At 48.4% G+C, this 58,696-nt stretch overlaps 1 protein-coding gene across 1 annotated transcript; it reads right to left on the bottom strand.

Moving 5' to 3' along the window:
• Positions 1–10,159: 10,159 nt before the first annotated feature.
• On the bottom strand, positions 10,160–51,277 carry CCDC90B (coiled-coil domain containing 90B). Its single transcript, XM_060235333.1, has 10 exons — positions 51,262–51,277; positions 32,552–32,779; positions 28,385–28,504; positions 26,683–26,786; positions 25,121–25,222; positions 19,051–19,092; positions 16,041–16,112; positions 15,591–15,644; positions 12,603–12,717; positions 10,160–10,753 (listed from the first exon to the last, which is right to left on the bottom strand). Exons 1-10 carry the CDS (start codon positions 51,275–51,277, stop codon positions 10,698–10,700), a joined length of 909 nt encoding a protein of 302 aa, XP_060091316.1. The 3' UTR covers positions 10,160–10,697.
• Between the last annotated feature and the right edge of the window lie 7,419 nt (positions 51,278–58,696).

Here is a 58,696-nt window from a genome sequence, read left to right as displayed (position 1 = left end):
ACTGGAGATGCCGGGGATCGAACCTGCGGCCTTCTGTGTGCCGAGCAGATGCTCGACTGCTGAGCCACGGCTCCTCCCCATGATAGGTTAGGAGCAACTGGGGGGGGGAGAAGAGTCGTACATATCAGCAAGCACTGAAAATTGCAGAGGATATCTTTAAAAGCAGCATCAGTCTTTCGCTGACCTCCAGCTTTCATTGAGGCCAGCAAAAGGTGTCCCCAACAGAAAGCCTTTCACCTTTCTAGAAGCTCGAACGGAGCTGGCACACAGGGCCTCTCCGGAGAGGGAAGTCCACCACAGAAGCCACCACTAGTAAGGCCTCGAAGTACTGCTTACTCCTCCAAGATATCATCAGTGGGGCCTTCCCAGGAAATCTTAAGTGGGGCACTCGAAAGCACTGTTAAAAATGGCTTCTTCCATAGAGTTTTTGCCCAAATACCGGAGCGTCCTCACGTTGCTGTGATGATGTCACTTTTGATGGATGCCAAAAATGCCATCTCTGGTGATTCATCACCAGAGATGGAGGACCAGGCCTCAGTTTACTGCTGGTAAGTCCCCTCCACCGTCAACATTTCCGGCAGGAACTCTTTTTAAACAGTAAAGAGTCTAGTATCGCCTTTAAGACTAACACATTTTATTGCAGCACAAGCTTTCGAGAAACACAGCTCTCTTCCTCAGATACCCTCCATGCATCCGACGAAGAGAGCTGTGTTTCTCGAAAGCTTACGCTATGATAAAAATATGTTTGTCTTAAAGGTGCTACTGGATTCTTTACTATTTTGCAGCAGCAGACTAACACAGCTGACACTTCTGGATCTCGGAAGCGAAAGCAGGCCCCAATAGGGGTCAGTCACCAGAGGGTGACATGACTTCCGGTTGCAGGCACACACACACAAATAAAAACAAGACGCCTTTTAAATGACCCCCTAATAGAGTTGCCGAGTCCAATTCAAGAAATATCTGGGGACTTTGGGGGTGGAGCCAGGAGACTTTGGAGGTGGAGCCAGGAGCAAGGGTGTGACAAGCATGATTGAACTCTGAAGGGAGTTCCGGCCATCACATTTAAAGGAACCGCACACCTTTTCAATGCCTCCCCTCCATTGGAAATAATGAAGGATAGGGGCACCTCCTTTCGGGGCTCCTAGAATTGGACCCCCTGGTCCAATTCTTTTGAAACTTGTGTGGTCTTTTGAGGAGAGGCATTGGATGCTATGCTGCAAATTTGGTGCTTCTATCACAAAAAACAGGCCCCCCCCCTCAGAGCCCCAGATACCCGCAGATCAATTCTCCATTATACCCTATGGGAATTGGTCTTCATAAGGAATAACAGAGTGCCCAGCAGACAGTTCCCCCCCCTCCCCCTGCTTTCTGACCACCCTGAAGCTGGGGGAGGGCCTCCAAACCAGGGGATCCCCTGCCCCCACCTGGGGATTGGCAACCCTAAATGACCATATTGTTTTCAAGTATTTTCTTGCACGCGCACACACACACACACACACACACGTTTTTCTTCGGTCAGTCCGTGAAGATCTTTGTGCTGTGCAGGCAGCTGCTGCCAAAGGAATGTTTAAAAAAACCTGCTCAGCCAATCAAATCTCCAGTGGCCAATCCGAAGCCCTGCTGCACAAAAGCCCCATTTGGTTCTGCCCACTTTGGATAGCATGAAGGCTCTGCGGGCCCCGTGTCAGCGGGGCTTCCATCTTTGAGCAAGCCGCTGTCCCAGCTGGTGAAGCCTGGATGCTAGATGCCGGTCTCCCGCCGTCAGAAGAACAGAGGTGGGCTATTCTGAACAGCAAAGCCGCCAGAGGGGAAAGGGTAATGCTACCGCTGCCCCACTCAAAATGACAGCATCCCACACCTGTTTTTCATTTTTAAAATCTCCAAAACCTCATTGGAAAGCTTCACTTGAAGATGATGATGATACTTGACTTATACCCCGCCCTCCACTCTGAGCCTCAGTCTCAAAATGGCTCACAGTCTCCTTTACCTTCCTCCCCCACAACAGACACCCTGTGAGGTGGGTGGGGCTGAGAGAGCTCTCCCACAAGCTGCCCTTTCAAGGACAGCTCTGCGAGAGCTATGGCTAAACCAAGGCCATTCCAGCAGCTGCAAGTGGAGGAGTGGGGAATCAAACCCAGTGATCCCAGATAAGAGTCTGCACACTTAACCACTACACTAAACTGAAGAAGAAGACTGTAGATTTATACCCTACCCTTTTCTCTGAATCAGAGTCTCAGAGTGGCTCACAATCTCCTTTACCTTCCTCCCCCACAATAGACACCTTGTGAGGTAGGTGGGGCTGAGAGAGTTCTCACAGAAGCTTCCCTCCTTTCAAGGGCAGCTCTGTGAGAGCTGTAGCTAACTCAAGGCCATTCCAGCAGCTGCAAGTGTGAGAAGTGGGGAATCAAACCCGGTTCTCCCAGAAAAGAGTCTGTGCACTTCACCACTACACCAAACTGAAAGGAACACTAGTTCCACCCCTTGGACCATGCATATCAGATTGCAAGCATGTACAATATATATATTTTAAAAGCCTTTGGTGTGTAACTTCTTTTGAAGTTACTTCTTTCATATTAAAACCTTACTCCCATCATACTTTTTCAGTTACTTTCTCCTATGTGGCCACAGTGGCATGATGAAGATTTCCATCTGTCTGCTTTCTGTGTTTTGGTTATTTCCCCATTATTTGTGGTGGGAAATATTAGAAAATGTCAAATCTTAAGAGCTCAGCAAAATTTTCACAGGGGGGTTGAACAATGTGTCAAGGAATTTTCTTTTTATACAATTCATAAACCATACTCTATGTTGTTGTTGTTGTTCAGTTGCACAGTCGTGTCCGACTCTTTGAGACCCCACGGACAAAGTCATGCCAGGCCTTCCTGTCTTTCACCATCCTCCGAAGTCTGCTCAAATTTGTGTTAGTTACATCAGTAACACTGTCCAGCCATCTCATCTTTTGCCGTCCCTTTCTTCTTTGGCCTTCTGTCTTTCCCAGCATCAGGGTCTTCTCCAGGGAGTGCTCCCTTCTCATTGGTTGGCCAAAGGATTTGAGCTTCAGCTTCAGCATCTGACCTTCCAGGGAACAGTCTGGGTTGATTTCCCTTAGGACTGATTGATTGAATCTTCTTGCAGTCCAGGGGACTCTCAAGAGGCTTCTCCAGCACCACATACTCTATAGCTCACATTTCTAATGCCAGTAGCTCACAAAGTGGAATTTTTGCTCACAAGACTCCACAGCTTAGAGGGAACATTGCTCACAGGGCCTCTGTTGTGGGGAGGGGAAGGGAAGGTAACACCTACTTTTGAGAAGCTGATGGCAAACCTGTTCTTCTGGATTTGGGGAGCCTCCCTGTCCTGTAGCTTCATCAGGAACCAGTTTTGGCTTGTGTTTACTAAAAGTTACCCAATGCATGCTGCCCCAGCCCACATTCATACAAAGGCGCATTATAAAACTCCTCTTCTTCCCTGCCATACGAAAGGTGGATTTATAACAAGTAGATGCAAATTCTAGCTCTGAACACCAGGGGGCAGAAAGGCCCCAGCTTTGATAACTTCCAAGAGGCTTGAATCCCAGCTTTTTAAAATGGTCAGCTGAAGAAGCCAACCTCTGCTAAAATTCTTTCTGTTGTTGACCACAACATAAGACGAGGCCTGCTGGATCAGACCAGGGGCCCTTCTAGTCCAGGGTCCTGTTTCACACAGTGGCCAACCAGTTCCTCTGGAGGGCCAACAACAGGGCAGAGAAGCCGAGGCCTTCATAACAACGTAAGAAGAGCCATAACAACATAAGAAGAGCTGGATCAGACCAATAGTCCATCGAGTCCAGCATCCTGTCTCATACAGTGGCCAACCAGTTCCTCTGAAGGCTCAACAACAGGGCATGGAGGCTGAGGCCTTCATAAGAACATCAGAAGAGCCCTGCTGGATCAGACCAATAATCCACCGAGTTCAGCATCCTGTCTCACACAGTGCCCAACCAGTTCCTCTGGTGGGCCAACAACAGGGCACAGAGGCTGAGGCCTTCCCCTGATATTGTCTCCTGGCTCTGGGGTTCAGAGGCTGAGTGCTTCCAAACTTGGGAGGTTCCCCTCAGCCACCCTGGCTAGTAGCCACTGCTAGACTTATCCTCCATGAGATTTCAAGCTGTTTATTCTTGTAGCCATCACTACATCCTCCGGCAGCCAATTCCACCTCTTAACCACTCTCTGTGCAAAGCAGTATTTTCGTTCGTATGTCCTGAGCCTACTGTCCATCAGCTTCATTGGATGTCCTCTAGTCTTTTGGGAGAGGGAGAAAAAGTTCTCTTTGTCAACTGTCTCCACCCCAGACATCATTTGATAAACCTCCATCATGTCCCCCCCCCCCCGTCATCTCTCTCGTAAAGTAATTGAAATAATAAAAAGTTAAAAGTTCCAGACTCTTCAATCTTTTCTCATGAAGACGGTGGTCCAATCCGCTCATCTTCTTAGTCGCCCTTCTGTGTACTTTTTCCAGCTCTGCAATGTCCTTTTGGAGATATGGTGACCAGAACTGTACACAGTATTCCAAATGAGGCCTCACCATAGACCTATAAAGGGATATTACAATATCCGCTCTTAAAGGCCTCTTTCAGACAGCGTTTGTAATCTATTTGAGTAACGGGATGCTAATAGATAATTTGTGTCTGTTCAGACGCAACCAGCCCTAATGGGTTTTATTTTCCTGTTCATACAAAGCTGCTCGCGCCGTTGGCAAAGTGGGGCTGAGTCATTTCTGAGGGAAACAGCTTTATTCTCTCTTCACCTCTTCATTGTGCTTCTGAATCGCTGTGTCAAATGTCTGTGGCACTTCCTACAATGCCGCTCTCCCCCTGCACCTTTTCACCGCACTATCTTCCTTGCCCTCCCCCTCCCCCACGAATGTTTTCAGCACTCTAGCGTTATACCAATATAGCACCTCAGCATGGCAGTGGCCTCATTGAGATGCCGACTCCATTGAGAGACAATATTGCTTTAGTGCTATAGCACTCAGAACATTTTTTTGTGTGGGGCAGGGAGAAGGGTAAGGAAGACTGCATGGTGAAAAAGGCCAGGGGGAAAAGTGGCGCTGACTGAAATGGCCATAGCGCTTCAGAGACAGCTCATTAACGGGATGAAGTTTGCTGTACGAAACCCCCATCCCTGTATTGCTTTACTCAGAAGCAGGCTAACAACGGATAACATCTGCTTTATGTGAAAGGGGCCTAATTCTCAGTCCATTTCCTAATAATCTTTTTCACTGCTGCAGCACACTGGGTGGACATTGTCACTGAGCCGTCCATTACAACCCCAAGATCTTCTCCCCTCAGCAAGTTCAGACCCCGTTAGCCTACACTTGAAGTTGCATGCCCTAGCTGCTTTTAAGGCCTGGTAAGGAACAGAGAGACATGCTGTAACGCAGGAGTGCCCAAACTTCTTGAGCCTATGGGCACCTTTGGATTGGAATTCTCACCCAGGGTGGTGGCCCCAACCACAAAATGGCTGCTGCAGGAGATGGAGAGAGCCAGTTTAGTGTAGTGGTTAAGTGCACAGATTCTTATCTAGGAGAACCGGGTTTGATTCCCCATTCCTCCACTTGCGGCTGCTGGAATGGCCCTGAGTTAGCCGTAGCTATCGCAGTTGTCCTTGAAAGGGCAGCTGCTGTGAGAGCCCACCTCACAGGGTGTCTGTTGTGGGGGGAGAAGATATAGGAGAGTGTAAGCTGCTCTGAGTCTCTGATTCAGAGAGGTGAGGTATAAATCTTCAGTCTTCTTCAGTCTTCAAACACAATCTGTCGGGGAGTGAGGTGAAGCAGAATTCTTAGACCCTGTTCAGACACACAGTATAATCAGATGTCGCTGCTGTTTCCTTCTGGATTTAAAGTGGCTGATCGGACACCAACATCTGCCTCCCAGTATTCTCATGGTAGCCCCCCCCCCAAATCCTTCTCAGAACTGGATTATTTTGTTACCTGCTCCTTTGCGGTGTTTTTTGAGTTCTCCGGTTTCACCTTGTAGTTTTCTCCATCTGGATAGTTCTGCTGGGATATTAACCAACTTCCGGATGTCTGAAGGCTGTCCCAGAGCAAAAGAAGCCTCAGACATCTGGTTTACGGTCGCCGTTTTTTTTTTACTACTTCGTGATATGCGCATAACCACGTTTTAACATATGCGCATGCGCATATATGCACAACGTGCACACATGTGCATAATATGCACATGCGCATAATAGTAGAGAAAAAAGAGAACTGCATGGTGGCATCATGTGGATGGCAGAAGACGGTCTCACCGTGGAGTGATTCGAATTGCAGTATGGCGGTCTGAGCAATAATATCCGGAACAAAGATATTCGGAACAGAACCAGGTCAATTTAACACGGACTCAAGACGCTGTGAGAACAGGGCCTTTCAAGCAGATGCTCTGGTTAAAAGGATTCTAATTGGCCCGGGCGATCAAAATCCCGGTCAGGAAAAAGCCCTGCCCCCTTTCTAAAAACCCTTGGCAGGTACCAAGAAATTCCTTGTTCCTGTCCCGAGTTTCATAGCTGGACCCTCAGCGTCCAACAAACTTGGCCCTTATTCCACACACCCCTCCCAATCCAGTAAGAGATAGCGAGACTTAGCGCCATTTCAGTTCATTGAACAACTTTCTCTAGGGCAGTTCCCACCATGCGGCACTAAAGGAAGAAATGCCCTTTAGATTTTCACTTTGCAAAGGGGGTGTGGCTTGTATCTGAGAGTGGGTGGGGCCATTTCAACAGCCAGTGAGCTTCCAGTGGCGGTTTGTAACCTTCCAGTTTGGTGTAGTGGTTAAGTGCGCGGACTCTTATCTGGGAAAACTGGGTTTGATTCCTCACTCCTCCACTTGCAGCTGCTGGAATGGCCTTGGGTCAGCCATTGCTCTCGCAAGAGTTGTCCTTGAAAGGGCAGCTGCTGGAAGAGTTCTCCCAGCCCCACCCACCTAACAGGGTGTCTATTATGGGGGGGGGCGGGGAGAAGATAAAGGAGATTGTAAGCCGCTCTGAGTCTCTGATTCAAAGAGAAGGGCGGGGTATACATCTGCAGTCTTCTTCCCATGTGCATGAGAACATACAACAGCCAAGTTTTCTGCATATCGCTTTTTAGGTGTATTCCTACTGTGCTGTAATTGAACGTACGTTTCCTTTTGAGTTAATTCTCTAATAAAATGGGTTTTTTTTGGGGGGGGGGAGATTTCCACAGAATTATGTCCCACTGTGTTAAATGAGATTTTTCTCTCTGGTAAAATGTGCACGAGATGGCAGCGTTGCTCCCCCAGCGGAAGGAAAGCCCCACGCAAGGACTGCTCGCCCGTCTCCTCCAGAGCAAAGTACGTTTTCGTGCAGCTGGGCAGAGAAGAGAGATGTTCTCGTAGGGACCCATGGCTTTGGTGGCACACAGGTCAAGGAGGTGTCCCGTAGAGCGGGGGTGGCTCTCCAGATGTTTTTTTGCCTACAACTCCCATCAACCCCAGCCATTGGCCATGCTGGCTGGGGCTGATGGGAGTAGTAGGCAAAAAACATCTGGGGAGCTACCGCTGGCCATTCCGCCGTAGAGTGATTACACAACAGGATTCCATGAAAAAGGAGGGGGCGGGGCTAAAGAACCAAAGAATCCCACAATGAACCCTCAAAGGCACTTTTGGTTTTCAAGATAGGTAGCCATGTTAGTCTGTCTAGCACAGCGGTGGCCAAACTGTGGCTCTTTCACACATATAGCGTGGCTCTGAAAGCCTCCACTGCTTTGGAGAAGGCATTTGCCTCTTTAAATCACTTCTCCAAGCCAGGCCAACTAGAGGCTTGGAGAATGCATTTTAAGTTGCTTTCTTTCTACCTCTCCCTCCCCTCATCTATTTTCCTTCCTTCCTTCCTGTGTTGTGGTCCTCAAACATGTGACATTCATGTCTTGCGGCTTTCAAACATCTGACTCTTATTCTTTGCGGCTCTTACGTTAGGCAAGTTTGTCTAGCAGCAGAAAAGAGCAAGAGTCCAGTAGCAGCTTGAAGACTAGCATTTGTGGCAGGAGATGAGCTTTCAGGAGGCAGTGCTCACTTCTTCAGGTACAGCTAGAACCTGAGTCCATGTGACCTTAAATCTTGGACAGTCGGGTGATTTCAGATGCCTAACAACGACAGCGGGCAAATGACAAAAGCAGGTAATAGAAATAGCAGATTAGAAGGAGAGACTGCTGAGTTGCAACTGATCATGAAGCTCCAGATGGTGCATCCTCCAGGACTGAATCGAGACCTAGGTTTCCTGTCTCATTACCAATGCCGATTTCTCCGTGCCTGCTACCTCCCCTCTGCATAGCACACCTAATCCAACCGCGCCTGCTGTGGTCGTTCACCCGCTATTGTCATTCGGCATCTGAAATCACTCCGCTCTGCGAGATATAAGGACGGACGGACTCACGTTCTGGCTGCATCTGAAGAAGGGAACAGCGACTCACAAGAGCTCATCCCCTACCACACTGTTAAGTCTTTAAGGTGCTACCGGGCTCTTGGGTTTTCAAAATGCTCTGCAAAACCGAGTGTGCAAAACATTCCTGGATACTGCACCCCCCGCAGTTCAACATCTTGGAATGCAAAGGAGAACTCACGGATTAAGGAGCCACAGAGCTGACCTGAGCGATCGCTCAGAAACAAGCGACAAAGGCCCCCCCCAGACAGCAAGCATGCCATGGGGCAGTTAATCCGCTCCACATTTCCCTGCGGCGGATGGCTGGGGAGCGCATGATTGAACAGTGCCATCGTGAACGCAACTCAGTGTTCAAATCTTGATACGCCAAAGGGGGCTTTCGTCTATAGCTAAACCCCATAAGCCTGCTATTGAGCTAAGAGCGGCATGTCTAGATACAGGACAGAGCAAGAGCCTTGTCTTCCCAATGGCCAGCCAGAGCAGACAAAAACAGGGCTGGAGCCAGGCCTGTACCTACAGTGGGGCCCAGAAGGGGCTAGGCCCATCCTTGCAACCTCCCCCTCCAACTGTATGGCCCCTCCATTGGAGGGCCCCAAATCTGTCCCCGCTGCTCACCGCCACTCTGGTGCTGCTGCTGGTCTTTTTGCTTTATTCTCTCCCCTTCCCTAACACCGCGTGCAGAGCAAAGGGGGGGGGGTAGAGTCAAGAGGTCTCTGTCTCTCTGAGAGAGGGGCACATATGAAAGGGGTGGGGGAGCAGAGCTGTTGGGACTGCCCAGGCGAAGGGAGTTAGCTTGTGGGACTCAACGCAGCTTACAGTGCTGAGCCAGTTTCGTGTAGTGGTTAAGCGTGCAGACTCATCTGGGAGAACCGGGCTTGATTCCCCACGCCTCCACTTGCAGCTGCCGGAATGGCCTTGGGTCAGCCAGAGCTCTCTTATCTGGGAGAACCGGGTTTGATTCCCCACGCCTCCACTTGCAGCTGCTGGAATGGCCTTGGGTCAGCCAGAGCTCTCTTATCTGGGAGAACCGGGTTTGATTCCCCACTCCTCCACTTGCACCTGCTTGGGTCAGCCATAGCTGTCTTATCTGGGAGAACCGGATTTGATTCCCCACTCCTCCACTTGCAGCTGCTAGCATGGCCTTGGGTCAGCCAGAGCTCCGGCAGAGGTTGTCCTTGAAAGGGCAACTGCTGGGAGAGCTCTCTCAGCCCCACCCACCTCACAGGTGGAGGAGGAAGATAAAGGAGATGGTGAGCTGCTCTGAGACTCTGAGTGGAGGTCGGGATATAAATCTACTGTTGTCTTCTTCTTCTGAGAGCCCAGGGCCATCAAACTGGGTGGCCCCCCAGCCCCCTCAAACAACAACTCATGCGGTGGGTCCCACAAAACCTGAAATCCTGGCGACGGCCCTGATGGATTATAATGTGGACTAGGGGCTGACAGAGACTATTTGGAGATCTGGAATATATTCTCATTGTTGCCCCTTGACAGAGAAACTCCTTTCCGCCTTGACCTGAGTAGCCCAGGCAAGCCAGATCTCATCAGATCTTGGAAGTTAAGCAAGGCTGGCCCTGGCTGTTATTTGGGCAGGAGACCTCCAAGGAATACCAAGGCAGGGACGCAGAGGCAGGCAATAGAAGCCACCTCTCTAAATGTCCAAAGCCCCCAGTAGGGGCCGTCAGAAGTCAAACCCAAATTCCAGGCATGCATACAACACGCACAGAATAAAATGGGTTTAAAAATTTTAAAAAGAAAAGAAACTCCTTTGAACGCGCTCCGCCTTGACCTGGATGAAGCACGGGCCTCCAACGGTGTTTGATGCTTAGAGAAGAGTCAAGCGTGAGCGTCTGCGGGGGAGGCATCGGATCGGGGCTGCAGCTGAACTGCAAAGCGCTCAGATGAGGGCATAAACATGACTTGGGGGGGAGGGGTCAACAGGAGTCAGGAAAGCTGCCGGAGGAGAAAAGAGCCAAATGAATCCAGGCACGTATGTGGAATATGTGATGATGGCTGAAACCTTCTCCTTGTGGAGGAATCCTGTTTAAGTTCCTGTCCTCCAGTACGTGAGAAACCCTAGCAAAATGGACCCAGAACGTGCAGCTGGTCCAGTCAGGCTGGCCAAGAACACCCCGTTCGGTACCGTGGCTGGAAAAAATCCATACCAACACAAAAGGCTCTGAAGGCGTTTGCCGGAGGGCAAATCCGGGATGCGCGAAAGGTGAGATCGAGAAGGGCTCCTGACATCCTTGTTCCTGCAACTTGTTTCTTTTATTTCCAGAATCGATAAAATCCCAGAGCGATGGCGAGGCAAGCGAAGACGGAGGCTGCAAACAAAGAGGACGGAAAAAGACAACATTCGGGTCAGCCGTGTTAAAACGCTATAAGCTACTGGTGGAACAAGCAGGCTCTTCTAAAAGCTTTTTGAAATATTCAGTACATCATCCAGGGGGGGAGGGAGGGGCTGAAACTTCCCCTACCAGACTCCGCACTCCTACTTATCAACTTTGGGAGATTTCCCCCAAATCATCAATCCGACTAGGAAAGGATGCAGAGAATAAGAGAGATCATACAACTGTTATGAGAAAAAAGCCACAATTGTACAAAGACGCGCTGCATCATGGTTATGTGTAAATGAGTGCAACGGGATTCCTTTTAATCTGCACAGCCAATCAGAAGCCCTGCCGGGAAAAGCCCCACCTAGCCACACCCACTTCCCAAAAGCACTTGGCGGGACCCAGGAAAGTTACCGGTGGACACTGTAGTTAAGGTCTCTCCTATGCATGGGGAGGTTACAAACCACCGCTGGAAGTTCACAGGCAGATGAAATGGCCCCACCCACTCTCAGATGCAAACCACACCCCCTTTGCGAGGTATAAGCCAAGGGTATGGAGGACCTACAGATGAAATTGCATGGGCCAAGGTCGACTGCAGGTTGGCATCTGCTTTGCTACCCATTGAGGGTGACTGGCTTGGCTTCAGACACTGTGCCTTTTCTACGGTACATACAAAGCTTCCTTATACTGAAATTGGCCCATCCAGATAACCATGATGCAGTGCGTCTTTGTACTCCATCGGGATCAGCACTGCCTACTTAGACCGGCAGCAGCTCTCCAGTGTCTCAGGCAGAAATTTTTCACATCACCTCTTACCTGATTCATTTAACTGGAGATGCCGAGGAATGAAACTGGGACCTTTTGCATGCTGAGCTTTCTGAGGACGGCTTTGTTTTTAATCGTATTGCTGTACATCTTTCTAGAATCCACTTTTCTTGAGAGCCAGTCTCTTGCCATGTAAACTCTACAGGGTCATCGTAAGTTGACTGCAACCTGATAGCCTCTTCACGCACACAGACAGATTCAAGGAGAACGGTTCTATCAGTGGCTACTAGCCAGGGTGACTAAAGCACAGCTCCGCATTCAGAAGCACTTAATTCTCTGACTCCCAGAGCCAGGAGGCAACATCAGGGGAAGGCCTCGGCCTCTATGCCCTGTTGCTGGCTGTACAGAGGAACTGATTGGCCACTGTGTGAGAGATAGGATGCTGGACTCGATGGACTATTGGTCTGATCCAGCAGGGCTCTACTTATGTTCTTATGAAGGCCTCAGCCACTATCCCCTGCTGTTGGCCTTTCAGAGGAACTGGTTGGCCACTGTGTGAGACAGGATGCTGGACTAGATGGACCCTCATTGGTCTGATCCAGCAGGGTTCTTCTGATGTTCTTATCATGGGAAGGCCCTTCACTAAATCTCAGAGTGGCTCACAATCTCCTTTTCCTTCCTCCCCCACAACACACACCCTGTGTGAGGTAGGTGGGGGTGAGAGAGTTCCCCCAGAAGCAGCCCTTTCAAGGACAACCCCTGCGAGAGCTATGGTTGACCCAAGGCCATTCCAGCAGCTGCCCTCCACACGCCCCTGATGTAGCCAATCCTCCAAGAGCTCACAAGGCTTTTTTTTGTAAGCTCTTGGGGGATTGGCTACATCAGTGGGGTGTGGCCTAATATGCAAAGGAGTTCCTGCTAGAATTTTACCCCTGGTGCAGAGAGGCCTCCACAAAACCACAGCAACAGGCAAGGTTGAAAATTAGACCCATGAGCGGTTTTTATAAGGGGCCCCTTAATAAAATAAACCCATTCAATATCTCTGGAAAAGGCTATCGGCACTCCAGCCGCGTACCTGCCAAATAACGTATCGTTTCGAGCTTGTTTGATTCCATGAGCGTTTTGAGGGCTGCGATTTCAGCATCAATTTTATTGCTGACTTCCGTTACGGCTTTGTTGGTGCTTGAATCCTAGGAAAAAACCATGCAATATAAAGTTAGATCAACCCCCCCCCCTTTGTTAAGAACAAAGATTAACATTTAAATAAAAAAAGAGGCTCAAATGGGATCAGAGGAAGAGGATGGATGAAGAAGAAGATATTGGATTTATATCCCGCCCTCCACTCCGAATCTCAGAGTAGCTCCCAATCGCCTTTATCTTCCTCCCCCACAACAGACACTCTGTGAGGTGGGTGGGGCTGAGAGAGCTCTCACAGCAGCTGCCCTTTCAAGGACAACCTCTGCTAGAGCTATGGCTGACCCAAGGCCATTCCAGCAGCTGCAAGTGGAGGAGTGGGGAATCAAACCCGGTTCTCCCAGGTAAGAGTTCGCGCACTTAACCACTGCACCAAACTGGATCTTCCCAGGGCTTTTTTTTTTGTAACAGGAGCTCCTTTGCGTATTAGGCTACACCCCCCTGATGTAGCGAATCCTCCAAGAGCTCACAGGGCTCTTAGTCCAGGGCCTACTGTAAGCTCCAGGAGGATTGGCTACATCAGGACGGTGTGGCCTAATATGCAAAGGAGTTCCTGCTACAAAAAAGGCCCTGGATCTTCCAATGTCTTGTCTAGACCTTTATGGCCTCAGTTTGGACTGGCAGGAGAGAGAGGCCTTATTCTAGTGCTCCATGGCACCTCCCAACACCTTCTTCTCGCACCCACCAAATACTTGTAAGAAGTGGCCAGGGTCAGCTAGGGCTTTGGCCCAGCAAGGCTTCTGATTGGCTGTGCAGATTTTTAAAAACGTTGCTTTGGCAGCAGCTTCCCCCACATCACAAGGATCTTCACTGTGTGACTGAAGTAAAGTTATGGCAATCATTTTGCGGCTGACTCCGCCTTCTATGACAGCCATTTTGCAGCTGGACTCCTTGTGCCCTGTCCGAACTTCAAAGGCGCCTGCAGGCTGAGAAGAGTTGGGGACCCTCATCTTATTCCTTTTGTCCTCGGGTGGTTTCTGCCTGTCAATCAGAGACAGGGCTTTTTCAGTGGTGGCTCCTCCCCTTTAGAAATTCTACTCCCCCCCCCCTTGAGGCTCACTGGTTGGCTATTGTGTGAGACAGAGAGCTAGAGTAGATGGACCACTGGTCTGATCCAGCACAGTTCTTCTGAAGGCCTCGGCCTCTCTGCCCTGTTGTTGGCCCTTCAGAGGAACTGGTTGGCCACTGTGTGAGACAGGATGTTGGACTAGATGGACCATTGATCTGATCCAGCAAGGCTTTTCTGATGTTCTTATGAGGCGAAGGCCTCGGCCTCTGTGCCCTGTTGCTGGCCCTCCAGAGGAACTGGCTGGCCGCCATGTGAGACAGGATGCTGGACTAGATGGACCATTGGTCTGATGCCAGCAGGCTCTTCTGATGTTCTTCAAGAGGATGAAGTCTGGGTTGCCAGTTTGGCCACCTCTTGCATTGACTATCGTTAATTTCCTCTTTGACAGTTCAGTCTCTCCTCAGATTCCCACACCCCTCTATTCAGGTGAACCTGAGTGGCGTAGTGGCTAAGAGTGTCAAACTAATATCTGGAAGGCCCTGATTCAAATTGCTACACATGCCCTAGGGGCTCGCTAGGTGACCTTGGGCCAGTCACATGTTCTCACCCTACCCTACCTCGCAGGGTTGTTGCGAAGATAAAATATAAGAGATGACAATGATGCGAGCTGCTATGGGATGTCGTCATCATCATCATCATTATTTTATTCAATATATATCCCGCCCTCCCTAGGAGTGGGCTTGTCATGATCTGTGCTGTGAGACAGAGGCCTAGCGAGCCTGTGTCTCAGTAGGGAGAGACAGCCTACAATCCCCAGAATGCTTGGCGCTGGTTTCAGCCAATCGGCGTCCAAGTAGGCTCTGAGGGAAATTGTTTAAAAGCTCTCTCAGGGGACAAGATGCCGCTCTTTCCTCCTGAGAGATCAAGCAAGCAGGATGGCTGCTGTTTAGGAGGGAAGACCCTCACTCTGAGGGAGAGAGTGAGCAGGCCGAGGCCTGGGGCCGAACTGACGAGGGACAGTTCAGTCTAGTCGCGTTCGGCCGCCCTGAGCCTGCTTTGGCGGGGAGGGCGGGATATAAATCGAATAAATAAATAAATAAATAAAATAATGTTGCTGTGCCTTTACCCGCGTTACTACAGTTTCAAAGCACCTTATCTGTTCACTTCCCCTTTCTTGATTTTCCTGTGTAAAATAAGCCTTTTTGTTGAACATATGAACATATGAAGCTGCCATCTACTGAATCAGACCCTCGGTCCATCAAAGTCAGTATTGTCTTCTCAGACTGGCAGCGGCTCTCCAGGGTCTCAAGCTGAGGTTTTTCACACCTATTTGCCTGGGCCCTTTTTTGGAGATGCCGGGGATTGAACCTGGGACCTTCTGCTTCCCAAGCAGATGCTCTACCACTGAGCCACCGTCCCTCCCCTTGTTGTTCTTTGTTCCTCTGGCTGGTCTACATGCCTATTTCCTTGGCCAAAGCAAGGGATCTGAAGGGCTTGGGAGGGCACTCTGGGCCTTCCCAAGAGCCCCTAATACCCAGTCGGGAGGCTGGGGCAGGCTTTATTCAGCCACCTCCCTGAATATCCTCCAGTCCCCCAGTAGGGGTCAGTCACTAGAGGCCGACATGACTTCCAGGTGCAGACAGGCAGCATCAGGTGGCATCCCCCATCTGGGTCATGACAGGGCTCAGGGCAGGTTACAAGGCCATTGGGGAGGAAAATGGGATATAAATGAATGAATGACTTAACATTCAGAAAGCATTCACTTCTCCTGCTGTTCTGTCCATGGAACACCCCCCCTCCTTTCATCTCCCACTTGCTTCCTATTCCCTCCCCGATCTGGCCCCTGCTTCATAGACTTACTTTTTTATGGAACTCTGTCGTGGCTTCCATGAGTTTTTTCTCCTGGTCTGTGAACTGCAGGTTTTGGAGGGGGGAAAGTCAAGAAATTACAAGGTACAGGAAAAGTGGAACAGGGTGTGTGTGTGGGGGGGGGAGCGGAGCAGAGGGGGAGCAGAGAAATGGGGTAGAGGGTGATCTTGTCAGCTCTCGGAAGCTAAGCAGGGTCGACTTTGGTTAGTACTTGGATGGGAGACTGTCCTTGAAATACCCAGTCGGGAGGCTCGGGCAGGCTTTATTCAGCCACCTCCCTGAATATCCTCCAGTCTTCCAGTAGGGGTCAGTCACCAGAGGCCGACATTACTTCCAGGTGCAGACAGACACACACTCAAACAAAAAATAGAAAAATACCAAAAAGGAAAAAAAGAAAAGAAAAGAGAAACAGGGTGGGGGGATTTGCAAACAATTCTTTACCATGTCCGTCACCCTGCTTCTTTCCAAGTTTATGTCCAGTTTGTTATCAGCTCGTATTCTGCTGGTTTCGTTCTTTAGAAAAGAATGTCGAAAAAATAATAAAGCACTGAATGTACACACGGACACACATAATCATGAAACAGCCTCATTTTTGAATATCGGTCCGCCTCCTGCAGTCCGCCCCGGCTGGTGGCAGATCTCCAAGATCCCGGGCGAGGGAAATTATTTCAAAACACCCATTACTCAAGATCCTTTAAATAGAAGCGCCATGGTGTGAACTTAGAGCCTTCTGTAAGAGCACAATTTCATGCAGGGAGGAAATTTTAGAAGAGAGAAGATTAAGAAGGGGGTGTGATAGAGGTGACTGAAATGATGCATGGGGTGGGAAGAGCTGAGAAAAGAGAATTTAATCTCCTTCTCCCAAAAGACTAGAACTCGAGGGCATCCAATGAAGCTGACTGGCGGTAGGTTTAGGATGGCCAGAAGGAAATGCCACTTTACACAGAGAGTGATTAAAAAGTGGACTTGGCTGCCAGAGGATGCTGGGATGGCCGCAGGAATAAACAGCTTGAAAGGGGGATGAGACAGATTCATGGAGGACGAGTCTCTCAATGGCTGCTAGCCATGGTGTCTGAGCAGAACCTCCACATTCAAAGGCACTAAGCCTCTGAATCCCAGAGCCAGAGGCAACCTCAGGGGAGAGCCTCGGCCTCTCTGCCCTGTTGCTGGCCCTCCAGAGGAACTGGCTGAGACAGGAAGCTGGACTAGTTGGACCAGTGGTCCGATCCAGCACGGCTCTTCTGCTGTTCTTATCAGGGGAAGGCTTCAGCCTCTCTCCCCTGTGGTTGGCCTGGCAGAGAAAGGCCGTTATGGGGGAGAGGGTGCTGAACTAGATGGACCACTGGCCTGATCCAGCAGGGCTCTTCTTATGTTCTTAAATGAGATACGAAGCATAAGGAGCGCCGAAGGTGGAGACATTCTGTCCTACTGGGGCGTTGCTATACAGAATATTATTTTCTTTTAGCTTTAGGCGAGACTAACTGATTGTAATCAGTGCAATTACATTTGCTGACCACCAAAATGATAATGATATCTGTGTGCAATTGCCGTGCGTTTAATGAACGCAGGGCTTTTTTTGTAGCAGGAGCTCCTTTGCATATTAGGCCACACCCCTCTTATGTAGCCAATCCTCCAAGAGCTTACAGGGCTCTTCTTACAGGGCCTCCTGTACGCTCCAGGAGGATTGGCTGCATCAGGGTTGTGTGGCCTAATATGCACAGAGTCCTGTGAGCAAAAATTCTACTCTGTGAGCTACTGGCATTGAAGCTGTGAGCGGCTGCATCAATTATTGTGCCCTGGGCTCATCCTTCCTGAGCTAAGACAAAAACCTGTGAGCTGGAGGCGAAAAAATCTGTGAGCTAGCTCACGCTGACTCAGCTTAGAGGGAACAGTGCCCTTGCCGGTGCTTAGCGGCAGTCTTTTCAGCCAGTCCAACTGACTGGACTGAAGTTATTCTTCAACACTTCTGCATACAAACCGCAGGCCCTGAGTCACGGCCCATCCCTGGCTCAGACACTCCACACTATGTGGTGTGTGAACTCCTGCTAAGCTAACCTTCCTGTCTAACTATGTACAATAGCCAGCTCCCGTATTCTATTCGCTGTCTACAGAGGTCAAGGAACAGAACCCAGAAAGATCGAGCTTCACTCCCAAGGGCCGCAAACATGTATCCGAGGGAGGAGGTGAGCTCCGTCGTGGGCAGTCTGTAAGCAGTAGCTGGACGACCACTTGTCAGGGATGTTCTAGGCATGGGGTGGCCAAACTGTGGCTCGGGGACCACCTGTGGCTCTTTCACACATCTTGTGTGGCTCTCGAAGCCTCCGCTGCCCCACTGGCTGACTTAGAGAAGGCATTTGTCTCTCTAAATCATTTCTCCAAGCCAAGCCGGCTGGCAGCTCGGAGAACACATTTAAAGTTAAAGTTATCTTCTTTCCGCCTCTCCGTCCCCCCAATCCACCTTCGTTCCTCCCCCCCTCGCGGCTCTCAAATATCTGGCGTTCGTGTCTTACAGCTCTCAAACGCCTGGTGTTTATTCTATGTGGCTCTTGCATTAAGCCAGTGTGGCCACCCTTGCTCTAGGCTGATCCTGCATAGAGCAGGGGGTTGGGACTGGACGGCCTCTATGATCCCTTCCCACTCTGGGATTCCATGATTCTAAACATACGAAGCTGCCTTACGCTGGCTCATCCTCTTGGGGGGGAGTGCCCTCCGCTCTGACTGGCTGAAGCTCTACCCCCTCCCCCCCAAAAATCCAAGGGTGCATTCAGGCGTATTTTTTCATGCTCCGCCATGACAACTCCGCTCAAGTCAGCAGGGGTTTCTGCAGCTGCCGACCCGCAAATGGGCCAAATCAACCACGGTCTGCACACGTGCCATTTTGTTGGCTGTACTGACTCACTCTGCGTAATCCGCCTTGAGTCCGTGTGAGAAAGGCGGACTACAACGTCATTAGAACGCAAAAGGATAAATTCTCAAGCCTCAGATCTTCTACTTCCTTCTTTATCTCTGTGTCCCTTTCTCCTAGGTATGGGGAGATCGTCTAGGCTACAGTTTGTTTCTTGAGCTGTAAACGAGGCTTCGAAACCGTGTAACCACAAACTGAGTTAGAGCAAAAAAAGTCATCGGATGCAGATTCGTGCGGGAGAGAGGGAGGGCGCCAGTCCGAGAATCTAAGGTTTGTTTACCTCCCAAGCAATGCCCCCTCTAAGCTGTGGAGTCTTGTGAGCGACAATTCTAGTCCGTGAGCTACTGGCATTAAAGCTGTGAGCTGCTGCTTCAATTAGTGTGCTTTGAGGGCCATCCTTCCTGAGCGAAGACAAAACTGTGTGAGCCGGAGGCTAAAAAAACCTGTGAGCTGGCTCACACTAACTCAGCTTAGAGGGAACACAGCTGGTTTCTTAGCTATGTCCGAATACCGGCTGAACCGTTGGAAGGATTCTTGTCGACTCACCGTGAGTTGCTGCTTAACTTGATCCAACTCTATTTTCATTTTCTAGGGACCCCAAAAAAAAGAGAAGGGAAAGAAATCCTGAGTCAGCCGAGGCCTTACTGAGCAAGGAAGTCACACAATATGTAGAGACTGGGAAACTCTAGGTTGCTTTATGTGCACAGCCCGCTTTGCCAACAGGGCAATGTGAAATCCAGCACATATAAAACCAGATTGAAGACGTGAGGCTGCCTTATACTGAATCGTGATTGTGGTCTCTCAAAGTCACGATTTACCTGGACTAGCAGTGGCTGGAGTTCCCAGGTGGAGGGTTTGCACATCACCTGGTTCTTTGGACTGCGGACGATGGGGATTGAACCTGGGACCTTCTGCCTGCCAAGCAGATGCTCTAGCTCTAAGCCACATCCCGTCTACAGTCTCAAGTGGAGGTCTTTCAAACCACCTACTGCCAGATCCTTTAACTGGAGGGACTGGGGATTGAACCTGGGACCTTCAGCATGCCAGGCAGATGCTCTGCCACTGAGCCACATCCCCTCTCCATGGCCCTCTACAGTCTCAAGTGGAGGTCTTTCACACCACCTACTGCCAGATCCTTTAACTGGAGATGCTGAGGATTGAACCTGGGACCTTCTGCATGCCAGGCAGATGCTCTGCCACTGAGCCACATCCCCTCTCCATGGCCCTCTACAGTCTCAAGTGGAGGTCTTTCACACCACCTACTGCCAGATCCTTTAACTGGAGATGCTGAGGATTGAACCTGGGACCTTCTGCATGCCAGGCAGATGCTCTGCCACTGAGCCACATCCCCTCTCCATGGCCCTCTACAGTCTCAAGTGGAGGTCTTTCAAACCACCTACTGCCAGATCCTTTAACTGGAGGGACTGGGGATTGAACCTGGGACCTTCTGCATGCCAGGCAGATGCTCTGCCTCTGAGCCACATCCCCTCTCCATGGCCCTCTACAGTCTCAAGTGGAGGTCTTTCACACCACCGACTGCCAGATCCTTTAACAGGAAATGCTGGGGATCGAACCTGGGACCTTTTGCGTGCCAAGCAGAGGCTCCACCTCTGACTATTGTTCCCTCCACGGAAGAGGCAGCACATCCTAAAATCCCAGATTGGAATTTTACCTTGTTTTTAACTGTTTTCATTGTTTGATGCTCTGATGTAACCCGCCTTGAGCCTGCTTTGCAGGAATGGGTGGCATATAAGTTTTTTTTTTTTAACTCCTTTATCAGGTTCCTTTATCAAAGGTTCCTTTATCAAAGGCAAATAAAGCAGCTCTTAAAGGGAATAGCTGAATATAACTTCAAATATGGCACTCTGGAATTCAACATTAGATTAGGAGACTGGGGAGGGGCTGCAGCTCAGTGGGAGAGCCTCCGCTTAGAAGGCAGAAGGTCCCGGGGTTCAATCCCCGGCTCCTCCAGTTAAAGGGCCAGGCAGCAGGTGGTGGGAAAGGCTTTCTCTGCCTGAGACCCCGGAGAGCTGCTGCCAGTCTGAGTAGACAATACCGACCTTGATAGACTGATGGTCTGATTCATTATAAAGCAGCTTCATGTGCCCGATCTCACGCATAGTGACCGGCTTGGTATTTCTTTCAGAAGTCAAGTCTCTCTTTGCAAAAGCGTTAGAAAAGAGAAGGCGTTCGGGAGCACCTTAAAGACTCAGCAACGTTTGAGGCAGGGGAGGAGCTTTTGGGAGTTGCTGCTCTCTGAGCGCCAGTTCGGTGCCGTAGTTAAGTGTGCAGATTCTCACCTGGGAGAACCAGGTTTGATTCCCCACTCCTCCACTGGCAGCTGCGGGTGGGACCTTGGGGGTCAGCCACAAGTTGTCAGGAGAGCCGTTCTCTCGAGAGCAGTTCTCTCAAGAGCTCTCTCAGCCCCACCTACCTTGAAGTCAGATGTGACGAAAGGAAGGAAAAGAAGAAGAAGACTGTAGACTTATACCCCACCCTTCTCTCTGAATCCGAATCTCGGAGCGGCTTACCATCTCCTTTATCTCCTCCCCCCACAAGAGACACCCTGAGAGGTGGGTGGGGCTGAGGGAGCTCTCACAGCAGAGCTGCCCTTTGAAGGACAACTCCTATGAAAGCTACGGCTGACCCAAGGCCATTCCAGCAGCTGCAAGTGGAGGAGTGGGGCATCAAACCCGGTTCTCCCAGAGAAGAGAGCTATGGCTGACCCAAGGCCATTCCAGCAGCTGCAAGTGGAGGAGTGGGGAATCAAACCCGGTTCTCTTAAATAAGAGAGCTATGGCTGACCCAAGGCCATTCCAGCAGCTGCAAGCGGAGGAGTGGGGAATCAAACCCGGTTCTCTTAGATAAGAGAGCTATGGCTGACCCAAGGCCATTCCAGCAGCTGCAAGTGGAGGAGTGGGGCATCAAACCCGGTTCTCCCAGAGAAGAGAGCTATGGCTGACCCAAGGCCATTCCAGCAGCTGCAAGTGGAGGAGTGGGGAATCAAACCCGGTTCTCTTAAATAAGAGAGCTATGGCTGACCCAAGGCCATTCCAGCAGCTGCAAGCGGAGGAGTGGGGAATCAAACCCGGTTCTCTTAGATAAGAGAGCTATGGCTAACCCAAGGCCATTCCAGCAGCTGCAAGTGGAGGAGTGGGGAATCAAAGCCGGTTCTCTTAAATAAGAGAGCTATGGCTGACCCAAGGCCATTCCAGCAGCTGCAAGTGGAGGAGTGGGGAATCAAACCCGGTTCTCTTAGATAAGAGAGCTATGGCTGACCCAAGGCCATTCCAGCAGCTGAAAGTGGAGGAGTGGGGCATCAAACCCGGTTCTCCCAGATAAGCGAACACTTAACCACTACACCAAACTGTCTCTCTATACTACACTACACCAAAGGAGACTGTAAGCTGCTCTGAGAGGCCAAGTGAAGGGCAGAGTATAAATCCAATCTCCTTCTCTTCTTCAGCTAGAATGTGTGTCCACCTGTCCTATATACTGGAAGGTAAAGTGATTTCAGGCGCCACTTTCTAGGACAGGTGGACTCATCTTCTAGTTGTATCTGAGGAAGTGTGCAGTGACTCACTAAAGCTCCCACTCTGCCATGAATTCTGTTAACAACAACAAAAACAACAAAATTTTATTTGTATCCTGCCCTCCCCGCCGGAGCAGGCTCAGGGCGGCTAACAACACAATTCAAGTTTAACTATACAAATAGATAAAATTCCAGCAGCTGCAAGTGGAGGAGTGGGGCATCAAACCCGGTTCTCCCAGAGAAGAGAGCTATGGCTGACCCAAGGCCATTCCAGCAGCTGCAAGTTAAGTCTTATTAAGGTGCTCCCGGACTCATGCTCTTTTCTACTCCTACAGACTAACATGGCTACCCATCTGGATCTATTTGCGTAAGCAGCGAAGGCAAGGCTATTCCACAATTCTGCCCAGAAGCTGCTGAGTAACGAACAAAGTAGCAACACAGTTTATTACAGACCAAAATCACCACCGCCGGGTATCCCGACATGAATTTATGCCCTAAATGAAAGTTTCAACAAGGAATCAAAGATTTCAGATTTTCACGGCTGGTAACATCATTAGGGTTTGTAGAATCTTTCGGGATCAAGTGCCGTGTTCTCCAGTAGAACACGGCACTTGATCCCGAAAGATTCTACAAACCCTAATTTCAACAAGGAACTTCCTTGGGAAAATTGTATGGAACGTTGGTGGAAGAATTGGTTATAAATCTGCAGCCGTCTTCTTCGCCCCCTTCGGAAATTTTTGTACTGTGTATAAGGTATCTTTGGAAAATAGGAAGAGACTTTTCAAATTTGGATTTATTTATTTATTTATTTTATTTATTTATATTTAGGCTTACATCCCGCCCTTCCCACCAAGTGGCTCAGGGCGGCTTACAACATTTTAATTTATAATTTATAAATTCTTTATTGTTTGGATACACAGTGGCGGTGATTTTGGTCAGAAGCTGCTGAGAGCACGCGCAGCCCTGCCATCCTCTGTTTTATCCACACAAAAATCCTTTTCTTTATATTCAATAGCATGACTTGCTTCGATTCTCTTTCACGTCAATATAAAAGCAAATGTAATAAACTAAAAACGTAAACAAATGCATACGCATAAAATTATATATGAACCCCATCTAAACTGAATCGGCAGTGAAATATAATGTAATCAAATGAATTACTGGTGTTCTAGTGATATCTCCATTAAACCAATCATACATTATGGTCTTTGAAACGAAAAAAAAAATCCTATATGTCCGACTCAGGTAATATCGTGCATTTACAATGACCTTAAAAAGTATCTTTCAGAAGAAGAAAACTTAAGAGACTGCAGATTTATACCCCACCCTTCTCTCTGAATCAGAGACTCAAGAGCAGCTTACAATCTCCTATATCTTCCTCCCCCACAACAGACATCCTGTGAGGTGGGTGGGGCTGAGATAGCTCTCCCAGAAGCTGCCTTTTCAAGGACAACTCCTACAATAGCTATGGCTGACTCAAGGCCATTCCAGCAGGTGCAAGTGGAGGAGTGGGGAATCAAACCCAGTTCTCCTAGATAAGAATCCGCACACTTAACCACCACACCAAACTGGCTCTTCACCAAATTACAGAACTGTTTCTGTAATTGGAACCTTAAGTTTTGATCTGCCCAATAGTCAATTAAAGTACCATTCCCCAGCAAAGTTAGTACATTTAGGAAACTTCATTTTTCTGCAGATTTGATCGGTAACACTTCCTGGCAGTTTGCGGCGCCGCAGAGACCGTGGGGGATGCTACACCCTGTTAGCAAATTAATCTGGCACCGACTCTCTCTCCACAATCTCTGAATGACATCAGACAACCACTGACAGTGGACATATGTCCCAATCTGTCCTCAAGATTTCCAACCGTCTGGACTTCGGGCTGGCGCCATCTGCGAAGCCCTGAGAGGCATGACGTACCACCTGGTCATGATTTTAACTGACTGGAGTCTGGCAGTTTTTATTGGGGATTGTAATGATTTTGAGTTCCATATCTGCATCCTGATATCCTTTGAGGTAGACTCTTATAAGAACATAAGAGAAGCCATATTACATCAGGCCAGTGGCCCATCCAGTCCAACACTCTGTGTCACACAGCAGCCAAAAAACCCCAAGTGCCATCAAGAGGTCCACTTCAAGCTTTAACCCATGGGCACTCCGTGAAATGGCTGAGCAGTTGGGCTAGAATGGATAAAAGAGAGTCCTTCTTCACCCAAAGGGTGATTAACACATGGAATTCACTGCCACAGGAAGTGGCGGCGGCTACAAGCAAGGATGGCTTCAAGAGGGGATTGGATAAACATAAGGAGCAGAGGTCCATCAGTGCCTCTTAGCCACAGGGTATTGATGGAACTCTCTGTCTGGAGCAAGTGATGCTCTGTATTCTTGCTGCTTGGGAGGGACAACAGTGGGAGGGCTTCTAGTGTCCTGGGCCCACTGATGGACCTCCTGATGGCACCTGGGTTTTTCGGCCACTGTGTGACACAGAATGTTGGACTGGATGGGCCACTGGCCTGATCCAACATAGCTTCTCTCATGTTCTTATGACTAGGCTGGGAGCAACAGACTGGCCTAAGGTTTGCCAAGTGAGTTTCCTTGCCTAAGGGGACCCGGAACCTGGAGCTCCCGAACCTGGCCTGACACTCCAACTGCTACAACAACTGCTCATGTGGCAAAACACTTCTGGTGGTCACAATGGGCAAGAAGCTTCCATTTTGTGCAGAAGGCCACAGCATGCCATATGACTGAGCAAGACACATGAAACCAGGTCCTTTTTTGTAGCAAGAACTCCTTTGCATATTAGGCCCCACCCCCCCTGATGTAGCCAATTCTCCTGGAGCTTACAGTAGGCCCTGAATGAAGAGCCCTGTAAGCTCCAGGAGGATTGGCTACATCGGGTGTGTGGTCTAATATGCAAAGGAGTTCCTGCTACAAAAAAAAGCCCCACATGAAACGAATTGGGCAACTGTTTTCCTTGGGAAAGAAACTGCAATAGCTTGAGGGGGTGGTCGTGCTGGAGCGAATGGCAGTCCCGTGAGCAAGATTTGGGCATGAAATACAGAGGGGGGTGGGTGGGACAAATACCTCATTTTCTGCTCTCAGATTTGCAAATTCACTTTTCTCGAGGATGACCATGTCTTTCCGGATGGAGTCCAAGTGAGCCATGATCTGCTGCAGAGTGATCTCCTAGGCAGAAAAACACTCACTTTTGAAGAAGAAGAAGAAGAGATTGGATTTATCCCTCGCCTCAGCAGTCTCAGAGCAGCTTTCAATCTCCTTTCCCTTCCTCTCCCCACAACAGACACCCCATGAGGTAGGTGAGGCTGAGAGAGCTCTTCCGAGAACTGCTCTTGAGAGAACAGCTCTGAGAGATCTGTGACTGGCCCAAGGTCAACCAGCGGGCTTCGTGTGGAAGAGCAGTGGGGAATCAAGCCTGCTAAGCAGAGATGCCAGGGAGTGGATCTAGGACCTTTTGAAGCCAAACAGATGCGCTGCCCCTGAATCAAACTTCAAATCTGTATTTGGGCAAGCCCTGGAAACCTTTTCCCCAAGCACAACGGGGGGAAAAGTCAGAAGAACAGGGCGGAAGGCAGGTATACTGAAACCCGGGCGTTAAACTTCCAGGCAAAGAAACATGACTTCCCTTCCTTTCCATCCTGCTGCAGCCCGAAAAGCCCCCTGAAGTGGCTCCTTCACACATATCGTGTGGCTCTTGAAGCTTCCTGGTTTGTTGCTTTAAATCACTTCTCCCGGCAGCTTGGAGATGCATTTAAAGTTGCTTTCTTTTCCCTCCCTCTCATCCATTCCTCTCTCTCTCATCTTCCTCCCTCCCTCCCTCCAATTCCTTCCTCCTCCCCTTAATTCCTTCCTTCCTTTCTCCCTCAATTCCTTCCTCCCTCAATTCCTCCCTTCCTTAATCCCTCCCTCCCTTTATTGCTTCCTCCCTCCCTCAATTCCTTCCTCCCTCAATTCCTTCCTTCCTCCCTCCCTTAATTCCTCCCTCCCTCAATTCCTCCCTCCCTCAATTCCTTCCTTCCTCCCTCCCTTAATTTCTTCCTCCCTCAATTCCTCCCTCCCTTAATTCCTTCCTTCCTTAATTCCTCCCTCCCTCCCTCAATTCCTCCCTCCCTTCATTCCTTCCTCCCTCAATTCCTTCCTTCCTTAATTCCTCCCTCCCTTAATTCCTTCCTCCCTCAATTCCTTCCTTCCTTCCTCCCTTAATTCCTTCCTTCCTCCCTCAATTCCTCCCTCCCTTAATTCCTTCCTCCCTCAATTCCTTCCTCCCTCGATTCCTTCCTCCCTCCCTCCCAGCTCTCTCAAATGTCTGACTTGTGTGGCTCTCAAACATCTGACATTTATTCGATGTGGCTCTTACATTAAGCAAGTTTGGCCACCCCTGATCTAGGAGGAGAAGCCCTCCCGAGCAGCAGCAGGAGGGGTGAGCTGGAGAACTAGCACAGGAGCAGCAGTGAACAACATCACCTCCCTTTGTGCACACTGATCTGTCTGACGGGCCCTTCCCCAAGTACTGTGTCCTAAGGTCCCTGGTCGAAAGAGTGGAATACAAATGTAACAGATATCAGAGAGCAACATTCATTCAAGGACAGAGTGCCTGGCAAGGAATGAGAGCTGGGAGGATCGGTTACCTGCTGCGCTTGAGTGACCATGTCCTTGTAGACGGTATCTAAGCTGACGCCGGACAGGGCCATTAATGCTGACACGATGGTTTGGGCCTGTTCTTTCGTGAAGCCTGGCGGGGAAGAGGAAGGCACAGCATGAAAAGCAGGGAACCGTACAAGGGAAGATTCGGCTACACCAGGGGCCCCCAACACGGTGCCTGTTGCCATGGTGCCCACCAGCAGCTTTTGCAGTGCCGCTCAAGCATTTTCAGGAAGTGGGTGGGGCTTTTGCCCAGCTGGGGTTCTGACTGGCTGTGGAGATTAAAAAGCATCCTGTTAAACAGAACTTCTTCCTGAAAGGTCAAAAAGTTACTATCAGTTATATACACGGTCAACCCCAGACATTGTGGCCTCCTCTGCTTCTTGCAGTGGCCATTTTGTGATTGGCTCTACCTAGTGTGGCAGCCATTTTGTGCTTGTGCCCTGTGTCAGAATTCCAAAAAGGCTCAGAAGCTTAAAAAGCTTGGGGACCCCTGAGCTATATTATAATCCTGCAATCATATACATCCAGAAATGGCCTTTAATTCTAGCCAGGGCTTTTTTTGTAGAGCCAGTTTGGTGTAGTGGTTAAGTGTGCGGACTCTTATCTGGGAGAACCAGGTTTGATTCCCCACTCCTCCACTTGCACCTGCTGGAATGGCCTTGGGTCAGCCATAGCTCTGGCAGAGGTTGTCCTTGAAAGGGCAGCTGCTGTGAGAGCCCTCTCCAGCCCCACCCACCTCACAGGGTGTCTGTTGTGAGGGGAGAAGACATAGGAGATTGTAAGCCGCTCTGAGTCTCTGATTCAGGGAGAAGGGCGGGATATAAATCTGCAATTCTTCTTCTTCTTGTTAAAAAAAAATGTAGAGTACACAGACCTGCTCCTCTCCAGGAGGGGTCTCATCTCTTCCTCCTCCCACCTCGAGGCAGCTGCTAAATCTGATCTCTGAGAGTTTATTTTCCTCAGGAGCTCATCAGCTCATATTTGGCACAGTCCTAATTTGCAGAACTACTTGCCACCCCTGCGAAGCAGGACAGCACCAAGGAACATTTAGACCAATTTTATTCCTAGCAGCAGGGCTTTTTTTTGTAGCAGGAACTTTTTTGCATATTAGGCCACCCCCCCCCCCATGTAGCCAATCCTCCTGGAGCTTACAGTAGGCCCTGTAAGCTCTTGGAGGATTGGCTAGATCAGGGGTGTGTGGCCTAATATGCAAAGGAGTTCCTGCTACAAAAAAAGCCATGCCTAGCACTATCAAGTGCTTGCAAAATCCATAACAGGATGCCAAACTTGCCGAAAAGTTATTATTCCTTGACTACAGTCTGGCAAGCCAGAGTTGGAATTTTACACTGATTAAGGTTCAGTTTTCACACTGCATCTTTAGCTGCGATTAAAAAAGAAAGCGAGAGACAGAGAGATGCTACACTTGACAGGTATCGTCACGCTACGCGAGTCTTTGCACTCAACACACCTCGTGGCTATGCGGCTAGTCAACAAAAATCTGAGAAAAATCTTGCCTGACATTTTCTTAAAGACGAGCAAGGCAAAAACGGCTGTTCTGCCTGGAAACCAAGGAACAGGGAGGGCAGCACAGAGTATAAGCCAAGGCCTCTTATGCTCCCTCCTCAGAGGAGGAGCCAAGTGACAGCAAGGGTTCAGTTGAACTGATCAAGCGTCCCTCTTCCTTACCGTGAGCTTCCAGGTCCCGCACCATGTTGTGGGTGTCGAAAGTGAGCTTCCGTTGCTCCAGAGGGGTGATCTCGACCCTTCGGACGTCGTACGAACTCACAGGGGCCGTAGCCGCAAAGCCTGGAACAGGAGAGATGGCCGGGAAACTTCACTGAGGTAGAACACAGGATCATAGAAGAATTACAGTAACTGCCTCGCCCACATCCAGCTGGTGCCTTTCCACGCATAATTTAAAGCCATACTTGTGAGACCTATCGTCTGCTGCCAGTAAGAACGGTTCCTTGCCCTCCTCTAAATGGAAAGGAAAGGAAAGGTCCCCCGTGCAAGCACCAGTTGTTTCTGACTCTGGGGTGACATTGCTTTCACAACGTTTTCACGGCAGACTTTTTCTGTGGTGGTTTGCCATTGCCTTCCCCAGTTATCTACACTTTCCCCCCCAGCAAGCTAGGTACTCATTTGACCGACCTTGGAAGGATGGAAGGCTGAGTCAACATGGAGTCGGCTATCTGAACCAGCTTCCACTGGGATCTAACTCAGGTCATGAGCAGAGGGCTCTGACTGCAGTACTGCAGCTTTACCACCCTGCACCACGGGGCTCTTGTCCTCTAAATGACAACCCTCCCAATACTTCAAGAGAGCCATAATTTTTCAACCCCCTTTTCTCCAGACTGAACATTCCCAAGTCCCCTCAGCCTTTCCTCCAAGGGCTTTGTCTCCAGGCCCCTGATCATAATTTGTGGACTGTTGATGGTGGATTTTGCCTGACTGCTATAAATACTGTATGAATTATGATTAGTGGAATTATGAATGAATTATTACTATTTGAATTATTTATGGCTGCTTTAGTAATCTGGGGTTATGATACTTTGGTAGATATTTTCTAACAACTTCCAAGAATGGGCTGAAGATCGCCCACTATTACAACCGATCTCCAGATGACAGAGGTCAGTTCACCTGGAGAAAATGGCCGCCTCAATAGCATTGTCCCCCACTGAAGTCCCTCCCTTCATCTCCCCAAGCCCCACCTTCCTCAGACTCCATCCCCAAAATCTCCAAGTATTTCACAACCCCGAACCGGCAACTCTTATCGGGAGCTGTAGGAAGTACGTACACAAAAGAACCCAGCTTGTTGAAGTTCTGTTGATAGATATAAAGAGCCAGTTTGATGTAGTGGTTAAGTGCATGGAATCTTATCTGGGAGAACCGCATTTGATTCCCCACTCCTCCACTTGCACCTGCTGGAATGGCCTTGGGTCAGCCATAGCTCTGGCAGAGGTTGTCCTTGAAAGGGCAGCTGCTGTGAGAGCCCTCTCAGCCCCACCCCCCTCACAGGGTATCTGTTGTGGGGGGAGAAGATATAGGGGATTGTAAACCGCTTTGAGTCTCGGATTCAGAGAGAAGGGTGGGGTATAAATCTGCAATTCTTCTTCTTCTTCGTAACCACGTCAATCAAAAACAGAACCTCCCTGTTCATACTTCTCAGAAAACAAAGTAATTACATTTGTCAATTATAGGGCAGGATACAAACAGGAACAATATTCTGAAGGGCAATAGGATTTCAGAGGGCAAGCAAAGAGAGAACACTGGCAAAGATGGGAGCCTTCATGTGAAGGGACAATCTACCTCCAACTCTGATACTTTGAAGCCAAGCTCCGGGGGAACTACGCTCCAAAAGTCCCCTATTTTAGGATACTTCTCTCTGGTTCTTGGGAATCTTGTAATCAGGGAATTACAAGAGCTGCCGTTTGTTTTTCTGGGTCCCCTAGGGATGCCAACCTCCAGGCAAGGCCTGGGGATCTCCTGGAATTACAGCTCATTTCTAGACTAAAGAGATCAGTTCCCCTGGATGCTTTGGAGGGTGGATTCTGTATGGCATTGTATCCCACTGAGGTCCCTGTCCTCCCCAGGCGCCATCCTTAAATCTGTAGGAAATTCTCAACCTGGATCTGGCAACTCTAATACAGAGCATCACTTGCCCCAGACAGAGAGTTCCAACAATATGCTGTGGCTAATAGCCACTGATGGACCTCTACTCCATATGCTTATCCAGCTTCAAGAGGGGATTGGATAAACATCTGGAGCAGAGGTCCATCAGTGGCTATTAGCCACAGTGTATCACTGGTGCTGGAGAAGACTCTTGAGGGTCCCTTGGACTGCAAGAAGATCCAATCAGTCAGTCCTAAGGGAAATCAACCCAGACTGTTCCCTGGAAGGTCAGATGCTGAAGCTGAAGCTCAAAGACTTTGGCCACCCAATGAGAAGGGAGCACTCCCTGGAGAAGACTCTTGAAAGTCCCTTGGACTGCAAGAAGATCCAATCAGTCAGTCCTAAGGGAAATCAACCCAGACTTTTCCCTGGAAGGTCAGATGCTGAAGCTGAAGCTCAAATACTTTGGCCACCCAATGAGAAGGGAGCACTCACTGGAGAAGATCCTGATGCTGGGAAAGACAGAAGGCAAAAGAAGAAGGGGACGGCAAAAGATGAGATGGCTGCACAGCGTTACTGATGTAATAAACACGAATTTGAGCAGACTTTGGAGGATGGTGGAAAACAGGAGGGCCTGGTGTGACTTTGTCCACGGGGTCGCAAAGTGTTGGACTTGATTGTGTGACTGAACAACATCGTTGGAACTCTCTGTCTGGGGCAAGTGATGCTCTGTATTCTTGGTGTTTGGGGGGGGGGGCAACAGTGTGAGGGCTTCTAGCGTCCTGGCCCCAGTGATGGACCTCCTGATGGCATCTGGGGTTTTTTTGGCCACTGTGTGACACAGAGTGTTGGACTGGATGGGCCACTGGCCTGATCCAGCATGGCTTCTTTTATGTTCTTAACCCTCCCTCCCTCCCCCCCCCCCCCCCAGTCTTAGACTAAGAACCTGGCAACTCTATTTCTCCTCTTCCTAGAAATTACATTTCATAGTAATGTGGAGTGCGGGGGTGGAAAAGAAAGGAACACTCCCACATACAAAATATTAGTCCATGTTACCCTTCTTCCCTCCTCTCACAAATAAATGGTTCTGTAGATAGCCAAGTGCAAGCCAAGTAGCAAGCACAATAAATATGGGTGGCCGTGTTAGCCTGTCTGTAGCAGCAGAAAAGAGCAAGAGTCCAGGAGCACCTTTAAGACTAACAAAACTTGTGGCAGGAGGTCACTGTGGCTCAGTGGTAGAGCACCTGCTTGGCATGCAGAAGGTCCCAGGTTCAATCTCTGGTATTTCCAGTTAAAAGATCAGGCAGTAGGTGATAGGAAAGACCTCTGCCTGAGACCCTGGTGGGGTTGCCAGGTTTGGGTTGGAAAACACCTGGAGACTGTAGGGGTGGAGCCAGGGGAGAGCGGAGTTTGGTGAGGGGAGGGGCCTCAGCATGGGACAATGCCATAGAGCCTACCCTTCAAAGTAGCCATTTTCTCCAGGGGAGCTGATCTTTGCCAGCTGGAGATCAGCAGAAAAAGCAGATCTCCAGGCCCCACCAGGAGGCTGGCAATCCTGGAGAGCAGCTGCCAGTCTGAGTAGACAACACTGATGTTGATGGACCAAGGGTCTGGTTCAGTATAAGGCAGCTTCATGCGCTTGTCGCTTATAACAGCTCAGCCCGTGTGACAAATTTCGTTAATCTTTTCTACTGCTACAAAGCACAGCTAGCACCACAGTCCTAAGTATGTGCATTTCTTAAAATGGGAACTTTTATGTTGAGATGCCAGTGCTGGCCAGTTTATTATATAGTTATGCACACGCTGCACTTTGCGGGTGGGGGAAGAACTTTATAGAAACGTGTTATCCTAAGGGCAGAGGTGGCCAAACACACTTAACTCTTAACCCAAGCATGGAAACAGCGTCCCCGTTTTCAACCCTGAAACTTTACAGCTCCTTCCCTTCGCATTTTGATTACAGACATCCCTTGGGTCCCTGCCAAAGGCTATACAGGGCGATTCACACGTCACCCAGTGACCAACCCGGGTTTGCGAATAAACATATATTCAAGAGAACGCAGCCGCTGATCTTTGTACCTTTAATAGAGTTACGCCCCGCACGTGTTTCCTCGCCCCCCGCCTGCCACATTCCCCACGTTACACTGCTAGATCTACGAAGCGTGCAAAACGTAACGTGGGAAAGGGACCTAAGTGCTGCAATAGACGGCCTGAAAGTCTGCCCCTGCACCTGAGCTCAAATACCTTTCCGGGAGGTGGCGAATCGTTCGGTGCTCCGCCCCAGGAGCCTGGCTCCCAACCCCCCAAACCGCAGCATCTTCCTCCCTTCATGCAGCAGCTCGCTAATAAAGAATAACGGGGAAGCTCGGGATCCGGACCCACTTCCGCCCTGGAGCCCGACTGCTTGCTGGGAAATGTAGTTCTTTCTAGGCACGCCGGGAGTTCTACGTCCTCCTGCTGCCGCGGGGCATTCTGGGAAATGTAGTTAGTGCAGGCTGTAGGCGGGAGACCTCCCGGACAAGCAGCAGAGCTAGTAGATGCAAATCGGCAGCGTGTTGGTCTGAAGTAGTAGAACAAAATAGGAGTCGATTGCACCTTTAAGAGCAACTCAGTTTTATTCAGAACGTTAAGCTTTCGTGCACATGCACACTTCTTCAGACGAGGAATGAGGTACAGTAAGCAGAGCCACATATAACTGGTGGGGTTTAGAATGCCAAGTGGTACAAAGTTAAAAACCAATAGCAGAATAGTAAAATTAACGAATTCAGAAAACCTTGGATCTGGATTGAATTAGCGTGGGAATCCATAAAACAGTAACATGTCAGAATGTGAGAATGCCTGTTAATTATTCTATTGCTAATAAACCTGGGTCAATAAGAAGGCATTTCTTTCCCAGAAGTTTTTCCTGTCCAACTAATTTACCTTTTAACATGTAACATAAATATACACACACACACACATCATTCTAGTTTGCCGTTAGGGAAAAATACATTAAAATATACTAGGATATATCATTCTAGTTTGCCGTTTTACATCATTCTAGTTTGCCGTTATAGAGGATATACATAATTCTAGTTTGCCGTTAGGAAAAAATACATTAAAATATACTAGAAGATGGGTTTGATATATGAGATAAACAGCCAATATCCCTAGTTTGAGCATGTCAATACAAAAGCATTATTCTGATACACTATCCTAAAAGAGAAACACATTGGAATACTGTGTATATATCGCCCTACTTGGTGAAAGCGGGTTCAGCATATGTAATGATATGATACAGCAGAGCTAGTAGGCAAGTCGCACCTTTTAAGACCAACTACGTTTTATTCAGAATGTAAGCTTTCGTATGCTCTAAGCAGACTTCATCAGACAAAACTGGAATGGCAAGCAGTCCTAAATATAGAGAAAGTGGGCAGTGAGTTGGTATGTAGAGTCATGGAAATGTTTGCAGAGTAGCTTGCCTTTCCTATTCCACGTGCCAGGAGGGTACGGCTGGTACATTTTTTAATCCTGCTTTTCTTCCAAGGAGCTCAGAGCCACGTGTATTTGGCTCCCTGCCACCCCCATTTTATTTTCACAACAACCCTGCGAGGTAAGGTTGCCAGCCTCCAGGTGGGGCCTGGAGATCTCCCGCTTTTATGACTGATTTCCAGCTGGCAGAGATCAGCTCCTCTGGAGAAAATTTCATATATGGGGCGAAGCCTGCTTCATGAGCACATCTCTTTGTCCTGTTGTCTTCTGTGCTGTTTCCAAGGAAACAAAAAAAATCACTGGAGAGAGAAAGGGGACCGTACTCCTAGGTCAAATTACGGTTTCGTTTCTTGCCCTTTCGTCAGCCTGATCTCTCCACAACCATCGTCCCATGGAGCCAGAGAAATACTTTTGGAAGAGCCAGGTGCAGAGCAAAAAAGAAATTAGTTGATCCGAAAACAAAAGGCAGGTAAGGCAGAGTGAGGAGAGCTTAGAGTTGCCAGGTCTGTGTTGGGAAAATACCGGAAGACTTTGGGGGGTGGAGCTGGGAGAAGGCGGGGTTTGGTAAGGGGAGGGGCCTCAGCAGGGTACAATGCCATAGCGTGCACCCTTCAAAGCAGCCATTTTCTCCAGGGGAGCCGATCTCTGCCGGCTAGAGATCAGTTGTAAAAGCAGGAGATCTCCAGGCACCACCTAGAGGCTGGCAACTCTAGAAGAGCCTTGACTGAAAACTGGTTTGAGATTAGGGTTGCCAGGTCTAATTCAAGAAATATCTGCGGGCTTTGGGGGTGGAGCCAGGAGCAAGCTTGTGACAAACATAATAGAACTCAGAAGGGAGTTCTGGCCATGACGTTTAAAGAGACCACACGCTTTTTAAATTCCTTCCCTCCATTGAAAATAATGGAGGATGGGGGCACCTTCTTTTGGGGCTCATAGAATTGGACCCCCTGGTCCAATCTTTCTGAAACTTGGAGGGTATTTTGAGGAGAGGCACTGGATGCTAAGCTGCAGATTTGATGCCTCTATCTCAAAATGCAGCCCCCCGGAACCCTAGATACCCACAGATCAATTCTCTATTATACCATATGGGGATCTGTCTCCATAGGGAATAATGGAGTGCCCAGCAGACATTTCCCTACCCCCCCGCGCTTTCTGATGACCCTGAAGCAGGGGGAGGGTCTCCAAACCGGGGGATCCCCTGCCCCCACCTGGGGATTGGCAACCCTACTTGAGACTGATTTCTGTCAAAATATGCTTCTGAAAACAATGGCCTTACCTGAGGTGGGGGGGGAGGCCAAAACGGTGCCTGTGTCCATTAGAGGGCAGCAGTCAACAGCAAAACCCACCAATGCTTCCTACTGAGCTGTTTTGTTTCTTTAAATGGATAAGAAAGGGTGAAGCAAGCAAGGAATAAACTTTGGAGGGGTTGTGGCTCAGGGGAAGAGCCTCTGCTTGGCATGCAGAAGGTCCCAGGTTCAATTCCGGCCATCTCCAGTTAAAAGGACCTGGCAGTTAAGTGATGGGAAAGACTTCAGCTTGAGGCTCTGGAGAGCAACTGCCAGTCTGAGTAGACAAGACTGACGTGGATAGGCAAAGTATATACTGTATAAGGCAGCTTGATGTTTATGTTTTCAACGTTGTCTGATGCAAGAGGTACACCCCCTAGAGGTCAATTTCTAGGGTTGCCAACCTCCAGGTAGCACCTGGAGACACCCCCCCCACCACTATTGTAGCTGATCCTTCAGACAACCAAGATCAGTTCCCCTGGAGAAAACGACTGCTTTGGAAGGTGGCTCTATGGCATTATACCTGGCTGAGGTCCCTCCCTTCCTTAAACCCCACCCTTCCCAGACTCCATTCCCCAAAGCTCCAGGTATTTCCTAAAGCAGAGCTGGCAATCCTATCAATTCCCCCCTTCCCTGCCACCAGATCTGTACATATGCGTAGAATCATAGAGTTGGGGTGGCCAAGCTTGCTTAATGCAACAGCGACATAGAATCATGAGCGCCGCAAGATAGGAAGGAAGGAAAAGAGGTGGAGGTGGAAGGGGAGGTGAAAAGAAAGCAACTTTAAATGCATTCCCTAAGCCACAGGCTAGCTTGGCTTGGAGAAGTGATTTAAAGAAAGAAATGCCTTCTCCAAGCTGGCCGATGGGGCATTGGAGGCTTCAAGAGCCGCACAATACATGTGAAAGAGCCCCATATGGTTTTGGCCACCCCTTGCCTGGGATATATTTTTGTCCCCCATCTCTTTTAAAAAAAACCCCCAAACCCTGCGCAATACAGGATCAGCCTAAGCGGTGCTTACTGATACTTGAACAAAAAGCCTACGTGGTTTATTGGTTTGAATGTCCGATGCAGGTTCAAATACTCATATAGCCATGAAGCTCAGTGACTCTTTCAATATTGCATTTTCGCTTTATTGTGTATATATTTGTTTGTTTGTTTGTTTTCCCCCTTTCCCCTTCACCTTCCTTTTCTGGGAAGTTAGTTCACCCTGTGAATTCCATGCGCTCTATAAGCTGAGCTCTTTTGAACTCGTCAGTATGTATTTTCTGTGTCCTATGAGGAAAGGTTGAAGGAGCTGGAGATGTTTAGCCTGGAGAGGAGGCAGCTGAGAGGTGATAGGATCACCGTCTTCATGTACTTGAAGGGCTGTCAGAGAGAGGATGGTGTGGAATTGTTTTCTCTGGCCCCGGAAGGTAGGATCAGAACCAATGGGTTGAAATTAAATCAAAAGAGATTCCGGCTCAACATTAGGAAGAACTTTCTGATCGTTAGAGTGATTCCTTAGTCAACAGGCTTCCTCAGGAGGTGGTAGGCTCTCCTTCCTTGGAGGTTTTTAAACTGAGGATAGATGGCCCTCTGACAGCAATGAAGATCCTGTGAATTTAGGGGGAGGTGTTTGTGAGTTTCCTGCATTGTGCAGGGGGTTGGACTAGATGACCCTGGATGTCCCTTCCAACTCTATGATTCTATGTTGGGAGTTTATTTTGCAGCTTTTTATTTTAGTTTTTTAAACTTAAATTCTATTAATTTTCAATATAGCAATAAAAATACGATAACCCAAACAGTATTGCCTTAGTACATCATTCTCCTTTTAACTGTAATAAAAGAACCATAATAGCTGCTTTATTCTAATTCAACTTTTTAAATCAGTTCCTTCCCTGTAAAGTAATGAAATAAATTTGAGATTATCTTATACTACATATACTATAATAGTGTTTTAATAATAAATGATTTAACATATAAAATGTTGGGAAAGAATCTTAAAAAGAAAAGTGTGATTTCTGAGTTTTGATCACATTATCTCGTATCTAACTCTTGAACTTCACCTGTCTAAATCTGATCCTAGGATAATAGTACAGATGTGTTATTAGAGGTTTTTGCCTGGGAGGAGGGGGCATTTAAAGGGTTAAGATTTTGTGAATATTTGACTGCACTTTATCGTTTTAAAAAATGTAATTAAAAAAAGAGAATGAGAAATGACAGTGGCCTTGGGACAATCTCTCTCTGTCTCTCTCTCTCTGTATAGCCTACCCCGCAGGTTGGTTGTTGTGAAGATAAAATGGCAAGGTAAAAATGCAATCAATTGATGTGCATGCATGTGAGGTTGCCAACCTCCAGGTGCAACCAGGAGAGCTGGCATTTTCACTGATCTCCAGACTGCAAAGATCAGTTAACTGGGAGAAAATGGCTGCTTTGGAAGGCTGACTATGAAATCACGTCCTCGCTGAGCTCCCTCCCTCCACCGCCCCTGGCACTGCCCCCAGATCTCCAGGAATTCCCCAACCCAGAGCTGGCAACCCCAACCCGTATTTAACTTGAGCCATAAAAATGATGGGAAATAAGAACCACAGTGTTGCATGAATGGTTGTATTGGGGGGCGGGGGATGTACTTTGGGGGGGGAACCAAGGAACAATACAGAGTAGCAACCAGGGGTGGAATTCTAGCAGGAGCTCCTTTGCATAGTAGGCCACACATCCCTGATGTAGCCAATAGGGTTGCCAAGTTCTCTTGAAGCCCTGGCAGGGGACATTCATGTGCGCAATGAAATGACGTCACCTGGAAGGCTGCTCTAGGCATTTCCGGGAAAACTCTATGGTTTTCTCGGATGCTTTAGCCACCTGGGAGGTAAAACTCTATGGTATTGTACCATAGAGTTTTACCTCCCAAATGGCTAGAGCGTCTGGGAAAACCATAGAGTCTTCCCAGAAACGCCTAGAGCGGCCCCACGTGTGCGCTGCCATTTTGATGACATCACTTCCAGGTGAGGTCATCACGCCAGCGACACAGGGGGAGGTTCTCCCCGGCAGCCCAATTTGGGCTGGTGGGTTGGGAACCTCCGAAGTGGGGGATTCCCTTCCTGGACTGGGGGCTTAGCAGCCCTAGTAGCCAATGCTCCAAGAGCTAGTTACAAGGTTCTTTTTTGTAAGCTCTCGGGGGATAGGCTACACCGGGGTGCGTGGCCTAATATGCAAAGGAGCTCCTGGTAGAATTCTACCCCTGGTAGCAACCATTTTATTTTATCATTGTACAAGTTGTCCAGATATACCTACATTCAGCCAGGGCGTTTTTTGAGCAGGAATACAGTTCTGGCTGGCTTGGTGTCAGGGAGTGTGGCCTAAGATGCAAATGAGTTCCTGCTGGGCTTTTTCTACCAAAAAAAGTAGGCTTCCCAACCCTCCCGCTCTGGCGGGAGTCCCCTGGGTTTGCAGCCTCATCTCCCGGTCTTCAAGAAGTGGGAAGCGGGGGGTGGGGGGTGGAGGGGGGGGAGAACATACCTGTAGGCTTCATTATAGAGCTCCTGAGCCGTTTGTAAAATGTCTGCCCCTTTAAGGCTGGGCAGGGAGCAGGAAGGGCTTAGGAGAACAGCCCCGCCCTTTCTTTTGCTTTCACTTTCACAGCAAGAGTTCTCCGGAAGAAGATCTGGTAAGTGTGTGTGTGTGTGAGAGGGAGAGGGCAGGGGATTCCCTGGTTTGGAGGCCCTCCCCCCTTTTAGAAAGCGTGGGGGGGGGAGGGAAATGTCTACTGGGCATTCTATTATTCCCTATGGAGAACGATTCCCATAGGGAATAATAGGGAATTCATCCGTTGGTATTGGGGGCTCTGGGGGGGCTATTTTTTGAGGTAGAGGCACCAAATTTTTAGTATAACATCGAGTGCCTCTCCCCAAAATACCCCCCAAGTTTCAAAACGATTGGACCAGAGGGTCCAATTCTATGAGCCCCAAAAGATGGTGCCCCTATACTTCATTATTTCCTATGGAAGAAAGGAATTTTAAAAGGTGTGCTGTCCCTTTAAATGTGATGGCCAGAACTCCCTTGGAGTTCAATTATGCTTGTCACATCCTTGTTCTTGGCTCCACCCCCAATGTCTCCTGGCTCCACCCCCAAAGTCTCCTGGCTCCACCCCCAAAGTCCCCAGATTTTTCTTTAATTGGACTTGGCAACCCTAAAAAAAAGAGAAAGAAGAAGCCCTGCATTCAGTCAAGAAAAATGTAGCCTGGAGGATAATGAACTAGCAAGAGATTGCACGTTTGGGAATTTATCCATAAAATAAGGTAAAATGACCCAGTTTGACTGTATTTGGCTTTACCCCTCATGTATCGCCTTAAATTTATCTCCAGAATTCTTGATACAAGGACTATCAAGGCATTCCTCTGTTTTTCTGCCTTTTAAGGATTCTGAGTTTCTCACTGGGCGTCAGAGTGTTTAAAGAATGACATTCTTTGTAATTTTCTGCATTGCTTAACGTGTCATGTTAATTCCTATGCTTGGCTTCAACTTGATTTCTGTTTGCAGATTTCTGCTTGTTTTCAGATTTGTGCAGACCAAACCCTATGGCAGAAGAAGACGAGTAGGTTTATATACCCTGCTTTCCTCTGCCTTACGGAGTCTCAAAGCGGTTTACAATCCTCTCCCCACAACAGGTGCCTTGTGAGGTAGGTGGGGCTGAGAAAGTTCTGAGAAAACTTGTAACTGGCCCAAGAAAACTTGTAACTGGCCCAAACTTGTAAAAGGCCACCCAGCAGGCTTCATGTGGAGAAGTGGGGAATCAAACCCAGTTCTCCAAATTAGAGTCTGCTGCTCGTAACCAGCTGACTTATGGGGCCCCTGTAAGGTTTTCAAGGCAAGAGACACTCAGAGGTGGTTGGCTATTGACTTCCTCTGTGTTGGCCACTGTGTGAGACAGGAGGCTGGACTAGATGGACCAGTGGTCTGATCCAGGAGGCCTCTTCTTATGTTCTTATGAAGGCCTCAGCCTCTATGCCCTGTTGTTGGCCCTTCAGAGGAACTGGTTGGCTGCTGTGTGAGACAGGATGCTGGACTAGATGGAGTATTGGTCTGATCCAGCAGGGCTCTTATGTTCTTATGAAGGCCTCAGCCTCTATGCCCTGTTGTTGAGCCTTCAGAGGAACTGGTTGGTCACTGTGTGAGACAGGATGCTGGACTAGATGGAGTATTGGTCTGATCCAGCAGGGCTCTTATGTTCTTATGAAGGCCTCAGCCTCTATGCCCTGTTGTTGGCCCTTCAGAGAAACTGGTTGGCCACTGTGTGAAGCAGGATGCTGGGCTAGATGGACCACTGGTCTGACCCAGCAGGGCTCTTCTGACGTTCTTATGAAGGCCTCAGCCTCTGTGCCCTGTTGTTTGCCCTTCAAAGGAACTGGTTGGGCGCTGTGTGAGACAGGATGCTGGACTAGATGGGCCACTGGTCTGATCCAGCTGGCCTCTTCTTATGTTAAGCATTAATAAAAAGGACATCAGACTCTTTAGTGTCATTTCAGGCTCTCCTCCTAGTTAATTCTATCTCCCCTTCTAGGTTAAAATGTTCACACAATTTTCCACAAAGCTTCACGGAGCAACATGTTAGGATGCTGCGACTCCATTGGCTTAAAAACATTTCAGCAGTCAAGATTAGCTTCTTCAGTGTGACCTCCAAAATCTCCACAGTCTGTTTTTTCAAAGGTGCTGAGCAAAGCGGTCATGTACCTGGAAACTTTTAAATCCTCGAAAACCAGAGTAGTCAGGACGTCATGGATGTTTTAAGGCATCTTGTTATGGCCAGCTATAATGACAGGCAAGCCACCTCTGCTCCTTTCTTGCCTTGGAAACCCCATGAGGTAGAACTTCACGGGGTCACCATGAGTCAGTTGCTACTCAGTGGGACGCTTCATCCAACATCTCTCCTGAAGGTTTAAAAGGCACTTTTATTTTTTAACTTTGATTTACGACATTTGTATCCTGCCTTTCTGCCCTTACCAGGGCCGGCTCTGCCACTACGCAAACTAGGCGATTGCTTAGGGCGCTTGCCTTCTGGGGGCACCAAATTGGACATTATCAGTACCGGGGGAGGCAGAAATTAGCTTTGCCAAGAGTGACAGGCAGTCTAGTGTTGGCCCTGGACCTTACAAAGGTCACCAAAGTGACTTTCTTTCTTGTATTTTTAAATGTGTGTGCCTGGAAGTCATGATGACCTTTGGTGACTGACTCCTACGGGGGACCTGGAGGATATTCAGAGAGGTGGCTGAATAAAGCCTGCCCATGCTTCCTGGCTCTGGTATTCCAAGTTGGTCTCCCATCCAAGTACGTGCCAGGGCTGGCCCTGCTTAACTTTCAAGTTCTGACAAGATTGGGCTTGCCTGGACTATCCAGGTCATGGCTGCTTCCAGTCCACTTTCAAAGTACTTGAGCGATCATTTGCCAGCGGATTTCCCCATTTTGCATTATGCAGTCCAGTTACAAAATGCATTGAACGTGGATTGAAAGCACATGACTCATCATGTGTAGAACGCAACAAGAGTTCTGGTGAACTCAGAATTTCGCACCCGCACCCACACACTGGTGTCATGGTAAGCTGCTCCCGGTAAAGGTATCACATGGATATACTTCTCCCAGTAAAGGTATCACATACCAACTCTGAGTTTGGAAATACCTGGAAATTTGAGGGTGGAGCTTGGGAGAGTTGGATTTAGGGAGAGAAGAAGACATTGGATTTATATCCCACCCTTCACTCTGTATCTCAAAGTGGCTCACAATTTCCTTTATCTTCCTCCCCCACACCTAGGAGAGACCTAGGGCATAATGCCATGAAAGCTGCCTTCTACGGCAGCCGTTTTCTCCAAGAGAAGTGGAATGGATATTTTAAATAAATAATAAATAAGTGATGTGTTTAGTCTGGCAACCAGTTGTAATTCCAGGAGATCCCCACCCTCCACCGGAAGGTTGGCTACCCTATATGGATTGTGGTTTATTTGGGGATTTTAATTTAGGATCAGTACAGCTGCAAACAACATTTCTACACTGGACAGCAGTGCTTAGATGGTCTACTGAAAATCCCATTCTTCTTCTTCTCCTCCTCCTCCTTCTCCATCTCCATCTCCTTCTCCTCCTCCTTCTCCGTCTTCTCCTCCTCCTGGTCTTGGGGTTACCACAGTTTGGTTGTGACTTGAATTCACAGCTACGTAGAATTTCGTTGCATAGAACTTATTCCTTTTGGCAGCACACTGTCAAAATGTCCGACAGCAATTTCGTTCTCTGGGACTGAGGAGAGAGAGAACTGAGAGAGGAGAGAGGGGTGTTAAAAGTTGCCAGAAAATGTCATCGATTCCCTCCACACATCACTCTAACGCCACTCTGCAACTCTCTTGACACCCACTAATGCTATGAATTTTAATACAGGCTGCCTCTATCTCCACCACCCAAAGTACCACCCAGAGCTTTGTACTTCAGAAACGTCTCGCCTGCCGTTGTTTTCACAGATTTTCTTTGCCTGAATAGATTAGAACAGGATTAAGAGCTTTTCTCATCCCGGTCAACAATTTATGAGCTGGGGAAATGCAGAGAACAGATTTCCTTACAGGTCCTTTCAAAATTTAATTCCGCAAATCTTGGCGGGGGAGGCGAGAGGAGGAAGGAAGATGTGACTCACCTCGAGTTCAACCGAACGGAGCCTCCAGAATAGAGACTTCATCACATTGGAGACCTGTCACAGGAGCTATATTCTTCTGGGAACGTTCTGTGGTGGAGACTGAACATAAGAAGAGCCCCGCTGGATCACAGCAGTGGTCCGTTTAGTCCAGCATCCTGCTTTACACAGCGAATAACTTCGACAGAGGGGGAGCATTTTATAGCAAGCAGTGCCAGAGACACTTTCCTCTCGGCAGCAAAGGGTTTAACTTGAGATCGATCTGAACTTCTACGGAAGTTGTAGAAAGATGGGTGAGAAGAGCCCTGCTGGATCAGACCAGTGGTCCATCTAGTCCAGCATCCTCTCCCACACAGCGGCAAACCAGTTTCTCTGAAGGGCCAACAACAGGACATAGAGGCTGAGGCCTTCCCCTGAGGTTGCCTCCTGTTGGCTCTGGGATTCAGAGGTTTAGTGCCTCTGAATGTGGAGGTTCCCTTCAGTCACTGTGGTTAGCAGCCACTGATAGACCTTCCCCTCCATGAATCTGTCTCATCCCCCTTTAAAGCTGTTTGTTCCTGTGGCCATCACTACCTCCTCTGGTGGCAGCGGATTCCACATTTTAATCACTTCCTTCTTAAAGCCCTACAGAACCGTTGGCCAGTCTGCTTTTTCAAAGATTAGATGGCACCTGGGGGGGTTTTTTGGCAGCTGTGTGACGCAGAGTGTTGGACTGGATGGGCCACTGGCCTGATCCAACAGGGCTTCTCTTATGTTCTTATGTGACACAGAGTGTTGGACTGGATGGGCCATTGGCCTGATCCAACATGGCTTCTCTTATGTTCTTATGTGACACAGAGTGTTGGACTGGATGGGCCATTGGCCTGATCCAACATGGCTTCTCTTATGTTCTTATGTGACACAGAGTGTTGGACTGGAGGGGTCATTGGCCTGATCCAACAGGGCTTCTCTTATGTTCTTATGTGACACAGAGTGTTGGACTGGAGGGGCCATTGGCCTGATCCAACAGGGCTTCTCTTATGTTCTTATGTGACACTGAGTGTTGGACTGGAGGGGTCATTGGCCTGATCCAACAGGGCTTCTCTTATGTTCTTATGTGACACAGAGTGTTGGACTGGAGGGGCCATTGGCCTGATCCAACAGGGCTTCTCTTATGTTCTTATGTGACACTGAGTGTTGGACTGGAGGGGCCATTGGCCTGATCCAACATGGCTTCTCTTATGTGACACAGAGTGTTGGACTGGATGGGCCATTGTCCTGATCCAACATGGCTTCTCTTATGTTCTTATGTGACACAGAGTGTTGGACTGGATGGGCCACTGGCCTGATCCAACATGGCTTCTCTTATGTTCTTATGTGACGCAGAGTGTTGGACTGGATGGGCCATTGGCCTGATCCAACATGGCTTCTCTTGTGTAGATTTATCCCCCACCCTTCACTCAAGAGTTTCAGAGCGGCTTACAATCTCCTTCACTTCCCCTCTCCACAACAGATACCCAGTGAGGTAGGTGGGGCTGAGAGAGCTCTGACAGAAGCTGCTCTTGGGAGAACAGCTCTGAGAGAATTTGTGACTGACACAAGATCACCCAGCTGGCTGCGTGTGAAGGAGAAGTGGGGAATCAAACCTGGTTCTCCCAGATTAGAGTCTGCTGCTCCTAACCACTGCACCAAACTGGCGCTCTTTTGGTTTATGAATGTGGTTAGGTATCCTGAAACTCAGTCTTGGCCGTGGAGTCCATTACAAAAAAGAGGCCCAATGTGGTGTAGTGGTTGGAGTGTTGTCCTAGGATCTGTGAGACCCAGGTTCGAATCCTCATTCTGCCATGGAAGCTTGCTGGGTCACGTGGGCCAGTCACGCTCTCTCAGCCTAATTGACCTCATTTTAATCTGGTTCCCGTGGGCACCAGGCCTCTGTTCCTACAGGTTCTTATTATTTTTTAAATTTTATTTACTTACAAAATTTGGACCTCACCTTTTGCCCGTCCAGGGACCCAAGGTGGCCAACAATTTAAAACATGGATGATAAAACCACATTTAAAAGCCGTTAAAATCATCCCCCCCCCAACACACAACATTAGAACAATTAAAACACAATTAAATACATACAGAACATAAAACAGCAGTTGAAAGATTGGTTAGGAAGGAGGGATCACTGAGAGAATGCCAAACCAACAAAAGAAGTCTTGACCCACTGGTGGAAGATGGCAACAGAATCTCATTGAGGGGGAATATTCCAGGACTTTGGAGCCATGTTGAGGAAGGCCGTCTCTCAGGTTGCTACTGAAGGACAAGCAGAAATATGATGTTGTAATATCAGTGCCCTGATTTGGATGGTAGAGCTAGCCAGAGAGCCAGTTTGGTGCAGCGGTTAAATGCGCGGGCTCTTTTTTTGGGAGAACCAGGTTTGATTCCCCACTCCTCCATTTGCAGCTGCTGGAATGGCCTTGAGTCAGTCACAAGTTCTCACAGAGCTGTTCTCTCAAGAGCAGTTTCTGTCAGAGCTCTCTCAGCCCCACCTATCTCAAAGGGTGCCTTTTGTGGGGTGGGAAAGGAAAAGGAGATTGTAAGCCACTCTGAGACTCCTTCAGGAAGTGAAAGCCGTGGTGTAAATCCAGTCTCTTCTTCTGATCTCACCAGATCTCGGAAGGAAACAAGATTGTCCCCAATTAGTACTTGGATGGGGAGGGTTGCCAACTCTAGGTTGGGAAATTCCTGGAGATTTGTGGATGGAGCCTGAAGTGGATGGGGTTTGGGGAGGGGTTATAAAGCCAGAGACCTCCCTCTGAAAAGCAGCCATTTTCTCCAGAGCAAATAGTATCTGTTGTCTCAAACTCAGTTGTAATTCTGGAAGATCTCCAGGCTCCACCTGGAGGTTGGCATCCCATATGGATGGGAGACCTCCAAGGCAGTCCAGAGTTGCTACGCAGAGGCAGGCAATGGCAAACCGCTTCCATTTGTCTCTTGTCTTAAAAGCCCTACACTACAGGGTCGCCATAAATCAGCTGCGACAATAGCTCTTTTCACTTCGGGTGTTTTCGCACTCACCTTCAGCCGGCGCCGCGACCCTCTTGACGACGGAGGATCTGTGCTGATTTCCCACACGAAGCGCTGGAGCAACCAGAAGAGCCGCCAATTTCCGGCGCGAAGCCCGCTCAAACGTAAATCGCCAAGAAGCAGGAAAACGCTTGAGCGGGCTTCGCGCCGGAAATTGGCGGCTCTTCTGGTTGCTCCAGCGCTTCGTGTGGGAAATCAGCACATATCCTCCGTCGTCAAGAGGGTCGCGGCGCCGGCTGAAGGTGAGTGCGAAAACACCCTTCAAGTTATATCTATAATAATTGTTGGAAATATGTATCTGTTCTGTATGTCCTTTGCCATGTTCTAAAGTTCCAGTCATTATAGGGTTCACACTTGTGCCCGATTCCCTATTGTCTGCATGACCTAGGAAGAAGATACTGACTGCTGTCAATCAAGGTCTAGAAGCGGGAAAACCTGTTTTGTCTGTTTGGTCAGTTAGTCAGGTGACTTCCTTTGTTCAGGCAGAGAGGTCAAGAAGGAGGAGGTAGTAGTCTCCATTAAGCACATGATCTTCTAGTGCAGGGGTGGCCAACGGTAGCTCTCCAGATGTTTTTTGCCTACAACTCCCATCAGCCCCAGCCATCAGCCATGCTGGCTGAGGCTGATGGGAATTGTAGGCAAAAAACATCTGGAGAGCTACCATTGGCCACCCCTGTTATAGTGTGAGCATGTAGTTCTATAGTGTTTTTTATTTTCACCTCCCAGTACCCTTTCCCTGTAGTAATAAATATGTTTTTGCTTTTTCATCTTAAATGCCTCTCAATGATTATTTGATCCAGTGATCCATCGCATTGTTTGAGATAAAGAAATAGATTTTTCAAACAGAATTTCCCTAACAATAATCTCATTAATATTAGTCATTAATAGGCCCTCCTCTAATTTGTCTCAAGGTACAGGAAGGTGAAAAGATGGGAGACAGTAGGAAGATGGAGAGAAAGGAGGCCAAAGCCAGGACCAGGTGGGAGACAGGCAGATAAATTTGGCACATTCATGGGAATGAGTGATGGAGAAGAGATTTCCAATGGCACAAAAGAATATCACAGTCAGCCTTTCCTGGGTTTGGGGGAGAGAAATCCTCATAATGTGTTGATTTACTCTCATTTGTCTCAGTTTCTAATTAAAGCCCTCCAGCGCAAAGAGTCGTCAGGATGGTGGGAAGACTCATCTTTGACAGCAAAAGTCTTTCAAAGGTCATTCGAAGAAAGGGTTGTGTAATCTTCCCTGGCAGAAACATCCCGAGGGAGGGCTTGACAAATTGGAACCGGCTCAAGAAAGCAGGATAAGAGAGAGTCTGTGTTTATACCATGAATCTTTTTTTCCTTTTGGAGAGTGCAGTGGGAAGGAAGAGTCCACCCCTTTGTATACTTGTGCAGGCCGAACATAAGAACATAAGAGAAGCCATGTTGGATCAGGCCAATGGCCCATCCAGTCCAACACACTGTATCACACAGTGGCCAATACACACACACACACACTGTGGCTAATAGCCACTGATGGACCTCTGCTCCATATTTTTATCGAATCCCCTCTTGAAGCTGGCTATGCTTGTAGCCGCCACCACCTCCTGTGGCAGTGAATTCCACATGTTAATCACCCTTTGGGTGAAGAAGTACTTCCTTTTATCTGTTTTAACCTGACTGCTCAGCAATTTCATTGAATGCCCACGAGTTCTTGTATTGTGAGAAAGCGAGAAAAGGACATCCCATGCATAATCTTGTAAACCTCTCTCATGTCACCCCGCAGTCGACGTTTCTCCAAACTAAAGAGCCCCAAGCGTTTTAACCTTTCTTCATAGGGAAAGTGTTCCAAACCTTTAATCATTCTAGTTGCTTCCAGTATGTTTCCTATAAAATCCTACAGGAATGGGGATGCAATTTCACTCTTCCTTATGAAGCAGGTGAGCTCCTAACCTTTTCTGTCTGCCTTGATTTGCTTCAGTGGCATTCCCAAAATGTTTTAACACCGGCCTTTGTTCTGGAGCTGCCCGAATTCTAAGTAAATAGATCCAGGTGGGCAGCAGTGTTGGTCTGAAGCAATAGAACAAAGTAGGAGTCAAGTGTCACCTTTAAGACCAGCGAAGTTTTATTCAGAACGTACACTTTCGTGTGCTAGAAGCGCGCTCCGTCAGTAAATAAGTTCTTAACCATCCAGAGTATTTTCTAAAGTAATACAAAGCCGTTTTTGTCCATTCTCATTTCTAATATTGAAGTGGTTGTCACCCCCTGCCCCGACTTAGAAAATAAACATTGGCACATGTAGCAGGAAAGACCTGCCGCACGCACTATATTTAAATCCACTCTAATCTGAAAATAAAATATTTGTGTGTTTCTTTTCCCTATGTGAATGCATATTTGCCCCGCTAATATAGGGTTGCCAAGTCCAATTCAAGAACTATCTGGGGACTTTGAGGGGGGGGGTGGAGCCAGGAGACATTTGGGGTGGAGCCAGGAGCAAGGTTGTAACAAGCATAATCGAACGTCAAAGGGAGTTCTGGCCATCCCATTTAAAGGGATCGCACACCTTTTAAATGCCTTCCCTCCATTGGAAATAATGACGGACAGAGGCACCTTCTTTGGGGGTTCATAGAATTGGGCCCTGCTTAAAAACCTCCAAAGAAGGAGAGCCCACCACCTCCTGAGAAAGCCTGTTCCACTGAGGAAACGCTCTGTCATGTTTGGCCAAAAACTCTTTTGATCTATTCCGGTCTAACCTTCTGGGGCAACAGAACAACAAGAAGAAGACAACTGCAGATTTATACCCTGCCCTTCTCTCAGAAAAAACGGCCCCCGTGACACAGAGTGGTAAAGCAGCAGTACTGTGATCTGAACTCTCTGCTCATGACCTGAGTTCAATTCCAGTGGAAGCTGGATTCAGGTAGCCGGCTCGAGGTTGACTCAGCCTTCCATCCTTCCGAGGTTGGTAAAATGAGTACCCAGCTTGCTGGGGGGGGAAGGTGGGGTGGGAAGTGTAAAAGACTAGGGAAGGCAATGGCAAACCACCCCGTAAAAAGTCTGCCGTGAAAACATTGTGAAAGCAACGTCACCCCAGAGTCAGAAAGGACTGGTGCTTACACAGGGGACCTTTCCTTTCCTTTTCCTTCTCTCTGAATCAGAAACTCAGAGCGGCTCACACAAAAGCTGCCTTCTACTGAATCAGACTCTGGCTCTGACAAGGTCTTCTCTGATTGGTAGACAAAAACAATGAAAAGACCATGCAATTTATAACAAACATATGTATAAGTATATTACAGAGCAGAATAATCAAACAAATTGGATGAAGTTACAATCCATGAATGATGAAAAACCTTTTCAGTCCGAAAACAGTTCTACAAATACAGTCCCATATAGAGGGCTTTCCTCCCACTAGCCAATGGGACTTCTCTTGAACAAGAGACAAGCTTCCAAAGAGGAGAGAAGGATCCCTGAGCCCTACTTGCTATTCGAATATTCGGGAGGGACGGTGGCTCAGTGGTTTGAGTATCTGCTTGGTAAGCAGAAGGTCCCAGGTTCAATCCCCGGCATCTCCAACTAAAAAGGGTCCAGACAAGTAGGCGTGAAAAACCTCAGCTTGAGACCCTGGAAAGCCGCTGCCAGTCTGAGTAGACAATACTGACTTTGATGGACTGAGGGTCTGATTCAGTATAAGGCAGCTTCATATGTCCATATGAATATAAGCCGTTTCGGGTCTTCCTCAAGAGCTCCATCCTTTCTCAGTTAGTGTCTCAACCGAGTTTCTTACAAATGGAACACAGGAGCCTCCAGCAATCACACAGAGCCTAAGCTTCACCAGTATCTTGGGACCGTCTGCATTTCAAGCAGATGCTCTACCACTGAGCCACAGCCTCCCTTATTTACTTACTTACTTACTTTATTTACAGTCTACCTTTTGGACTGAGACTCAGTGCGGATTATAAAATGTAAGTAAAGGTAGTCTCCTGTGCAAGCACCAGTCGTTTTCGACTCTGGGGTGACGTTGCTTTCACAACGTTTTCACGGCAGACTTTTTACGCGGTGGTTTGCCATTGCCTTCCCCAGTCATCTACACTTTCCCCCCAGCAAGCTGGGTACTCATTTTACCGACCTCAGAAGGATGGAAGGCTGAGTCAACCTCGAGCCGGCTACCTGAACCAGCTTCCGCCGGGATTGAACTCAGGTCGTGAGCAGAGGGCTCTGACTGCAGTACTGCAGCTTTACCACTCTGCGCCACGGGGCTCTCTTTATAAAATGTTAACCAGTGCAATTGATAGGGGAAAACTTATCTCGCACATCATGCCCTTCCTCTTTGTCCTCTTCCCTCCTCCATTTTATCCACACCACAAGAAGCATGTGAAGTAAGTTAGATCAAAGCAGAGCGACCTGCCCAAGGTGAACAGAGTGGGGATGTGAACCCGGTTCTCCAAGACTCTATTTCAACACCCTAGCCACTACACCACGCCACCATCTGCTAGATGACTCCCCAGATGATTCAAGCTATTAGAATAATTCAGTGTGAAGGGAGGGGCCATGGCTCAGTGGCAGAGCATCTGCTTGGTATGCAGAAAGTCCCAGGATCAATCCCTGGCATCTCCAGGTAAAACATCTGGTCAAAGGTGATGTGAAGGACCTCTGCCTGAGACCCTGAAGAGCTGCTGCCAGCCTGAGTAGGCAATACTCAGGTTGTAACTTCGCACTGCTAGAGAGTGAGACCTGTGATTTGGTACTTGCCTTGATGAATGAAGAAAGTTGAAGGAGCTGGAGATGTTTAGCCTGGAGAGGAGGCGGCTGAGAGGTGATATGATCACCATCTTCAAGTACTTGAAGGACTGTCATAGAGAGGATGGTGTGGAATTGTTTTCTGTGGCCCCAGAAGGCAGGATCAGTACCAGTGGGTTGAAATTAAATCAAAAGAGTTTCTGGCTCAACATTAGGAAGAACTTCCTGACCGTTAGAGCGATTCCTCAGTGGAACAGGCTTCCTCGGGAGGTGGTGGGCTCTCCTTCCTTGGAGGTTTTCAAACAGAGGCTAGATGGCCATCTGACAGCAATGAGGATCCTGTGAATTTAGGGGGAGGTGTTTGTGAGTTTCCTGCATTGTGCAGGGGGTTGGACTAGATGACCCTGGAGGTACCTTCCAACTCTATGATTCTATGATGGACTGAGGGTTTGAATCAATATAAGGCAGCTTCATGTTTTCACTTGTCCTTTGTAGCATTACATCCTTGTAAGTCCATTGACTTACAATGGACTTAGAAGGGTGTAACTCCACACTGCTGGAGACCTGTGATTTGGTACTTGCCTCTCAAAAAGAAAGCATGAAGGATAACCCACCCCTTAGCATAAAGTTTGAGCCTAATGGCACCTTTACAACCAATAAAGTTTAATTCTGGGTATAAGCTTTTGTGCGCATGGCCACAAAAGTTTACACCTTGAATAAAATTTTGTTGGCTTTAAGGGTGTCTCAAACTTTGTTGTGCTGCTTCAGACCAAGACAGCAACTCACCTGAGTCTATTTCCATTCTAGACAACTATGTGGATAGTTAACAATACATATACTTGGGGCTTTTTTGTAGAAAAAGCCCAGCAGGAACTTATTTGCATATTAGGCCACACACCCCAACACCAAACCAGCCAGAACCGCGTTCCTGCTCGAAAAAAGCCCTGCGTATACTAAACCCATCTTCCACTTTATTTGAATGTATTCTTTTTTTTTCTAATGGCAAACTGGAATGATGTTTATATGTATGTTACATGTTAAAAAGTAAATTAGGCGGACAGGAAAAACCTCTGAGAAAGAAAGGTCCTCATTTGAACCCAGACTTGTTAGCAATAGTGTAATTAACAGATATTTATTGCCTCATTCTCCCATTCTGACATATTCCTGTTTTATTGGTTTCCCACACAAATGCTATCCAGACCTAATGTTCTTACAATTTCTTAATTTCACTACTTGGCCATTGGATTCTACCTTTGTACCGCTTTGAATTCTAAATCACCGTCCACCAGCTCTATGTAGCTCTGCTCACTGTACCCCATTCCCTCGTCTGAAGAATTATGCATGCACACGAAAACTTACATTCTGAATAAAACTTTGTTGGTCTTAAAAGGTACTACTGGACTCCTACTTTGTTCTACCAGCATGGGGGAGTCGAAACCTTTCATCAACCAACCGCTAAACAAAACGTGACAGGAACATAGCTGGTTAGGGTAGTCGAGAGGGGTGAAACACAGAATCAATGCATCACCCCAACATAACCGAATATAAAAAGAAACGGAAACATGGGGAACCCTTGCTATTATTATTCTTTTAAAATAAAGTGTAAAGTGTGGTTCAGCGCCTGCGGGCAGGCTGGGGCAGATGCTGAGGTCCATCCTGCTGTGAAATGATTGTGGGGTGTTTTTTTCTCACATTGCAAACTTCACACTCCAGTAGAGTGGGAAATGACAGCTTTATTACTTCAGGTTGGTGGGTGCAAAGCTCTCCAAAAGGTGCCAATTTGCCCACTCGCCCTCCTCTCTTTATTAACAGCAAGTCAGTGGACAGCAAAGAGATTAAAAAAAAAAATAATCTGCATGCCAGAGATTCAGCAGGAAAAGGTCTTGCGAGCATTGCGTTGGGCAGGCTGACAGAAAAGTATGTCTGTGTCTAACAGGGGTGGAATCCTAGCAGGAGCTCCTTTGCATATTAGGCCACACCCCTGTGATGTAGCCAATCCTCCAAGAGCTTACAAAAAAGAGCCTTGTAAGCTCTTGGAGGATTGGCTACATCACGGGGGTGTGGCCTAATATGCAAAGGAGTTCCTGCTAGAATTCCACCCCTGGTGTCTGATATTTGTGGCCAATACTGTGATAATCGTGCCACAGGAATGCGAGCCATTGTAGGATTCCCAGATCTCTTCCAGGGGATGGAAAAACTTTCCAGGAGAAAAAGGAAGACCCAGGACTTGTCACCGATGTCCAGGCCTCATTTTGGGCTGGAGTTCACAGGAGCAGAGCTCTGGAACGTCTAAATTTTATTGTGCTCTTTCTTTCTTACCTCCCCCACCCAAAAAAACAAAAAATGCTTCTGGGCTCCATTGTTCAAACCCCCTGTTAGAATTTTGTTGAGCTGTTAAGATATGACAAACTTCCTAATATTTCCCCCCCCATAAAAAGTGGAAAAAATAACGAAAACATATCATGCAGACAGATGGAAATCTTCCTCATGCCGCTGTGGCCACAGAGGAGAAAGTGATTGAAAAAAGTATGACAGTAGTAAGGCTCTAATTCCATTCTGATTCAAGAAGCATTTTAAGGGAGATGCCGAGCTGATATAATGTTGTACACCTTCTCTCTGCTCCCTCCCCCACCGATTGTATCTGTGTGACTTAGTTTGGTCCTAATAGGTGGAGCTCTTGTTTCAGTTTCCAATTTTGTAAGATAGCTGCAGTTGATGGCTGTGAGAGTTGTCTCCTTGTGAATAAACCGTCCCAGTCTCCTTAGTCTCCGCCCCTTGCATGCCAGACACCGCCCCTCAGCTCCCAAGTACAACCCCCAGCATCTCATTGATGTTTTAAGCCAGCTTGTCTCTGCTGAATGGACCAGAGGATGCGTGCCTGAGTGGCTTCTCTAACCTGGAAACCCGCAGTCAAAGGGGATGTGGAGCTTGACCAGGGCTTTTTTTGAGCAGGAATGCAATTCTGGCTGGCTTGGTGTCAGGGGGTGCGGCCTAATATGCAAAGGAGTTCCTGGCGGGCTTTTCTACAAAAAAGACCCTATGTGAAACAATGGTGACATCAGGGGGTGTGGCCTAATATGCAAAGGAGTTCCTGCTGAGGTTCTTTTACAGAAAAAGCCCTGAGCTAGATTCTTTCACGATCCTTTAGATCAGGGGTGTCAAACATGCGGCCCGGGGACCGAATCAGGCCCCCAGAGGGCTCCTATCAGCCCCCTGAGCAACTGGCTGTCATCTGCTTACTTCTCCGTCTCTCTTGCTTCCTTCTGCATAACAGCTTGCTTTGCAAGGCTTGCTCAATCGCACAGCAGAGCTACTGAGCCAAGCCTCTCTTCATTCTGTTGGGTGAGGCTCCTCCCCCTCTTGGTCCCCTGGGGAAGGAAAGAAAAAGCCAGAGGTTCCTTTGCCCAGTTCCCTGGATCCCATGGGAGAAATACAAAGAAAGCACCTTTAAGACCAACAAGTGTTAATGTTTTAAGCATGTTTTATTTTAGGTTTTTAAAATTGTGTTTGTCTGCGTCCTTCATAAAGTTTATATCTCCGCAGCTTCATCTTAAATAGGGACACATATGGCCAGGCCTAATATGGTCTGGCCCGATAAGGTTTCATTTATGTCACATCCGGCCCTCATAACAAATGAGTTTGATGCCCCTGCTTTAGAAGAAGAAGAAGAAGAAGAAGATATTGGATTTATATCCCACCCTCCACTCCGAAGAGTCTCAGAGCGGCTCACAATCTCCTTTACCTTCCTCCCCCACAACAGACACCCTGTGAGGTAGAAGAAGATATTGGATTTATATTCCGCCCTCCACTCCGAAGAGTCTCACAGCGGCTCACAATCTCCTTTATCTTCCTCCCCCACAACAGACACCCTGTGAAGTGGGTGGGGCCGAGAGGGCTCTCACAGCAGCTGCCCTTTCAAGGACAACCTCTGCCAGAGCTATGGCTGACCCAAGGCCATTCCAGCAGGTGCAAGTGGAGGAGTGGGGAATCAAACCCGGTTCTCCCAGATAAGAGTCCGCACACTTAACCACTACACCAAACTGGCTCTAGATCTATTCAGATGTCAAAGTAGGAGCTGGGAGACGCAGGCTGAAATCCGGTTCTGCCATAACGCTCATTCGGTAACCTTGCATGTTGCCATTTTTGAAGATAGCAGGTACAACAACCCTTTCAACATTCATCATTGGGATGGAGAGCGTCTGGTGAGCCGTTTGGAGCCTGATTTTGTTACCAACTATGAAAAGCTGATTAACCACCCGTGAGGTTTAATGCTGCAAATCACAGCACAAAAACTATAATTCCCTTTCAGCACAAGACACACATGCACAAACAGCCCCGATCCCTTGGGAAATCTTAAGCCTTATCAGGGATCTAATGTATGCAGAGCACAAGAGATCGGAGCTGAAATGGAACTTATCTTCAATGAGATAACCATCTCTTTGTATAAATCACACAATGGGCATGCAATAGAGCATTTCCTATTTTCTGACGGGCCTTCCCCAAGGGCCTGGGTCCTTTGTTTAGTGTTTTCCACATGCAAAAAGTGATTTCACAGTAAATTTCTAATATCATGATGCACGGTTCAGAAAGTAGATAATCCCATTGCACATTCCTCACTACCCATATAGAGTGAGACCTCTATAATGTGGCAACTTAAGGGATGGTGGCTCAGCGGTAGAGCATCTGCTTGATAAGCAGAAGGTCCCAGGTTCAATCTCCGGCATCTCCAACTAAAAGGGGTCCAGGCAAGTAGGTGTGAAAAACCTCAGCTTGCGACCCTGGAGAGCCGCTGCCAGTCTGAGTAGACAATACTGATTGGGGAGGGATGGTGGCTCAGTGGTAGAGCATCTGCTTGGTAAACAGAAGGTCCCAGGTTCAATCCCCGGCATCTCCAACTAAAAGGGGTCCAGGCAAGTAGGTGTGAAAAACCTCAGCTTGCGACCCTGGAGAGCCGCTGCCAGTCTGAGTAGACAATACTGATTGGGGAGGGATGGTGGCTCAGTGGTAGAACATCTGCTTGGTAAACAGAAGGTCCCAGGTTCAATTCCCGGCATCTCCAACTAAAAGGGGTCCAGGCAAATAAGCGTGAAAAACCTCAGCTTGAGACCCTGGAGGGCCGCTGCCAGTCTGAGTAGACAATACTGACTTCGATGGACCAAAGAGGGTCTGATTCAGTAGAAGGCAGCTTCTTATGTTCATAACTTAAAGCAGACATATTGGACTGCAGATTTGGGGATGCCAGTCTCCTGTCTCAACCAGTCTCCCAGTGTCTGTCTCTCTGAAGGTTCCCTAGTTTGGTGTAGCGGTTAAGAGCAGTAGATGATAATCTGGGAGAAGTGGGTTGGATTCTCCACTTCTCCACATGAAGCTAGCTGAGTGACCTTGGGTCGGTCACAGCTCTCTCAGAGCTCTGTCAGCCCCACCTACTTCACAAGGTGTCTGTTGTGGGGAGAGGAAGGGAATGTGATTGTAAACTGCTCTGAGATTCTCTTTCTCCTCCTTCCCCAGTGTAGGACAACAGCGGAGTCTAATGGTCTAGTGAAATATCTTGGGGTCAAGGTATAGGGTTCTGAGCTCTTAGCTCAGAGTTCTAAGCCCCCACAATGCTCCCTCTGAGCTGTGAAGTCTTGTGAACAAAAATTCTCCATTGTGATCTACTGGGATTAAAGTTGTGAGCTGCTGCATAAATTAGTTGGCTCTGGGGCCATTGTTCCTGAGCTAAGACAAAAATGCGGGAGCCAGAGGCTAAAAAAACTGTGAGCTAGCTCACACTAACTCAGCTTAGAGGGAACACCGGTTCTGGGCTCTTCGTCAACGGCGTAAGACTCGCAACAGAACTACCTTCCAGGACGGGAAGCCTGCCAGGCATTTGGGCAATCCCGAGGCCAGCACCGGGGGCGGGGTTCAGGAGCTGAGCATCTGCCTGGAATGCAGGTCCCAAGTTCAATCCCCAGCATCTCCAGTTAAAGGGACCAGGCAGCAGGGGATGTGAAAGACCTGTGGAAGGACTGTGGCTTAGTGGCAGAGCATCTGCTTGGCATGCAGAAAGGTACCAGATTCAGTCCCCGACATCCCCAGTTAAAAGGACCAGATGGGTAGGTGATGATATTGGATTTATATCTCGCCCTATACTCTGAATCGCAGAGTCTCCGAGTGGTCACAGTCTCCTTTACCTTCCTCTCCCACAACAGACACCCTGTGAGGTGGATGGAGGCTGAGAGAGCTCTCCCAGAAGCTGCCCTTTCAAGGACAACTGTGCCAGAGCTATGACTGACCCAAGGCCATTCCAGCAGGTGGAAGTGGAGGAGTGGGGAATCAAACCCGGTTCTCCCAGATAAGAGTCCGCACACTTAACCACCACACCAAACTGGTGATGTGAAAGACCTCCACCTGAGCCCCTGGGAAGTGACTGCCAGTCAGAGTAGGCAAAACTGACTTTAATGCACCTTAAGAGACACTCTCCAGAAGTGTTCATGAGTAGTGAAAACTCAGAGGAGAACTGGATTGGTTCTGTGACCTCCTGTGCATCAGGTTTCATTTCTGACATACCAAATCACATCCTCTGTTCCAAGAGGTCCTCCCAAGCTCTGTCCCAGTCTCCTTAGTCTCCGCCCCTTGCATGCCAGACTCCGCCCCTTAGCTCCCCCAAGTACAACCCTCAGCATCTCATTGACAAGGGGAACCTAGCAATGGCCCTGAGAAATAACCACTGCATTGACTAAAGAGGGGAAAGGCTCTGATGGACTGCAAGGAAGAAGTGGTATTTCCTTTCAGGCATAAAGTTTAAAATGTAAAAATTTGCAACGTCCCATGGGGGGGCCGGGTGGGGAATAACCCAGAGGCCACTGTTATTCCCAATTCCGATTTATTGAGAAAGAGCCGGTCCTTTAAATTCCACGGGGACGAAGAAACCTCAGCTTCGTAACCTAAACTGCAAACGTGTCTCTTGAATAATTGAATCCGGAAGGAAGCGAGGGGGCCGAGTCACGTGTTCCCCCAACCTCTTTATGCCCGGTGAGACAAGACCGTGGCAATTCCAGCCAGGCAGAAGCAGACTCACCTCCGCGAACCTCAATAATTCAGAGCCCTTTGACAGTTCCTCGCACAAACACCGTTTTATCCCCTGTGCCCCTCACTCGGAATCATAAGGGCGTCAGGGGAGAGAAATCCAACAGCTCTCAAGTGAGTGAAGTGCTGCGATAAGGAGTCAGGAGATTCCTGGTTCCAATCGCTCCTCCTCAGCGATGCACTTAAGTGAGCCCGCATCTCTTGGCTTTCTGAACCTGCAGCTTTACAAGGAGGGAACCAATCAGGGCGGCTGGTCGGTTAGGATATTTATTCATTGCTTTTCTCCCCAAAAGGATCGGGAACAGCTAGAGCGATTAAACGGCATCCAAAATACAGTATTTAAAAAGTTCAATATACAAAAAGAATAACCGACAATTTCTTGGGGGTGGGGGCCTGAGTCCAATAAACCAGCTTGACCAAAGCCACAAGGCCTAAGAGCCAAGGGCCATGAGCCCTTTTCTTCTTGCCCAACAGTTTGCACCTCTGGACTAGGCCTCCCCCAGCCCTAATTGCCCACCGGAAAGGAGTTGAGGATCAGAGAGAAAAGTGACGCTCTAGGGAATTCCCCCTTGTCTCTGTGGTAAAGACAACAGAAACCAAGGGAGACAGCCTAGAGTGTCACCTAGAAGTGGTATCACATTAGGCTTCCCAACCCTCCCGCCCTGGTGGGGGACCCCCAAATTTTCAGCCTCCTCCCCCACTCTTAAAAAATCTGGGGGCGGGGGGAGAGAGAACATACCTGGGATCCGTTTACAGCTTTTTTACAGCTTGGGATCCGTTTTTAAAATGTGTCCCTTTAAGGTTGCACAGGAAACAGGAACGGCTCCTCCCTTTCTTTTCCTGTGCAGCCTTGCTTTCGTTTTCACAGCGAGCAAATTCTGCTGGAAGAAGACCAAGTACGGTAAGTATTTGTGTGTGTGTGTGTGTGAGAGAGAGGGAGGGTGCAGGGAGGGGGAATTCCCTGGTATGGAGGCCCTCCCCCTCCCTTTAGAAAGTGTGTGTGGGGGGGAGGGAAATGTCTACTAGGCACTCTATTATTCCCTATGGAGAACGATTCCCATAGAGAATAATAGGGAATTGATCCATGGGTATTGGGGGCTATGGGGGGGATCTATTTTTTGAGGTAGAGGCACCAGATTTTTCGTATAGCATC

Source organism: Heteronotia binoei, chromosome 3, assembly GCF_032191835.1.
Source record: "Heteronotia binoei isolate CCM8104 ecotype False Entrance Well chromosome 3, APGP_CSIRO_Hbin_v1, whole genome shotgun sequence".
Lineage (NCBI taxonomy): Eukaryota > Metazoa > Chordata > Lepidosauria > Squamata > Gekkonidae > Heteronotia > Heteronotia binoei.
Note: the sequence above shows the minus strand (reverse complement) of the source record. Positions and strands in the feature narration are given on the sequence as shown.

Bases quoted from the DNA above. Each gene is read 5' to 3' on its own strand.
- CCDC90B (XM_060235333.1), bottom strand. The intron at 25,223-26,682 runs GTAACCGATCCT...TTTTCTGCCTAG, and splicing joins TGGTCACTCAAGCGCAGCAG to GAGATCACTCTGCAGCAGAT. The intron at 19,093-25,120 runs GTATTTGTCCCA...TGGGGTCCCTAG, and splicing joins ATCTGAGAGCAGAAAATGAG to AAAATGAAAATAGAGTTGGA.